At 44.5% G+C, this 71,646-nt stretch overlaps 3 protein-coding genes across 3 annotated transcripts; all 3 read right to left on the reverse strand.

Annotated features, from left to right (window-relative positions):
• Positions 1–5,062: 5,062 nt before the first annotated feature.
• MTX2 (metaxin 2) lies at positions 5,063–34,674 on the reverse strand. Its single transcript, XM_058028265.1, is given in 12 exon segments — positions 5,063–5,559; positions 7,539–7,615; positions 8,219–8,344; positions 8,742–8,780; positions 9,189–9,281; positions 10,020–10,096; positions 11,405–11,477; positions 20,585–20,631; positions 21,620–21,667; positions 34,552–34,606; positions 34,608–34,644; positions 34,646–34,674. Coding segments are annotated over 12 exon segments (909 nt in total). The 3' UTR covers positions 5,063–5,351.
• A 13,212-nt stretch (positions 34,675–47,886) lies between these two features.
• Positions 47,887–48,683, reverse strand: LOC131085920 (homeobox protein Hox-D1-like). The gene is made up of 3 exons (XM_058028497.1): positions 48,382–48,683; positions 48,269–48,339; positions 47,887–48,149 (listed from the first exon to the last, which is right to left on the reverse strand). Exons 1-3 carry the CDS (start codon positions 48,681–48,683, stop codon positions 47,887–47,889), a joined length of 636 nt encoding a protein of 211 aa, XP_057884480.1.
• An 8,434-nt stretch (positions 48,684–57,117) lies between these two features.
• On the reverse strand, positions 57,118–58,749 carry HOXD3 (homeobox D3). The gene is made up of 2 exons (XM_058028175.1): positions 58,254–58,749; positions 57,118–57,869 (listed from the first exon to the last, which is right to left on the reverse strand). The coding sequence occupies exons 1-2, from the start codon at positions 58,747–58,749 to the stop codon at positions 57,118–57,120; spliced, it is 1,248 nt and encodes a 415-aa protein (XP_057884158.1).
• Between the last annotated feature and the right edge of the window lie 12,897 nt (positions 58,750–71,646).

Raw genomic sequence — 71,646 nt, forward strand, 5'->3', positions numbered from 1 at the left:
TCTGTGGGCACACAGCAGCTCCTCAGCTGCCCACAATGGCCTGTCAGGGAGGGGATGTGGTGTCACGGTCATTTGGTGGCTTGGGGTTGTAGCACCACACACAGACCTCATGCCAATGCAACCACTTGTGTGTAGGTGAGGTGCATGTGACACACACCTGACCAGGCAGCTGTCACTTGTGGGCCCCTTCAATCCCAAGGGTGCCTAACGGCCCCAGTGCGGATCCAGGGTGTGAACTCCACTCCATTGGTGTCGCCAATCTTGTTTCCTGCACGCCTCTCATTGCCTTCACACAATGGTATTTTGCCAGGCTGGTAGCTGCTCCTGTGGCAAACCCTTCCAGCCTAGACAAGCCCTAGAAGCTTTAAGTCTTTCATTTCTTTCGAGGCAGTTACACAACAGGCTTCAAGCTCCCTGCCAAACGCTGGTTTTCTACAAAGTTGGCACGGGGGATGTAAGCCAAGTATCACAAACCTGTGAAGCATGTGTTAGTCAGTGAATGACAGAGTAGATCAGCCAGGAAGTTTCAAACTGCATCAGGCTAGAGCCTGACTTTGCTAATGCTTTCTACTTCCTACTCCTACTTTTATCCTAAGATCAGATAACGAGTAGCAGTTTTTCTTTGTAACAATTCATTAATCAGAGAAATGATCCTTGCTGGTGTTTAGATGTTTTACTTAATTTGGTACTTCTGGCCTGCTGCCCCAGTAGTGCCAAAATTATTATTTCTCACCCAGCAGGTGATAAATAACAACTTCAGTCATGATTAATACCATGAATTTCTCAACCTGACTAATGCAAAAACTTCAAACCTGCAAAACAAGTGGGTGCTAATTGTTGTGAGAGCCATTGGAGCTGCACTCTGCTTATAAAGAAAGAAAGCCACAGGAAATGAAGTGTTTTTTAGCAGCACAGCTGATCCTAAGAGGCATCATTAAGTGCAGCTCAGCAGCATTCTCCATGTGTAAGGCTATGCTAGCCTCTTTTTTTCCACAACACTGAGCTTTAAGTACATTCGAGAGGCAGGAGATTGCCAGGTTGTTTTCCTTTCCCTGGGGAGGAAAAGGAGAAATAAAACAAAAGGCAGAGAAAACAGCAGTTTAATGTCTCATTAACACCACTCAGTACTAAAATTTTTATAACTGATATGTGAAAAGTGATAGGTCCTAGCAAAAACTGCTCCCACCAAAACCCTCTCACATGTCTCCCTTGATATCTCATCACATAATAAAAGGCAGCATCAAGAGGCTGCCCAGTCAAGGAGAACTTGCTTCAGAGAGGAACAGGAAAACCAGAATATCAGGGAGGACTGTCAGCTGGAAACAATGCTCCAATACTATAAATCAGCCTGTGGCTGTCTGGCCACTTTCAAATCACCAGCTGGTTTGCTACAGCCCATGGTGGAGCAGGGTGGTTGCTCCTTTTCCTGAGCTGTACCTAGAGTGGCACAGGGCACGCAGGATCCACAGTCTAGCTGTGTGTACAGCACTGTGCTGGTCAGGCCAACGAGACCTTCACACCTGGAACTGCCACCCTGCATATTTCTGATAGGAGCAGACACCAAAATCCAACAAGAACATGAGCAGGTAACTGTGCTGAGGAGCGTATGTGCTGAGCAAGGTAAGCCCATCCGCAGTCCCAAAGAAGCATCTAGAGAATGGAGAAGCAGTCCTGTTTTCACCAGGACTTCCCCAATTGTTTTAGCTCCATCAAAGAAAGTATCTGCTACTTTCCAACTTGAGCCTTGCCTCTGAAGCCAATTACTTGTAGAAGGAAAAGACTAGGAGAAGCAAACCACAATGGTCAGGTGATTTGTACTCAGACTCAATTATGTCTGTTCATTCGTAGCTCTGAGAGCTTTTGTAACTTTGTGTGCTGTTTTGGTTGGGTAACTCATGCACTTCCTGGTGAGGCATTTTTAGAAGGTGAATGATAATCCATGGTACAGTTGCTTCTGACATTTTTTTCTGTTGGAAACCTAAATTTTGTCTTAATTTGGGGAAACCTTAGAAGTTCCAGTTCTCTCTCTTCACTCAAAATAGCCTGTAAGAATTTTGTATTTTTGAGCCTGAAAAGCTAGGAAAGCAAACCACTATCCCCAGTGTCCTGCTATGTGGGACAAGCCATAGGCCTTCCTGGCCTGATTCCTGTCTGGTGCAGCAGCTGTGCTTTAGGCATGGGAGATCTCCCAGAAACACCCACAACTCCAGAGTAAAATTATCACAGACTGCACATGCACAGCCCTGTCTACCAGAGGGCCACTCAGAGCAGCAGAAAGCCCTTGCTGCTACGCCTGGGAGAAGGCAGCTCAGTGCCCTTGCTCAATCCCCTTGTGAGAAAGGCTATGGGCTTTGGGTTGGTTTCCTGCCAAACTGTGTGCCCACAGAAGTGCTAATTCCTGAGTTCATGAAGGCTATTTGGCTTGGGTTGGTTTGGGGTTTTTTCTGCCTTTGTTTTATTGCTGGTGCTGTTACAACTTTTCATTCCCTTCCTTGAGCTGTGCCCAGCATTTCAGGAGCAATCCGCTTAAGGGTCCTTTGTAGGACTGCAGCTTCACTGAGCTAAAGCACAGCTCGCCAAGCAAGCCTTGGTCCTTGGAGCTCAGCCCAGTCTGCTCCACAGCACCAGTCATGCTACCAATGTCACTTTAAAAAGCATAATGGTTTCTTGTATTTATGAGGTACAAAGTCTGTCATTTGGCTAGGATTTTAATAGCTATTTTCAACACGGGTAGCAAAGCCAAGATTTTCCTTCTAAGTTCAGATATCACCTAGAATGAGATGCAGCCTGAACTACAAACCAGCTCTGTAGCAAATATGCCGTACAGAAAAAACCCTCTTCAGTCAAGGAAGTAAGGAATGCTCTTTTCCATTTAAATGAAATTATCAAAGTCACGCACAAGGAATGAGGGGTGGTTAAACTTTCAGAAACTTCAGTGTAACTTGAGAGCTCAGTCTCTGCTTGTCCTCTCTCGTCAATATTGAAAACTCGATGTGATTTGCCTGTCTCTGTATCCTTAAGTGGAGTCTGAGTAGCTCAGGTGGATTTACACAAACTTTGTTTGCAAGAGATCAGTATCTTTTGCCCAACCACTTCCACAGCATTTATTTTCTAGATGAGACATTCAAAGCAGGTTAATGCATATTGCTCTGTGGGGGTTTTTTACTACTCTGAAGTTATAAAGCTCGCTGTATGCTGCTGCACAAAATCTGCAATAACTTGCTGTTCAGCATTCAAGGTGTTGTATTACCAGAGCTTGTTCTGCCTCACCTTGCCAGAATACAAAAAGTTTCATTCAATGCTGTTTCAAAGCAATTGCTGAAATTCAGCTACAAGGTGGCTAATGGCCACTGAAGCCTTGAAAGAGGAGGAACACGTCCACCTGCACTTTTTAAGACCAATAAAAATTAATAGGCAGGTTTAAAAATCCATTAAGTAAATTAGTTCTGTAGTTCAGTCTACTGGTAGCAGAATTGTGAAAACAACAGAAGCTAGCTTAAAATCTTTCCTCATGAATGGTGCTCTGCAAATAGCGAGAGGGTAAAAGACCAGTTTAATTAGTCTGGATTAAGATACTTGAGTTTTCACACAGGGTTTCCTCATCACCACAGCATGCTAACTTTAGTCTGCTCAAAGTAGCATGTATCACAATATTCTCTCCAAACTTTTAAAAAAAAGCAAGTTTGAAAGAAATATCTGGATTCTCAGATACCAACTGGTTTGATAGTGGAAATGGTCACTAAGCAATCAACAGCTGAGGGGGTTCAGTTTCACAAGGTATTCAACACAGAGACGTGTGAAATTCTAAGACTGAAATGCAGGACAAGGGCAATCTGCCTCTCCTGGCAAGAGTGGTTGGATGAAAGACCAAGACACTGATACTTTGTGGGTTTGGCTGCAGTGGGACTTTGGCCTGTTCTATCAAAAAGCAGGCAGTAAGAATTCAGCTCTGTTTTCCAATCCAGCTGGCAAGAGTGATCCCCACAAAAGCAGTGAGTAAGCAGGAGTGGTTCAGGAGCCTGACATGGGAAATGCAGCCAGTCCAAGGCATGCAGCTGCTTTCTGCTCAGTTTAAGAGAGAAGGAAATGGCAGCCAAAACCTCATGACCATTGTATAACCATTTATAACCAGTTCAAGCCATTAAGTGTTCTTACACTGAAGCATAAAGTCAAATGAACATATTTCAAAGTAAGGACACAATGGTTCCAACAAGCCAAACAGCCTGAGCTGGCTCCCAGTTGTGGCCATGACTTCCTGAATGCACAAGGTTTGTTTCAGCCACCAGCATGTTCCTGGTGGTGCTTTTGGAAAAGCATCAAGTACAACTGACACAGCAGAACAGAGCAGCACCATTTAATGCACTCGAAATAATACCAGTCAGATCAGTCTTTGCCTGCACACAAGAACTCTCCCTCGAAAAGTTCCAGGTTGCCAGGGTTTTTGGAGCACCACAGTGATATTTCTTTGTTTACTCCTGTATCATTGTGGCTACATGTACCATGAATAATGTGGAGGCAGAAGGACCAAGACATGCCAGCCGCAGGCTCACAGTGACTCCTTTTTCTATGAGAACTACATCTGGTAGATAGATCAAAGTTCAGAAGCAATGTCAGCATACTGGAAGTGGAAACAGTGAAGCAGACACTTACCTAGCAAATTAGTTTCTTAAATACATTGCAGGACAAGCTGAGGATTAAAACTGGGAAACTACAGGATAAAAAAAAATTATAATCAAAAAACCAAAGGTGAATTAAAGATAAAAGCAGAGGCAAGACACATACAAGATGAAGGACTGACAGCCAGAAGGTACTTTGACACAAAAATAGTAACTGAATAAGATCACGTTAATTGTGTGCTACAGAGCTCCAAGACATTTTTTTCAGCCAGTTTCTGAATACGTTTTAGCTGAGGCAGACAAACATTAAGATCTCTAATGCATACTTTCATTCCCAGCCTAGTAATTGTAACTAGTTCACAACTTTCTTCCAAGTGTCCTGTCAAAAGGATCCCACTCATGAACTACACAGAAATTAAATTTAGTAAAAGAGGCATTTAGAAAGATGAGAGATCAACTTTCAGTGTTTTATTTTTTGAAACAGATACAATATTTTTCCAAGGTGACTTTACAGTAAGTGGCACACAGGCTTTTAAAATGGAAACACCCATACAGACACTTCAGCTTAAATGTGCACAGTGTATTCTACAACACAAAAACTGTATTGAACATTTTTCCTTGCTCCAGAATGACTTGGCAGCTTCAAAAAGCTAACACACATTTCCATTCTCAAAATCCATTTATAGAGCAATGATAAACCCAAAACTGCAACATGATCCACCTCAAGCACCATGTTTATCTGAGCAGGGACCTCTTGGAAGATCGGGCTGCAACTGCAGCGCTGTCTCTGTCCTGACCCTCAAAGTACTGCTGCTCTATTCGCCGACAAAACGCTGTGAGGTTACTGTAGTTCTTCACTTTTTCAGAGAGTTCATCAGTGATTAGCTGAGTAGTAAGGATTGTGAACAGATGTCCAAACACCAGAGCATCTAACTCAGTTGGTCTGGAAAAAACAAAAAAAAAAAAAAAGAAAAGAAGAAGAAGAAAAAAAGAACAGGTAAACAGGTATTTTGGAAGACAAGTCCGGGTGAAGAAAAACCGTGCTGTTCTGAGTAACGTGTAGCTAGCCATACAGCCTAGAATTGGGATGAAATCAAGCAAGGCTAAACCAAATGTATGAAATCTGTCTAAAGGGTATATTAAGAACTCTGCTTGTTCTCAGGATAGCATTTTCCTTGCTTTAGGGAGCTTGGAAATGTGGAAATAACATCTCTTAGATCAGAGAGACTTACTGATCTAGTTTCAAACCATGCTCCACCTTTTAGTCCTGTAACAAGGGCAAATGCTTATCAAGTGGTTTGTGGCTCTTCTTTTTCTTCTGCAGATGTGTGTTAAAAAAATCCAACTATTATCTCACAAGAGGAAAAAAAAGGAGACGATTGGAAGCTTATGACTCCCATTCATTTTTTTGCGCTCTGCAACAGTTTGGAACTACTGAACCAACAAAAAAGGGAGTTCCATGGTGGCAGCTGCTGGAAACATCCCTTTTCTGAAAGGGGATTACACAGAAGAAAACAGGTTTTTGGGAATGTTTTAGGTATGATGACCCTTCTGAATTGTCACCTTGGACCTTTAAATAGTCCATGTATGTAAGTAGTCCATGTAAAAATAATATTTTTTTTTCAAATCTATTAATGACTTCAGAGTCCCCCTCTACTAATGTTAAATGTCTGTATCACAAAGCTTTCCTAACTGGTAAAATTTTTGCTTTTTTATTTTTGGATCACTAAGCACTCTCCAGTGGAGATGTGGGCCCTTGCATAACAAACTTTAATCTGTCAGAAACAGGCTGCTTTTCTTATTTACCTCCTAAAGACTCGCAGAAGTCACACACTGAAAACTACTAAACCAAGAACATGTATTTTCTTAGTAATATTTCAGACAGCTAAAAAATTTAAAGGTTGAAACTACCAAAAAAGTATGATTAACAACCAACCAACACAAATTCCCCAAGTTACAATTCTTTAGAAATACAGAAAGAAAAGTTAAGAGATACTGTGTTTAATAATCAAAGGAGAAGATGCACCTTAAAGTCATCTTCTGTAAGGAATACTTCTGTATCCTCTGAATTAAGACTACCCAGCTAGTCTCAACTTGAAATAGATTAAGGGGCAAAGCCACAATGCAGAGAAATAACCAAATGCTGCCATTTGAAGACATCTCCCAGTTCAAATGCAGTAAACTGAAATCCAGACCTGAGCATTTCTAGGCTGATCTATGCACAGGGGACAAGAGGGAGCTAATGTGATATTATTTAAGTCTGTAACATTTCCAAAATTGTGAATTATTGGAGAGGAAAAAAAATTAAAAGACATATTGCAATTGAAAGAAACTGGTGAGAACAGAGGACATTCCAAGGAGGTCAGATAATTTCTTTTTTCTCTCCTGGCAATGTGAATATTTTTTTTTCACTTTACATTTAGTTCTTTGTGGATTAGCTAGCTTCTCCCTCAGTTCTTAGATCTCAGACACCCTCATGTTAATTCAGTTCATTCAGAACTGCTTCTCGTGTTAAGACAAGCTGCCCTGATCAGGTTGGCACAACATACATTCACTCCTCTAGCAGAGAATGTTACCCAAGAAATACAAGTAATGCTTTAAATGTATCATTTTTATTAAGAAACTAACTATATAAAAATGTACATTTGTAGCCTACATAAGTTGTGGTAGAATCTGTAAGACAAGCAGGAGTAAAATGAAATCATAAATACAACAAACTTACAGAGGCTTTCCCTTTAAAACCTTTAAATACTTATTCCTGAAATTTCATGTTTAGATTCCAGTCACACATTTGTATTTTTGCAATGACTCACATGGCATTAAAATAAAATAGGAGTTTCATATAAATACATGTGTATGTATGTGGGTATATACCTATATCTCATATTGCTGGGTGCAGTATTTCAATGAAGACTAACTTACTGCTTATTGAAGAAATATGGTTGTGTTCCTAATCTCTGGGAGAGGGCATGACAGCACTGATCTACATCTTCAAGCACCTATCAAAATACACAAGAAAGAAAGAAAAATCCATATTGTCAGGAAGTAACACCATTGCAAGAAATAACCACCTTATTCTATTTGCACTGACAGTGGGAACAAGGAATGTAACATATTGGAATATCAAAAGCTGTTAAAGTCAGTCAAACCTACACAGCAGCCAGGTAGCAAAGTGTTACTTAATCTAACATTTGAGGTAAGGCAACTCAGATTAAGTGCTTCCCATAACATTTACAACTAAGCTTAATGAAAGGTACTGACTTAAACCCCACAGCTTGCCACAATCCCACAAAGAGTGCCTATCAGCATCATACAGGAAGCAGGGCACAGAACTCACAACCTATTTTCAGGACTATGGCCTAAACTAACCCTGACAGAGCTGTGTACAGTTGTGGCAAAACATCCTTCCTTGGACCCCATCAGGTTGCACACAACTTAAAATTTATTGCTGCTGGAGGCAAATACCTGACTCCTGATAATGTTTAAAGTACAGAATATGCATTTCACTACATCTGTTTCAGGAACATACTACTCTCCAATGCCTATTAAAAAAAAAAAAAAAGAAAGAAATTAAAGAAATAAGGTTGATTTTTCATACTCACCTGTTCAAGTGTCTTTCCAGCCCATCCAATGGCCTTCATCTTCCTCCTAACCTCCCACTGCTTCTGATAGGACAAAATGCGGTTCAGAGGCCAGGGGTAAGGAGAGCCATACCTTGGGTGAGTAATCTGTGTTGAAAAACAGAAAGGTACTGTGTTATAATGCAAGAAATACAGATTGAACAAAACAGCTGATATTTAAACATTTCTCTCAGAAAAGGAGCTGCAGAAGAGAAAAGCAGCTGTGTGTATGCTGTAACTATTTGCACAGATCCACTGTTTGCAGCATAACTATTTAAAATTATTATTTCAGAAAGATGAACAAAACCTGTATCTATTCTGCAGTCAGCTCCCTCCAGTAACACAGCTTCTCTAAAATGTGTATGCAAGTGAAATTAAAGTGAAAAGACTTTATCATTAATGGTATAAACCCCCATGTTTCATTTATGAGTAGGGACTTGCAGTTGTGAGCAAAAGTGTTTTCTCATTAAATTTTAATTAAGATGAATGCTGCGGAACCACTCACCTCCTCTACTGTAACATCATCACACCACTGGAGATAGAGCTAGGAAAAGAAAGAACACTTACTAAAACTTCCTAATAAAGGAGAATACAGAGACAATCATTTTTCACTAGCAGAATTTTCTTTTCTAAATTAGATTAAAATTTCCATTTCATTTCTTCTCATAGACCTTTGATGTACAACAGAAATTAAAACTGGAAGGCAAAAGCCCAGCTGCTAGTCCTTACTTTACCAGCATCAAAACTTGGCTGAGACCAAAAGCCTGTTCCTGTTGCCCACACCACACCCAGCCCCAGGCCAGCAAGCAATCCACAGCGTAGGAGAATTTATTCCTGTCATTTCACCTCAAAAGCTGATGGCCTAATCTAGGAACAGCACCATTTCCACTACAGGGAAAAATCCTAAAGCTTTCTTGCCTACAGTGTGTGGAGTTACTAGGGTTTGCTGTACCTCTGCTGTCAAGAGCATATTATTGACCAATTCCATGTAGGCTTTCATCTCAGCTTTCTGGACTTCATCCAACCCATCACTGAGAGAATGGCCCTAATGGGGAAAAGAAAAAAGACACACATAAGAATGGGTATTGGAATATTCAGCAACATATGACCCAAGGACCTTAAACATCAATGAGCTTTGGCTCAGATCCTATTCTCTTGCATAGTTCAATAAAAAATTACATGTGAAATTTTTAAATACAGTATCCTTTACAATTAGAACCAAATCATCATTATGTAACTAATCTAATCCATAAGGAATCTAAGCTAATCTGCAGGAAATTTAGACTATTATCAGTTATAGATGAGCACACTTTGAGCACACAACCTCCTGGTTAGTGTATCCCTATAGCACAAAGTAAACAAATTTACATCCATGATACAGATTCAACTTCTCAGTAAAAACATGGCATTTTTTAAAATACAGGGGAGGGCTGGGAGAGTAAAGGCAAAGTTGAACAGTATTTGACATTTCAGGATTTAAAACAGTCAATTCTAGGCTTAAGACCTCTGAGACCCAGAGACAAAGCATGTAGGAAAACCGTCTCAGAAACTGGCACTGGAATGCAGCTATTCTGCATAGAATTTACTTGGAGAATTTGAGGAAATTATAAAGAAAAACATTTTCACCTCACGAACTCCTGTTCCATAATATCTGTCTTTTAAAACAGTACTAGATTCCTATATTGTTTTAACAAATTTAGTAAGATTCCAGAAAAGCACACTAAATCAGTGCAATGCTCAGCAGGATTAACATTCATAATTAATGAAAACAATGAACGATTACCTTGGCTTTTACAAACTGGACTATGGGTCCAAGTTCAGATACTACTTGATTTCCCACATGAATAAAGGGTACTTTGCCTGTAAAAGGAGAAATGTATTGGAGCAATGAGACAGAGGGTGGTGGGGCGAGAGAAGGGAAAAAATGTAAACCTTCTCTGAATTATCATTAAACCAATATAAAGAAAGGAAACAAGGTAAGTGAGTAAAAGTGAGCAAAAACAGTAAAGGACTCCAGGAGTAAAGAAAGGGCAAAAAGAATAAATGTAATTCTGCCTACATTTAAAATTGAAGCAGTACCATTTTCCCTCTTGTGCTCCTTGTTTTTAGGAGAAGGAAGTGTTCAGACCTAAATTACAACATTAGGTGCCAGTAAGTGTGGACATGAGATGTGAGTGGCAGAGAAGCCATAGCATGTAAGTGTCACCAGTCCTACTCCTGCACATGCAAGATGCCTCTGTGTGCCTGGATTCAGCATTTCAAATCTCTATTTGCTAACAAATAATTCATATACCTGCATATTTTGCTTTTGCAGGGGTTCCACTCCTCCCAAGCAACTGTTGGTTTTGGGTATTTTTTAAATCACCTCATTTCACTGCTTTAACCAAAAATATCAGTACCAGCAGTAGAACCCATATAGCTGGCAGACATATAGTGACAGGCACTTCCATATGGCAGTCATCAGCCAGAGCCAGGTAATCAGTAAATATGGAGCTCCTCACACAACAAAAATCTGGGACAGAGCGCGAGGATCTTGGCACCTTGTGTTCTGTAATTCTTTCTGATTTTTAGGCAATTTTCTGAAGCTGGTCTCTGGGCATTTTTAGGCAGTCACTTCCAACAAAAATAGGCTGTGTACCCTTCTAATACTTCACTTCTTGGTGGTGGGTTTGAATTTTTTTCCAGACAGTCTCATGGATCTGAGGAAGATTTAAAATCACCTGTCACCATTTATAGTGAAAATGCACCCTTTGGTCTCCTGCATCCTGGCAGTCAACTCCCACACAGAGAAACAAAAGAGAACCTTTCTCCAGCATTGTTTCATTCCAGCAACAGGAAAATATAACAGCATTTCCTGGAATATTCCCTGGATGCAGAATAAAGCCATTTTTGGACACATTTGTCTTTCTGCTTTATGGCATTTGAGAGGAGGTTTCCACCAGGCACTGAGCTGTGTGAACACTTTACACAGGTACTGTTACACATGGTGCCAATGTTACTTTGCATTTCACTGTTTTGACTGCTTGCAGAGGAGAAACTGCTCTGGAGAGGAGGGGGAAAGGCAACCCACACACAGCAGCACTGCCTGTTATCAGCAAGACAAGGCCTAGTTGCCATGGTATCAAAATGGAGGTGTAACACAGTAATCTAAATGAAGGCCACACTTACCAGATGGGGACATGTACTCGGCGTTTGCCCTGCAAATCACCCGGATTGGCAGATTGCACATTTGCAAGAAGGCCTGGAAACAAAGAGTCGCATTTGAAAAGCATTCATACACCAGTGGCAAACAAATGTGGTGCTCTCCGTGCATTTGCCTGTGTTAGCTGGCACCCAGCACACTCTCAGGAAGTATAGTTCCCTGCATACTGTTCTTAGGAAGAAAGAAGGGTAAGTAAAAGAAAAACAAAGGGATTTTGACTTCTTTAGATAACTGTTTATCATTCACACACCGACTGGAATTCTTCCACTGCAGATTCATCTATTTTTATTGTTTTTTTTAAGATGGGCAAAGAAGCAGTATCTGACAGACACAATTAGTGCTGTGGCTCTACAAAACTGAGTGACATTTTGCCCCTTTTAAAAACCACAATACTCATTTCTCCTGGCTAAAGCTGACTCATCAAGGTAATGTTATGCAACATGGCAAACACATAGGGCAGCTTTCTTCTTTATAACAATTTTGCTCTGTGATACTGTCAAAGCACAAGTCTGGTTGGGGAGAAAGTATTATTTTTAATTTATGGGATTCATGGAGAGCATAAGTGATCGATTTACCATTTCCTTCTATCTGTGTTCTTGGATTCAAAGCTTTCTCAGGAGGGTAACAATTTCTGTCAGCACCTGCCACTACCACAAAATCCACAGGCTGTTTCTGCTGAAATACCAAAATGTCAAGACAAATATTTGCAGTTTGGACAGAACACGGCAAATAAGGAATCTCTTACTTGCTAGAGACTCTCACAGCTCAGCTCAGTCCTATCATTCATTTTGTCTCTGCAATTAGACAGGTCACAAGTCCAGATTCCAAAATTATTCTATTAACTATTTATACAACGTGACTTGAGGTAAAAAAGGCCTAGAGCAACCAGGCTCCCACCATGAAGAAAAAGAGTGCTGTAACACAGCATTTTCTGCACAAGCCTCCTCCCTGCTCTTCAGAGGGCAGGATCTGACAGTAAACCACATTCTCACAGCTTCAGCTGCTCAGACTCTAATCACACACATGAAAGCAACCTAAACCCTAACCTTAAGATTTGCTACTTTTCATAATAGAGCACAGATTCTAGTAATATCAGAAATCATTTCGTCTACCCTCAGTTAAAAAAATCAAAATTAAAAAGAAATGTAAGAAGACCCTAAAGTAAACACCACATCAAAAATCTGAGAAAACTTTCTTGGAATAGTCATCTTTAGCTCTGATGAATGCTTCGTTAGTACTGACACTGAAAAGAATGATTCATGCTTAAAACTGGATAAACCCATCCAGTGCTGAATTTACCAGATCAGACTTCCGGCGAGGTTCTGAAACACTGACCACGGGAGCTGCCCCTTCAGCAGCTTTCAGCAGCTTTACAAGGCTTCTTCCAGCATCCCCTTCAGCATCCCCATGCCAAGACCTGTTCCACTTCAGTCTTTGTCTATATTTAGGATTGGCTTTAAGATGAGTGATGAAATAAACCTAAATATGTAATATACTCTGTAATATTAACAGTGTAATCTAAATATAAAATACAATCAACTCAAGAAAATTTTTTTGAAACCCTGCTATTACATCTTTTAAAAGATAGAAGCCCAGAGAATAAAAAGACCAGTATATTTGTTTATTATGAGCTGTGACTTGTATCCAAAGCATGACCTGCTCAACTTTAAGTGCTCCTTACAAAATGTTCTGCAGCAAAATAAAGGAAAGGTCCACAGTATAAGACAATTTTAATCCTTATTGAATCTACACTGCTTACCTAAACATTAACTACAGAAGTAGGCCAGTATCTACTTTTTGCTTCAGCTTAAACTAATGGTCCACTGGACACCCTTCATGTCAACTAAAATATTCATGTGAATCAGTAAAAGACAGCAGTATTATCCCAAATTAGCAGGGCTCAGTCTAAGAAACAAGCCTTGCAATTTGCATTACTATAAGTACTTACATTCTTTCACTGATGTAACTGACAAGCTTTGGAAATTATTAGCATTAACAAGTCAGTTTTGACTTTTCAAGCACAGTGAATGCATTCCATATTTATGGAAATTATCGTTTCTTTTAGAAAAAAAAAGGACAAGGATCATGACCAATGCATTCCTATAAATAATCACTGCCAGAATTTTTTTTCTGATGCATTCAACTAGGTATGCTAGATATTAGACAAAAACTGATATTAGACAGTAAGTGGCATGAACTATTACCAAAACAGTTGAAACTGGAACAGATCAAAGAAATCTTAGAGAGAGAATACAGAACAAAGCAGCAATTTCTCTGAGTCTTTATCTCATTACATGCTTTAGCCCAGTGATCAAGGGAGGATTTGTTCCCTTTTTGACCACTCACACAGAATGTCAAGAACCAGCACATTTGGTGTGCAGATGGTATGAGACCACCATGGCTTCCAACTCTGATAAAAGATGCCATGGAACACTGATTACTTCAGCTCAGAACATCTTGTTTCCCTTTGGGTACCTCACATACACAGTCTGAGCAGGCAAGTTACCCTTGCTTTTGTTGTGAGAGAAATCTTTTTCTGTGAGCAAATGGGAGTGTGCTCAGCTCCTCTGAGTGCTTTTGGGCAAGAGACTGAAGGCTGAAACCACTTCAGTGCAGTTTTGCTGAGATTTATGAAGATTTATGAAGATATCAACACCCCTTCAAAGACAAGGCATCAAAAGTTGAGCAATCTGAAAGACTAAGGGCCCAGGCTCATTCTAGTACATCAGAGATTATTGTTAACATCCTAAATTTGGCTGATCAACTTAAAAAAGGACTGAAAAGGGCCAACTAAATTCCAAGTAACACACAATCTAGTTAATGACACCCTTGTGAAAATTCACCAGAAAATGGCAAGCAAGACAGTAACAGCAAAACTAGAAACAAGATATTTAACTGAGGACAGCCTGTCCCACCTCACAAAGATGCCTGTAGCTCCAACAGCGTTACACTTCCAGCTCTCTTCTCCTCTGGAAAAAAAAGTGTACTACCAAAGAACAGAGAGGGTGACCCTACAGGCCTCAAGCTGGATCTCCTCCAGCACCAGAGGAACTGAGTGTATCCTTTCTTTGGATGAGGTTAATGTAAGAAACAGATAAAGGCATTAAAAAATAAAGATTTGGCTTAATAGGGTCTGTCAGTTTCTCTCCCACACATGCTCTCTGCCTCTTTCCTGCAGACTGACAATCTCCTCTCTCACACTCTTCCAGCCTCTCTAGCTGTAGCATTACCTAACACCTAGAAAGTGAAGGAAGAAATATGAAAAAAACATTTTTAGCAATGATACCTCTCTTTTTCCAGGCTGAAACCATTGAGTCTACAGTGCTGCTACTGCCCCTGTGCACCTTGTTTTTAATGGGAGACTTTGCTGTAGACAAACATGGAAGGTTTCTGCTCCTCCATGAGGAGAAAGGGATGAGAGCAAGGCAAACAGAAGCAACCAGATGAATAATGTCTGTCCTCCCCTACCCTCCCAATATTTACTCTTACAGAGTAGGGAAGAAAGAGTTGTGGACAATGAATTGAAGAAAAGTCTGGGGAAGCCTCTCAGTGCCTTTCCTGCCCCACTGCACACTGATCCACACTGACTGTGGTTTGTATTGAACTGCCTTACGCTCACAGAGAGGAGCATGAGCCACTCTGTATTCAAAATCAGGTGGAACAACCAAGTTCATATTTTTGCCGTGAGAGAATGAGGTATTGGTAACTATGTGAAGAGGGCTGATAGGAAGCTTTGAGGTGACACTTGTTACAAAATTAATCAAATATCTTACGCCTATCATTCATTTCAATCATGGCAGGTGACACCTCATGCCAGAATTATGGAGTATATTTACAACAGCACTGCTTAAAAGGACACAATCCATGTAAGGCTTGCTTCTTCTTACAGCCCACCCAATTTAAAATTCAAAACATAAGTAGGATGTTTGATTTCAATTATTTAAAAAAACAATCAGAGCAATCACTTTTGCACTGATTTGGCATAATTCAAAAGCCCAGAGCCCAGAAACCACAGCCAGACACAGGACAACTCAGCCCACCCTCCCCTTCCTCCTGCCTCCCCACCCTCCTCTTCTCACAGGACTGACATTCTCATCTCTGCTGCTGCCAACCCCAGAACAATGCAAGAAAGGGGCGCCACTGCGTCCTCCTCTGATGACAAGACAAGAAGAGACTGTACATGAAATACAATGGGAAGGCACAAGAGAAGGGAAAGAGGAGGCTTTTTTATATATTACCAGAGTTAATTGGTTTAGGAGCGATTTTCACTCTTGCTCTCCCTTCCTCTCTGCCCTGCCAGCTAAGGACACCGTCAGCCGGACACACGACGGGCCCTGGGCAGCCAATCCCCCTGCCACAGCTCCGCCACAATGCCCTCCTCTTCCCCTACAGTTTCCTCCCAGAAAAACACAGATGAGCAAACACATACACTCATTAAAAATGAGTTACAACTTGAAGTAAATCATATCCAGATTGCACTTTCTGAGATCAGAGGCAAGAATGAAATTACTTATGCCAAGACTCAAATAGTTCACAATTTACGTCGCCACATGAGGAACACTATTTTCAGATGGCACAGTCCAGGCTCCATTTGAAGAAGATATATTCATGATTAGTTTTTAATAAAGAACGAGCCATTCCAAGCCATCTCTTACTCAGCAGCCCTTCTAAAAGCACTCACACAACATACTGTTAGGAAGAAGGAGTGAAATGCATTTTCTGTTTTCATTTTATGTTATTTCATGACCATACAATGGACAGTATGTGATGACAACTAAAGAGTTATTCTCTACTTTACTGCAGGAACACATTTTAAAATTAAAACCTATGAAAAAATCTCCAGAATAATTCAGTTTTCATATCAAACAGCTGCAGTCCCTGTAACTGAAATAGTGTGTCTAAGGTTATAAATGAAAACTGTTCAGTATCATTGCTTGAGTGACAGATTAAATTCCTAATCCAGTTATGGTAATGGCCACATGTGTAGTTTAACATAAATTAAGATCTTAATTATATTTGTGACTATTTTAAACAAAATAACAAATTCCTCTGTACCTGTGAATGTAATTTATAGCAAAGCCACGTTCATTCTCCAAAACAATCTATTTTATACTGCATCATGGCACTGCCTCTAATGGTATAATGTAATTCTTGTTGTAGAATGTAGAAAGAGTGGATTCACTGGTAGCACAGGGGTTTTGAAGATAAATGAAGATTCTATTCATTCAGAGGTAATTTCATCTTAGAACTATATGAAAGATGTTTCACTCACAAACAGTACCTGTATAGCTTGGGATTTAAGAATGTTTTCAGCAACAACACAGTGCTGCTAGATTGATTATGTTGATACTGCATTCCTCATCACGAAGAATTCCAGCTTTTATTCTCTTTTACAAAAAGGGACTGGCAGATTTTCATTTCAGTACCAAGCTTTTGTTTAAGACTCAGCAACAAGTTCAAATTTCTGCTAATGTTTTGTCTAGAGAAAAACTAAACCACAATTCATACACACACAGAGAGAGAGAAAAAAAAATCACAAGTCTGTCAAGGGCAATTAATCATGTATGATTTACACATTTATTTGATTACTTGTTGAAGTAAATAAGCAATTGGCCTGTGTAACACAATTTTAAATTGCCCAAACTTCCTTCTGTCATTCAGGCCTAAGAACAGACGATTTTAAAAGCCCTTCTCTGGAATATGTTAAGACCACTTACAAGGACATTGACTGCACAAGCAATTAATACATATCTTAACAAAATAAGCTGCAGGCTCTCTAACCTCAGGACAGCTGTCAGAATTTCCAGAATTCTGAACATTTTAGACAGCCTTTTGAGCAAGACTATGAGACTAACTGCATAAAGATTCCAGAAGAACTTGTAATAAAAGAGGCAGTCTCATCATCCACATTCCTCTTCCTGACAAGTTGGAACAGTGTAGAAGATGCTTTGAGCTGCCTTTTGAGGCAAGAGGCCTGGCAGAGTGCAGCTGTATTAACCCCCTCCCTCCTACTTGGCCAGGCTCTAAATAAAATGGCTTTACCTGCACCAGGCATCAATAAGGAGGCAGAGCCTGGACAGACCCTCTGCTTCAGACTGAAGTACACTCTCCTATGGTGATTCAGTTTTAATCTACTTCAAACTCCATTTTTCCCTCCTTAAAGTTGTAGCATTGTTTTGTTATTGAGATATATTTGTGTATTGATTTTGGTGGCTTTTTTTCATTGTGATAAGCCAGATAAGCAGGAATGCAATGGTAGTTGCACATGGAGAATGATTTCAACCATGTGTCATGTTACCCAGGAGGTGTGTTTTCATTAACACTGATGGGAAGAGGGCTGAGTGTCCACAAGAGCAGAGTCTTCATTCTGTTACAATCTCCTTTCAATAGCTGAATAATCATTACTGATTAGTATTTTCCCTTGATTTTAATTAATTTGCAGTGAAAATAAAATTTCATTCAATACCAAGGCATTGCAGCCCAAGATCAAGTGAACCTGACTGTATAATACACTACTTCAAGTTAACAAGCAAGAAGTGCAAACACCAAGACGTACCAGAGATAATGCACTTGCTACTTGAAGTTATGGTGTATTTTCAGAAAATACCAAGAATCTGAACGCAGTAAAAGCCAAAGAAATCACTAAATTAGTCTGATTCCGAAATAAACAATGAGCAGAATAGGAATTAAAAAACAAACAAACAAAAATAAACAACCCTACCAGAGAAGTTCCACAAGATGAGAACAATTTTTGTGTTTGGTTGGTTTTTAACTACTATAAGCACCAGCACAGTTACTCAGCAATTCCCAGAAGACTGTCATCCTTTCGCTCATCTGACATGTGTTATTAAGAGTCCAGATTTGATTGCCCAATGAGAAGTTGTACGTCCAATCATTATTAAAACAGCAAGACTCAACCAACTTCCTATATTCAACCTGCAGCCCTCTCTACTCATTAATTACATCTGCAGTGAGAGCAGCTTGCTCTGCTCCCTCAACCAGCAGTACCTGCAAGGCCATCTGTGTTGCAGGGATGGCAACTGTGAAACAGTCAAGTTTTACTCCAGCTGTTACTTACTATGGCACTGGACGGCATGTGTTATTTTATGTGTAGATATCAGCATGTATGTCCCTCTGAGACCTGAGAGCGGCTTTACAAAGAGGTGCTACAAGAGATTTTATAAAATACCTGAAAGACTGGCTACAGCACATTCAGAGTCTTGCGGTTAAACCATGTTTCTTAAAGATTTGGTGATGGCTGACTCCACATGCTTTCGACTCAAATTTCTGATGTTTTCACCACATGGAAGTTCAACAACCTCAAACAAGCTATGTATCTCCTCTGGTGATATTGATGCATCCCTAATCAGTAACAGGGGGAAAAAGAATTACAGTAGTAGGAAAGAAGTCCCAGGTACCAGCTCCTATTTCTCCTCCTATTCCTCATTCCCAAATTTTCCTTTGAGAAAGACACACATCCCCCAACTCCCACCACCTCCTTAAAAAAAAAAAAACAAAACCAATAAACAGACAAACAATCTCTCAACAAAATAAAAAGCAAATTCCTTATGCAAAACACACTGATGTATTTAAACCTCTCTGATCACTACACATCCTAATATCATTTCAAAATGGATCAAAGACACCAAGAATAGTTATCCTCTCCCTGTCAAAACCATGTTACACAGATTCTTCAAAATTGATACAATTCCTCAATACAGAATTATTCTATAAAGTTTAAGATCAGATATCCACCAGAGCCATATTTATAGTCATGGCTACTATCAGCTGTCCAGCTAGAGAATATTGAAGAAAAACAAGGATTTTTAATATATTATAGTTAATTTATCATCTAAGTGACATGTGTAGGATAACAATGTACTAGAAACAGTAAAGAAAAATGATGCATTAGAAAAGGAAATTTTAGGGTTATTTTGTTGGTGAGATGGGGGGGTTGTGTTTTAAATACAAGCCACATATACATGTATTGCTAGATGGGAAGGAAATTCATGAGAACCACCAAAATACAGTTGTTGGGGTAAAAAGGAACACTGAGATCAATATAAAACATACTACTCAAACCAATAAATACTGCCCCATTTATTAGGTGTATCAGAGGTGATTCCTCTTTCCAGCAAAGGATAAAGCTATCTTCTTCCTGTGATCGAATTTACTCTTAGAGCTATCTCCTAGAGTGCCAGACTGGAAGGAAAAGTTAAGAGATCCTGGAAGTAGTTACCATGATCAAGTGATCCTAACCTTTTCCCCAGTAATATCAGTTACCATCTCCACGTGTCCCATTTTTGGTAATGAAATGTGACCTCTCTGGACAGCCCTCAAAGACTGCATGCTGAAGCTTCTCTGAGCTAGACCACACACAAAAAGCAAGGCACAGGAGAACAGTGCAACTCCCTGCTAATCAAAGCAGCCACAAAACTGCTCTGAAGGACAAGAACCTTACAGACATCCTGCTCCCCACCACTCTGACAGCCAGGCCTTTGCTCCTAACGGGGAAAACGTCCCCTTGAGATTTGGGGTTACTGAACCTAACAGGTTAATGGAGATTACACGGACTTCACAGCCACAGAGGTGCTATTAAGTCAATTACAGGTGCAAGTTTGTCAATTATATGGACTATTTCTAAAAACCACATTGGAGCTCCAGCCTGTACACATGATGAAATTGAAAAAAAACCTACCAGAGACACAGAAAGACGTGATGCTCACAGCATGAAGCAAATATGCCCTGCGTTTGGGCATATTTGGGCATAGTACTAGCTATGAGAATGAAATGACTGGCAAACATCATGCAAGGTGCTACAAGACAAACATGCACAGCAAGTGACAAAAGGTATGAACCATGCAGTTCCCAGAGTGAGTAGGCAAGCAGATACTGTACATAGACCAATATAAACAGGAATAAAAGGAGCAGAACTCTACATAGGACTTTCAAAATCCTCAAATCCTCTAGGCTCTGCCACTTCAATGACAACATAAAGCAAATCAGAGGCAGGAAGTAAGTCATTCATTTTGGCAGAAATAATTCTTAAATTAATCTTTTAACTAAGTATCGTTATGTTACCTAGATAATAATTTTAAAAATACAATTGTTTTAACATCTTTAGTTTAGAAAATATGATATTTTACCTGAACAGCAAGGGAAGATGCATTATCAGAAAGCAGAATTTGGTCCTCTGTTGAAAGAAAAAAAAAAGAAGAAAAAATAAACCACACAATTACAAAAACACAGCGCCCATTTAGCTACTGACCTGTAACTGTAAATGATGCTGGGTTGCATTTCTTATGCGTAAAACAAGGAGCACATATATAATTATTATGCAGCTGGACTAGAAAATCTATAATATAAATATTAAAAAACGGGAAAAAACCCCAGGAATTTTTCTCCCACAAATGCAATTGCACTTATCATATATTATCACCAATGTTCAATTAAAAAAATGAAAAACACTACAAGAGAAAAAGCAAATGCCTGACTTTTATGCCAATTACTCTCCTTCTAATCAAGGTTAAATAAAATCGCATCTTCATATCTCCTCTGGCTAAAAAGTAGAAGTATTCAGAAACCTATAAAAGCAGCTTGCAGCTAATATTGCACACTGTGTCTAGGTCTGTCACACAAAAGAAAGATGACAAGTTCACTGCAATAAAAATTCCATGCTTAGAAGACTAGAGCTGCTACCTATTAGTCTTCATTACTTTGCAGTCTTCTGACAACTGTAGCAGGCTGCTGAGCCCCAAATGGGGGCCATAATGTGATCTGATGATATATGAAGAGCTGCTAAAGGGAGAGTGAACCATCCTAGCCTATACATTTTAACAGTTCCTTTTTACTGAGAGCCTACTTTACCACAAGACTTCAAAAATCTGCTGCCTCAGCTATTGGTGCAGTAAATCTGCCAACTGTGCCTGCAACCACATCATTTTACACTGGCTACAGCAGCCAATATAATGAGTCAATAATAAACCAAGGACCTTGTAGGCCATGAATAGCTGGTTTATATTGGCAGATCCAAGCATAACTAAAACCTCTGACCAAACAAAAAAACACCAAGGACTACTTTAACAGTTTCTGTGCTTCCTTGCAGTTAATTATCTTAGTGCATATTTAATGTGTTTTCTAAAAATAAGGTAATTATTAATTGCCCAAACCAGTGTACCTACCCTTCAGTTGCTGATACAATGCAGCATTTTCAGGCCAAGGCTCTGCGGCTGTGGAAAGAGAAGATATTAATTGAGCAAGCTGAATACCAATGTGCTTATAAATGCTAACTGAACATGAGTGTTACCCAGAGCAAGAATTTAGAGTGCAAAGATGATGATGCAATATTTAGCCTGCCCTAAAAATGTCCCACTGACAAGCTCTCCTGCTGTACTTCTCTCCTGCTCACAGGGGTTCATCATGGAGAAGGAAGTCCCAGAATGGAATGTTTCAGGAAGAGTAAAATTCCAGCTACATTACAGAACGGCCTTGTAATTCTGAGGCTACTGATGCAGCTATTTTCCCTTCCTAATTCTGGCCACTTCCCATCCTAATCCTGGCCACTCCCAAGAGCAACTATTTATTAAGGTACTAAATGAAGAATTCTGGAGAGAACAGAACAAGACAGAGAGGAAAGAAGCACAAACTTCCAGTGTGTGAAGAATGCTTTAAGGAAATAGAAGAAAGCTTTCTGCCTTTTAAAGTTGCATCCTCATGATCCTATGTAATACCCACAGAACCTGGAGCCCAGGCATCTCAAAACTCTGCCCACCAGAGCAGGACGACCAGAGCTGCCTATAGCTTTAAGATATGTACTGCTCAACCCTAAAATGGGAATGTCAATATGCATTCAAGAAACTGAATCATCAGTTCAAAACAGTTGAGCAGTTGCTAAAAAAATGAGGCAAGGAAATAAGACAATCACATCCTCCAGTTGAGAACCATTGCATGTAATCAATCATGCACCATATGAATGTAAGGGAAGACAAAAATAATAATCAGTACCAATTTACTGTTAATGGTAGCATTAAGGTAACAGTTCATAACATTTTTTGTATCCATTACATTCCTTGTTAATGTCTAATTAAAAATACTGTTTTTAAATATCAGTTCAAACCTTGCATTCTACCCAAAACAGCCATTTGTAATCAAAATTTATGCTCTAATCATGTAAATTATTTTTTAAAGCAATAATGTGTATAAATAGCTATGTGTGGATCAAGCATAAATATGTCACCAGCTTAAGTAAGGCTTTGAATCTTTGCCTTTAGAACTCAAACTGAAAAAGTGCACAATTTTCTAACTATCATTCCTTTTGGATACTCATGAAGTATTAACTTTTATGGGAGTCACACAAAATGTAAAGCTTAAAACACTGTACACAGTTTTGTGAAGGTCACTGCCTCTAACATTAAGGCACAGAGCCTATCAGTGATACTAGTATGGGCATGAGAAAGCAACTAATCACATTTAAGTGTCATGGAAAAATGTTTTATGTTTTATTGTAGCAGTTATTGGTTTTACACCCCACCACTAAAGTTTTGCCCTGAAGTAAAAATTCTTGACGTGGAAGTACTCTACATCTTTAAATAAAAAGCAACTAAGATAGCATCTGCAGTACTACAACCCTAAGCATTTAAAATAATTTATCTAATATACATTTCTTCAAGTCCACTGAAGTCTTGCAGGAGCAAATGGAAGGAGGAAAATAAGAATGTTATTACTACATTTTAGCAAAATTATCAGTTCTGGACTCTGAGATACTTACAGAAGTAACTAACTGACAAAGGTACAATGATCTTGTAAATGCTCCAGCCAAACAGTGAAAACATCCTTTTTACATGCCCAAAAAGGTACAGAGACCTTCAGTTGCATGGGCCCATTCCTACTAAAACTTTTTGCCTGATCCTCTTCTGACTGAAATGTCAGATTTATAACTAATTCTTGGATTCCAGCCCAAACTGGAAGTCGCCTATTTTTTACACATGGCTGAAATATTTCTGGACTACAAAAAATCAAACAAAAGAGCTAGGCACATTCCAAGAAATTCAGATTCTAATTCCAGTCTGATTTTGGCACTCAGCTATATGCAGCCATGGAGACAGATATAATACACACACACACATATACAACAGCTTCTTGGCACACTGAATCCAAAACCACGCTGCTGCTAAGGCATGCCATAGCCATGCTATAAACTAAAATACAAGTACAAGATTGCTTGTATATCTTTTGCCCTTTTCAGCATAAATCTTACTTCCACAATCTACTGATCACATATTTATTTTCATGAACCATATCTGCTGACCCTAATTTTGTTAGTGATGATACAAAGTCTTTATCCCACAGCCCCAGTACACAAGAGCACCCAACCTGAGGGAAGGAAAGGACAAGGAAAGTTTAACGCCTTTGCATTCACTTACACATAGTTGTGTACTAATATGTTTCTGATGAGTAAATGAAACAAGGACAAACAGCCAAACGAAAATCTCAGCCTTCGTTATGAGTACACCTGGAACTCCAAATTTCAGCTGTTGTAAGAAAATTAATAATACACCCTGCACTTGGCACCTTACAGTCTCCAGAGTGAGGCCACAATTCTGACTGTGTTTGGATGAGGTAGACACATGCTCACAAGCATTGAACCAAAGTCCTCAGTTCTTTGCATGCAAAGCAGATCAAAGGTAACTGATTTCACTATTTCTATACAGACTGGATTTTAAAATTATCAGTTTCACATTAAGATTCACATGTAATTACCTACATCCTAGAAAATAAACAAATTCTGCAGTATGCATTCAGAATTGCATGCAGATCACGTTTCACAATACCAGAGGTACAAATACCTGTGCAATACTCTGGAAATCAAATAATTAAATACCCATTCGCTATCTGTCCCATACCTTCCAATTTCTCCTCATTCTCCCACTTCCAAGTTGTCTAGAATATGAAACATTTCTTTCTGATGAAGCAGGAAGTTTAAATACACACTGCTACGTGAGGGGTGCAGGCTCACCAAACACAAGCTAAACTCAAGCAGGAGCTCCCAGGCTGCCTCTGGTTAGTTCCAAGGTGCAGACACCAAGGGACACCAGAGCCCTGCTGGGGAAGAGAGGAGCAGGGATCACTGAAGGCTTGTCACATGTCTCCGCAAGAGGAGAAAGTGTGCAACATCTTTAATGTGCAGCAATGACTCTTGCCTTATGAATGTAGGTGAAGACATAATTTGTAGAATAATAGGCACTAATATTACACGCTGCTTCAGTTCTGTCATATTTCCAATCCATCAAGTTGATTAATGCTATAATAACTCCTCACAAACTTATCATTTGTGCACTAATGAAGTCAAATCCAGTTTATCCTTCGGCAACTATAATCTTCTGGTCTGTAGATGTTCATTTCCCTGCTAACCACGGCTACTGTGGCACTCGGTATATAAAGAGAAAATTAACAAATGCGATGTCAATTCAGCTTCAGAAGCTTTCAACACAGAATCACATTTATGTGTTAGATCCTACGCAACAGACATTTTTATCATTACTTGCTCACAGGATGAAATAACTGCCTGGAAGCATGCCTTACAGGAATAGCTTCTCTACATTTCTTAGAAATAAGGAACTATTTCATTCTTCCTTCTGCCTCTATAATCAGAGGAATTACTATTGTGTGGTTTTCAATGGGTCTGTCTCGCAGGCTTGCAGTCTTTAGTAAAAATTGTTTTCCCACCCTACTGAAACTTTTCCCATGATTAACAAATTCAAATATTTAGTCTTTCATGTGGATTGTCTGCTGTTCAGGACAATCAAATCTCATACTATTGTCTTTCCCTACTTCTCTACCACACTGCTTGTTGATTAAAACAATAATGCCACTTATAGGAAACAGCCTATGGGAAACAATCTGTGGGATTATTCCCCCCCTCTCCATTAACAATGTCTGAAAAGGGCTTGAGTTCAAAAGTAACAGGGAAATAAGAATTAAAAAGATGTGGACACAGAAAACATCACTACATAAGCCTTGTAATCCTGGGTGCTGAGAATTCAGCAGACACAGCACCCCTACAAATGGGGAAGTCAAACAGCAAGCAAACCTACAGCAAATCTTCTTCGGTTTTGTGGATGACTAGAAATGCATGAAAATTTCACTAAGCTAAATGTATTTGTTAGTCTAAGTGTTTTACTTATTAACAGTTTAGCATACAAAATGCTGAAGATTTCAAAGTGATAACAGGGTTCTTAGTTGTCAAATTAGAAGAAAATTCTGTGAACTGGTGCGTTGCACATTCCCAGTAGAGTTTTAAGTACTCAGGTTTGTAACTACTGAAACAGATTCCTAACTCCTCACCTGTCCTATCAGAGAATGACTTAGAAAAAACATAATTTTTGCTCTTAAAAAAAAAAACTTCCAAAGCACAGAATGATGACAGTCACATCAAATTCTTTGCCACTGAAGGTGCATTGCATTAGGTGCACTTTTCAGATTTTCATATTGTGTGAAATGCTTTACTTGAGCAACATTAAGATATTCAAATAACAACTTGATTTCAATGTTTCCAGACGTTTCAGACTGACATTTCAATAACAGGACTTCACCTACCCAAATACTTTTGGGACAGTAAGAGAAAAGAACACAAATATGCTGTAAGAAGACTCAAGAGCACTGAACCCCACTACCAGCAGGGGATCAATCAGCAGCTCATCTGAAGCCTACACAGTTCCAACCAAAGCTCTCAAACAGGACATACTACACTTGCCCGCTGGTGAACCTCAATTCAAAGAATGAGAGGCTGCACTAACACTCCCCCAGTGAAGTCTGCTCAAGAGGAAGCACCATATCACTAAGATGCTCTACAGTACCTCAGCTCCACCAACTCCTTGGTCAGAATCTATTTATGAGTGCACAAAACTTGATTTCAACTTCTACACTCTGAATTACTGGGAAACTCTTTATCCTGTGTCAGTGCTGCCAGGATGTATGGGGGAAACAAACATTTTTATCCACCTTCCCCCAGCAGCTTCATGATGATGAAAGAGATGTAATGAAATAAATGGTTTACAGTTATGCCTTTAATCCTCTTACTTAAAAAATAAGACTCTGAAAATGAGAAGACAAAATACTTTGCATGTTAAATTGTGGAATATGCTAAACAACAATTTAGCCACTTCAGTGGTCTAGTAAGAATAGCCAGTTTCAGCAGGAGGGCGGGCAGGCTGTGTGATTTGCCCTGTAGTCTGCCACTAGTTTAGCTTGCTGGCAAACTGTGGCATTCTTGAACACCAGCCACAGACAAAAGCCAGAGAGCTCTAGACCCAGGCATCAAGATGTTCCCTCCTGAATGATAAATGAAGTCATCAACAAGTTAAAAGTTTTTAGGAAAATACTCAACTTGAAATTAGTCTGTTCCCAGCTCTCAGCAATACCATAGAATTCTGTTGGAACAAGAATATTTTTGGAAGGCAATGCAGATTGGAATATTTTTCTGTTATAAAAGCAGCCTATGCCTAATAGGAATCAAGGCTAATAACCAGTAAATCAAGATAATTACTGCCCCAAATCTCCTCCAAATAAAGTTTACTATATTCTCAGTTTGCCATGATTCTCAGTTTATTCTAGGACACCTTCTGTTTCTGTCAATGCAGTATTCAGCTGACTAACAATCTCTTCCACACAGCTCACTGTGTGCTGCTGTGTAGGCAAGGCTGGGATCTGGCCTGGGAATATTTGACCTTCTTTAACACAGCAACTTATGAAATATTATGAAGTTGTTATGGATCATATAAAAATAAAGACTAGTCCTTCTCTAAAATCACCACATTTGCATGGATCACTTTCCTTTTTGTTACATTTTTCTTGAACACTTTGATGCTGAACTTACATTAAAAAAAATACACTAAAACATCTGTATTTACCAGTTTGGCTCACTTGGCATTAAAGGCCTGCTGTAAGAGCCAAGATATCTTCTATTAAAAACAAGCAAACAAAAATACTTGGCATTAATCTGAATCACTGTATTGCAGTATTACAGCTGGAGAGATTAACTTACACATTATTTTCACACAGCTTCCTTTAGCCTCTCCCTAGGTACAGATTTGATTAAAATATAATGAGGATTCTAAAAACTGCTTTTTCACAAGAGTAAACACTAAAAAGAAATTCAGTCTTACATCTGGGCAACATCTATATCCAACATTGTTATTTACAAGTCTCTAAATGTCATGAAGCAAACATCACAATAGGCAGGAAAAGTTACCCTTTTTGGTTTCCAAAGACTGGGGACATGGTGGGGACCTGCTGTTCAATACCAAAGAATCACAGAATATTCTGAGTTGGAAAGGACCACAACGTTCTAAATTTAGTAACCAAACGAAAAACACATGTAAAGCTATTCCCCAGACTGCAGAAACAAGGAAGATTTCTAAGACATTTGATGTTAAAATGCATCAAAGAAACAGTTCTTACTCTTTTAACATAAATCTGTATTTTCAAGCAACAATACATTGTTTAAAAAGAAAATTCCAGGAACTGATGTGTTTCTAGTATTCAGGAAATAAGTGGAGGAGTACATTTTGACCAATACAGTGAAGCTGTAGCCACTTTGGAACCAAAGCAGTTAAATGTCTACATCTCATACATTAAGAGTGATCAATAAAGGAAGTACAAGAAAGTTGTGAATAAGCTTCCTTAAGACCCACCACTTCAACCCACCCACACTGGGTACACATCAATTTCATGTAATTGCCTGATCCTATAAACTAACAAGAGCCAAGAAAAAACGAAAGCATCAGCAACTCGCCGGCTCTGCTGAAAAAGGACCAAAGCATGTTTCATAGTGCCTTGCCAAACGAAAACCAACTTTCACACTAGTTAAACACTTTGCATATGTATCAAATAATTACATCATTTGCTCAAATACGTCCCTGGCCTCCTCTGTAGAGATATTACAATTCAAATAAAACATGACTGTCCAGTAATTATTGATTGAGCAGATATTCAATGTAAAGTCTCAATCTCAGCAGCAATTCTCAAACTTGAGTTTCCTGTAGCTGTACCACTATGAGAGTCAGCATGAGACATTACTGCACCAGCCATTTAACATGACATAATCTGCTTCTTCACCCTCCAAGAAAGCTATTAATTGCATGTATTTAAGCATTAGTGCAATTCTGTTACTGTCTTTGAGCTGACTTTCAGGAGTGTACACATCTGTGGTTCAATCCTCCAGGGTGCTTTGCACTCTTGCTGCTCGGGCAAGCCACAGGAGGGAGATCCTGTCAGGAGACGAGGCCAAAAAGATCTCAACAAAACCAAGTCCATAAATAAAAGTTGTTCCTAAATCAACATCTGGATTTCTTCAGAAAAATCAGACAGCGTGCCAGCTAAATGATCGCAAAAGATTTATTTATAAAGTCCTGACAAGCTGGAGCTATTTTACTTATTTCTGATATTCAGCATAAGTGCTCCATCTCAAAGAAGCTCTGTAATTCTTAAAATTATCTTTTTATAGATCTCTAAATCAATCCCTTCCCTTTGTGCTACTTAACTCCCTTGCTCCTCTTTGGTCCTGACCCAAGAAGTCAAACTTCAAGCACAGGAGCTGTGAAGAGCAGGACAGTGGAGCTTTGATACTTATTAATGCCTTATTGGACTGGAACATTTCTTAGCCATGATATCTACATTTGCAGATATGTACATTTTTAAATCAGTCCTTTGAAAGCCCTCCTAGATTGTGACCCCTCTTTCTGTGGCAGTCTGAACTCTTCCTCCCCTGAAGATGTCTGGCAGGCAGTCTGACCGCCGCTTCTGTGGAGCGCCCCAAGGAGCTCCCAGCTCCCTCGCTCACAGCACCCCTCCTCTGGTCCACACACATCTGTCCCACCAGACGGGCCCTCAGCATCCCATAGCTGCTCCAAAAGCTGCTTCCCACACAATTCCAGCTCACCCAGCCCTGGCCCCTCCGGCCTTTCATTAAGGCTCCCCTCCACTGTCTCATTCCCATAGCCCTGAGCACAGCAGCACCAGTCCTGCAGAGGTGCCAGATGAGCTGAGCTCTGCAGGGTACAAGTGCAGACAGCCAGCACTCTGCAGCCAGCCAGGGGTTGCTGCCAGCAAGGGGAAGATGCCCTTAGGGCTCTGGGCCTTTAAACCAGCCAGAACAGACAGTGGCATTTGCCACAGCACCTCTCACACTCTCCCTCACCTCTGGGAAACACTGCACACTCCCTGCTTCAGAACCTGAAAACATTATCCTGCTCCCTTAATCATACCCTCACAGTCTCCCTCATTTCTTTTCCAAGGCCTTCAGTGAGAATACTCCAATGCATCCAGAGTCCCTCCAATACAGCACTCAAATGCCAAAAAAACCACACATGCAGTTGAGCTTTGGAAGCTCTTGCTAGGAATGCAAACACTACATTGGCTTCACTGTCATTATACCACAGCTAGAAGGCAGAACTGTTAAAAATTCCCACCTCTCAGCATTTTTACTTTCTAATTCAGAATGCACAAACCAAGTTTTTTTAGTTGAGCTCCCATCCTCCCCAATGAGACTTGTCCTGCATTCTCTGCAGCATCATTGGAATTTTTTCCTTTGATGTTTCCAATACTTCCTGAGCATTTCATGGGCTTTATTACTACATATAACTTCTAATGGTTTGTGTTAAAACATCCACGTTCATGTGATATCTATGTCATCTTCTTAATAACTAAAGACCAGAATGCCAAACTAATAATAATAAAAATTTGAGAGCATGGTGTGTACTTTTTTTATCCTCACCATGGCTTGCATGTAGCTGCAGTTTCTCACTCCCTCTCAAAAGAGACAGCTGAAAATGCCCAGCAGCGTACAACATGTGATGCCTGCTCAACTAAAGCAAAGAACAGCAACCAAGCTCTTTCATTTATTCTTGTTTTGAAAAGGTGACTCACCTGGTCCAAACCTACAGGAACAGACCAGGTTGATGCCTGAGATCAGTCAGAGAACAGAGCACCCAAGGACCAGAGACAAAAAATGAGTGAGAAAGAGAAGAAAAATCTGATTTCTCTCCAAAGTTGCTCCCATTATTTGCTTTTTTTTTTCCTGTGACCTCTTGAGCTGAGGCTCCAAAACATCACTCCCATCCAAACCACTTGCCATGGTTTCATCAGCCAAGGAAAGTTTACTTTCCAATTCAAACTGGACAGTATCAAAAGAGGTGCTACATTTGGTTCACTGATTTTGTTACCATTATTTCTAGAGCAATCTCATTTCTGGAATGAGAAAAGAAGACATTGCTTTAATAGAAAACATGTAACAATAAAATGCTGATTAGAGAAAGACTGCTTAGTCTTAATGGAGACAGAAACAATTAAAGAAGCATGCTCTATTATAAACTGTAATTATGCTGCCGCTTAAAAACAAGAAATAACAATATTTCAAAATGAAATATGTACTATGCTACAATAATTGTGAAAGTAATGTTTTCCCTGACCCAAAAAAATAGATTGGATAGATTTGGATCCACTCAAAGGATTGGTGAAAACCAAGTCATGAAACATGTCTGAGCATAAATTGGCAGGAGAGATAAGAAACTTGCTTATTGAAACTGAACAGGAGTTAAAAGGGATTCCTTTCAGCTTGATTACCAAATGAAAAGCACACATGTAAAAGACTCTGGAACATAAAATCATGTAGCCTGACAAATTGGGTATTTTCAAATAAACTTGAATTTTTCACTACAAGAACTTCTGCAGCAGGCTTAAACAATCTCTGCTGACAACAACCTATTTTAAGCAAGAATAACATTTTTTTTCACCTCAGACATGGAGGAAGTGCTAACACTTACCTACGTGCATTTTGATGCACAAAATGCATACTCAGTTTGAATATCATGTCTTCACGAATGGGAACCATTTAGGTGGTCAGGTTTTGCTCCCAATGAATTTTTCTCACTCAGATTGAAGCTTGTCTCAATGCACAAAACATGCATGTCAAAGATTTATTTGTACTCTGGCAGGCCACACTGGAGGCAGACTCACTATGAACATCAAATACCTTAAGGCAGAAGGGCACCTGCTTTTCACACTGCATTCATTTCCCTTACTATTAAAACCAGCCTGAGACCCTTGGACATAACAGCAATAAACAGAAGTCATTTTCCAGAGATCAAAGGACAAGCAACAATTATTATTTTCTCTCTTTTGATCGCTGACCTAAAACTAATGTATTTTGGGGGAAAAAATAAAGCTTATTGAGTAATTCAGTGATCAATTAAATGTATATTCAACAATCATTTAGAGATTATTTGAGCAGTCAGCTTCTCAAAACTACTAGAGTTAGATTAATGTTGTAGACCACTTGAAAGCTGGCACTCTAATTCTTCTTACAGCATAAACATTCATTTCCTATCCTGTTAATATGTGATTGATGCTGAGCTACTCTAAATAAATTCTCTACCATATTATTCAATTAATATTTTCTACAGTTTAGAAATGGATGATTTAAACTGTGATGCCTCTTTTTCATGAATGCTTACAACTCATGAGGCTATGGAAACACTTGTTTATTATTCCTTGAGACATAACATCAACCTCTTTGTATTTCTGAACGAGCAAATGGTTGAATGCCACTAATGCAAGCATGACACTCCACACAGGTGATTCAGTCATTGTCTTGTGTTTAACCATTAAAGCATTAGAGCAGGAGGCTGTGCCCAGCATGGTCAGGGGAATGCATGTTGCTCAGAGAGGATGCAGAATTACTGCAGCACTGCAAGCACTGAGAACTGATGGGCACAGAACCCCTGAGGCTGGAAGGCACTTCTGGGATGCCCATGGGAAGCCACAGCAGGCTGCCCACCTCCACTCTCCTCCAGGGATGGAGACTCCACAACTGCACCGGGCAATCTGCTCCAATGCTAAATCATCCTCACACTGAAAGAAGGTTTTCTTACATCCAGAAGAAGGTGTTTTCTGTGTTTCAGTTTGTGCTGAGATGGTGAAGTGAATCCACAAGGCACACACAAAGCGAAGATAGGTAATACTTTTAAAAAATCCAAATACATACACAAAAAGTTTCTGTGTAAAAGAAAATTCTGATCCTCTTCTCTACTAAAACCCTCTCCTAAGCTTTTAAAACACTTCTAGAAAACAAATTATGCTGAGCCGATTATCTAAAATACCTGTACATAAGGACCTATGCATTATAGCTGTTATATGTTAAGAGCAGCAGCAGCTCGTTTCAACTGCTGTGACAAAGGCACATCTTCATGAACAGGAACCCAATGAAAAGCCAATAAAATTTCATTTTCAGGAACATGGAAAAAATTCTCAATCATTCACCACAGATATGGGATAAGATGCCATTAAAACAATGTCATTGTTAAGCAGTATTCTTTCCTTGTAGACACACCATTTTTCTTCCCCACTAATATTCCTAGATCTGGGGGATATTTTCTTAGTACCAGAATTAAATACTCCCTATGTCTGTGTTAACATCTCAGGAAATCCAGCTGTGTGGTGGGCATTGGCCAAGATCCTGGTTAACCTTTAAATTTAAAAATTCTTTCATATTAACAAATTGAGCAATGAATTGCAAATATGAGCAATGTTGCCATTATTTACTTTCAATCTGGACCTGGTGCCTAATGCAGACAAGCTACAAAGGTCACAACCCACTGGCAAATGTATCTTTTATTTTTAAGGCACATAACTGCTTTTAAAACTGTGAAACAACAGCTTTTTGAATAACAGAGCAATAAGATGCCTACATACAGTATAGTCTTGAGTTTGTGTTTATAATTCCAGAAGAAGTAAGTATTAGCAAGCTGTCACTCTAGAATATTCATAAAGGTTACTAAGGAGACAGAAGAATCAAGATTCAGTCATGTACACCATTATCCTTGTATTTCACAATATAAATAAAATATGCTAAAAGCAAGTAAATACCCTATTCTCCACATTCTAAGGATGCAGAGCTCTGGCCCTCAACATAAGCATGGCTTGTGCTAACATCTGAGTATTAGCAAGTGCCAACTCAAGAGGCCAGCACAACTTTCAGGCTTGTCCATGGGTGCCTCTACAGACCCAGACTGAAGAGTCACCACCCTCACATGACCTGCAAGTCAGGGTACGCTCATAATAGAGATCCTTATGTGGAGGCCTCTATCAAGTGGCAGAAGACCCAGCTCCTGAGACAAAACTCCAGCATCCTCCTCAACAGGTCAGTATTAATCAACACACTGCTCCCTTGCAGTATTTATTGTCTGGCAGTTTGCACAGCACCAAAAATTCCAAAACAGGGAATTAGAAGAAAGGAGAAACTGACCAAGGCACTTATTTTAAGCATGCAACACACTACCTGGCTTTTGAGCTTCCTAGCCAGGCATTATCTACGGTTCATGTTTTGGTTTTTCCTTGAGAGCACATTATTTATAATTTCTTGCTAAACAGCTCCACAGTGACACACACTTTCGGTTTTAGCTCAAGGTCACGTCCGGCGCAGACGGCGCAGCTGCAGCGGCTCCCGGGAGCACCGACAGGTAGCAAAGGTCCCGCCACACGCCGGAGCCTCCCCGCACGGGGGACACCGGGGCACTGGGACACCGGGGACACTGGGACACCGGGACACAGAGCGCGCCGCGGGGCACGGCGCCGCACCGAGCCCTCCCACGCAGCGCGGCTCAGCGCCAGCTGCCGCAATTATAAACATGGTGTGCTGGACCACTGAAGTAAACGAATCAGTTTCAAAGAAGTGATTAAATGAAAGTAACGAAGCGCGCCGGCACAGCCGGATTAGGGAGCCCATACAGGAGGACCTGGTGGCCGCGCACGGCCGTGCTCGCAGAGGAGCCGTGCAGCGGGACCTGGCCCCGTGCTCCGGGCCGGGCTCCGTGCGGCACCGCTCGGTACGGCACCGCTCGGTACGGCACCGCTCGGTACGGCACCGCTCGGTACGGCACCGCTCGGTACGGCACCGCTCGGTACGGCCGCCCCCCGCCCGCCCGCCCGCCACAGCCCCCTCCCCGCGGCCCCATCCCAGGGGTCACCCCGGCACCGAGGCCGCGGGAGCCCAGCGCCGCCGCCCTCACCCCGCGGCTCGGAGCGCGGCCCCGGCGTCCCGCCCGCCCCCGCCCCTCACCGGCCAGCTGAGTCACGAAGGCCTCGGCCACCAGCGACATGTCGCGGAGGGAGGGCGCTGCGCGGGCGGGCCGAGGGCACGCACAGGAACTGGGCCGCGCCGCCGGCGGGGCAGCGACTGCATCCGGGGCCGGGGCGGGGCCCGCGGCTCCCCCGCCCGCGGGGCGCAGCGCCGGGCCGGCCGGCGGGGCGGGAGCGCCGGGGATGCTCCCGGGGGAATTCCCGAGCACCCGGCCTGGCAGCCACAGTCAGTGCCCTCCGTTTCCCGAGCACCCCGGGCTGGCAGCCACAGTCAGTGCCCTCCGTTATCCCTGCCCGAGGGCAAAGCCCGGCCGCTCCCGGTCGGGCACTGCCTGCTCAGCCTCTGCCCCCTCAGCTTGGACATGGGGCACAAGGGAACGGAACCCCAAATGCTTCCCGAGGCGTCTCGGGGACAGTGGGTTACATATAAAGGGTACAGCTCCCTTTTCTTCGTCTTAAGGCTGGGAGTCTTAATTCCAGAAGGCAAACCCTGCTTTTTGGAAAGTATACCTTGCCTTGAAGCAACCATAAATTTCTTGGTTTTAAATCTGTAATTTAAAGACTACCTAAGTGTTGGAAAATGCTATAAAATTACATACTCAGTATGTTGATTGCTGAGAAGATAAAGGATATGTGAATTACTTGTTTCATTATCTTGCAGTCCCTCTTGATCCTCATTCCTTTAGCCACACTTTATTAAGAATTAGAATATCTCATTTTATCAAGTATGACTTACTTTACTGTGAAGGACAGATAGCACAACATTTCAGTCTTGTAAAATTTTAAATATTTTATGTACAAAGGACATGGGACATAAACATGTATTAATGTTTGTAAAGTGTGTGAAACTCCCCCAGTGACACTTACTCTTGAATCATTCTAAACATGAATGTATTGAATATATTCTTCACATGATAGTGGAAGCATGCTATTAGAGCAGTAGCAAAAGCAGAAGAGCCAGTAGATACATTCGAACAATGGACTGAGGACTTAGAACAGTGAAGTTTAAGAGAACTGATTATTTTAAATGCTGATGAAAGCTACATTTCTAATTACAGCTGTAAGCTGAATAGCATTGAAATTACAGAAACTCCGAGCAGTCTTGAGAAGCTGAGTGGCTTTACATTAAGAGATTGCAAGAGTCTAAATTAAGCTGGTTTGTGCTGTTTGAGTCTTTTCATTATCAGAACTACTTAGAAGGCTAAAAACACAAGCCATGGGGCAAAAAGCCGAGCTTGAACTAAGGATAGGCTAGGCCAAATCCATATCTTAGCAGCCACTAAAAAAATAATGTTTCTTTGAAGAGCTCCGTTTGATACAAAGATGCCATCTGCAGAAATGGAGGCAGATGATGCAAAATAAATCAGGGTACAAAAATCAGGACGTAATCTAGCAAGTATGAACAAATAAATATCAGCAGCAATCTGCTGCCAAATCCAACAATTAGAAACAGGAGGAAAACTGAGTGGTGCTGAGGCCATGCCTCCAACAAGTGGCAGAAGAACACAGACGGTCAAGCTTCTGTCTCTGGGACAGGAGACTGGGGCAGTAGTTTTGTTTCTGCATTCCCAGTGCTCCTCCCTGCTCAAATGAAAGGACTGTTTCAGCAGAGCCCCTTGTATGAAATCCTCCAGGGATATCTCCAGGGACAATAGATGGGAGCAATGGAACTGACTGCATCCCTACCTTCTACTTTATTCAGCATGCCTCTCTCCTCCAGCTTTTCAGGGAAATGCATCAGTCTCATGATGAAGCCTGGCTTCCTGCAGGATCTGCGTGTGAGTTGTTTCTTCAGATGCCCTCACCATTAACAAACTTCATTGTGGTAATTCTTGCTCCATGCCATGGAAAGCTCCCTAGTTTCCACGGATTTCAAAGGCTTCACAGCAGATCTCAAGGTGCTGGTCCCTGTGATTTCAGTGCAGAGAAGGATGAGCTTCCAGCTGGGTTTTCAAGGGAACCTAAAAGCAGAACCACACTGTTCCCTGTGCTTCACATTTCAGAAAGTCCCTCAATGAGAAATGCTTACACAGGCACACCAAAAATGGAGCTCCATTTTCTCATAGCCCATCTCTCCACTGGGCTGCCTGTAAGGTATTAGTTGCTAGGGTTAAACTGCAGGTGAAACAGGTCTAGGACATATATACATACATACATTGCATTTTAAATAGTGTGGAACTTGAATAGGATTAATATTCTGTCTAGGGAAAAGCAACTGTTCTTATTAGTTCCCTTAATATTATTTTGGTAGTTTTTAACATATCTTTTTCTCTGTTAATATTTTACAAAATGTGTGGCTAACAATAACAATACCTTTATCTGCAGAATGAGTCCTTTGCAGATACAATTGTTAGGAATATTTTACAAAAGGAATTGTGACATAGATGACAACAAAAGACTTTTGGTCTTGTGTATTTTCTCAAGCTGCTTGCTTTATAACACTATTTTTGGCCATTCAAATTACAGTCTAGCTAGCCATATGGATGAATGGATGACAGTAGATAAGATTAAACAAATCACCAGAAAATGAAGGCATTTAAATTAGTTTCTCCCAAACTGAGAATGCTGCTAGGTGTCCCATGCTGTTCTCAAGTTCATGAAGCACATTATGGGCTAAGTCCAGTTTAAGGTGGATACAAGATGTATCAGCCCAACACTGATTGCAAATATTCCTCTTCAGAGAACTGTTGAGGTGGTAGAGGACACTGCAGAGCTGATCTGTGTTGCAGTATAACCTTTCTTCTTCCAAAGACAGCAAGTTTGGGGCACGTGCTGCTCAGCAGGCCTCATCAGAGCACTTTCTCAGTGCACAGCTGGGGATTTCTGCCCAAAACACTGCTCTGCATTTCCACAGAGCAGGTCTCTAACGAGCCAGGCCTTTCCAAGACACAGGAGGAATGCTGACAGTCACAGATTCAATTAGCAATGAATCTGTCAAAGAGAACTGTGCAGAAATTTTGTGCATGGGTGAAGTGTCTGAAGACTACTTGTGTGGTACAGCTGGAGTTTTGAGAAAAGGCCAAGAAGTAGAGAGACATGAGGGGAAAAAACAGCACTGAAATGCCTTCTCCTTGCCTGGCCCACAATCAGGCAGCCCCTCTGGTGTAGCTTAGGGCATCCTGGGGGCTCCTCAGCATTATGGTGCCTGTCAGTGTCTTTAAAGAGCTATTATGGCTGCTGGGAATCTCTACAATGAAGGAAGACTTGAGTGAGTCCTTCCCTGCCAACACATCCAGTGCCAGGCAGCAGCAGGAGGGTGTTTGTAGCATGACTCCATGCCAGAGGTTCTCTGTACACTAAACAGTCTGGCAAGGTACACAGACCAACAGAAACAGATGAAGCTGGACTGGCATGATCAAATGGATCTAACAGGACATTTGGTGTACCATTAAGGCAAGTGTTTGCCTATCAGCCATTTAATGCAGTCCACTGTTCAGTATAAGGAATGGTGCCAAAACTACTCAAGCATGAGCCAAGTTGCAAATTTTTCAGTTACACACACAGTCCTGTGAGTTTACTAAGGAGATAACATTATAGGGAACCTGAATTCAAAATTGAGGCCAAACTCAATTCTGTAGCTCCAATGCATTTCCTTGGGAAGTTGGTGTAAATGTTTTGTGGTAGTGTCCCTGATGGGGTAAGAAATAAAGTTGGGCTTGTGAAAGTTCAGGTGTACCTTACAATTGATTTTCATACTAATAAAATTAATTGCATGCTGATGACAGTGTTCTCTTATTTTCATAATCAGATAGGCTCAGAAGGGTTTAATTGTTGCATAAACAAGATAAGATATGACTTCTAGGAACATGTGTCTATAAAAATGCAATAGTCAGAGTACTAACATTAATCACTTCACACTTAAGGAAGATACTCCATTCTTAATTGACAAACAAAATAACACTGATGCCTTTTCCAGCAACCTACATGAAGATAGAAAGGGTTTATTAGAGTTTTAAGGGATGCAAGAATAGCATTTCTGAAAGCAAACAGGGGGGAATCACAAACTGTATGAACGCCATTTGATTAATCATTTTCTTCACCTTTTCTCGCCTCCTTTTCTGCATTCTTTTATTCAGCAGAGTGAGATTTTCAGGGGTGCCAGGCCTACTTTAGCACATCTGTCATCCCTGCAGCTGCACTGAGCGGACATCAAAGCAGCTGTGCAGAAACCCAAACTTCACTATGTTATCCACTGAAGGTGTTACCAGCCCCCAGGCTCTTGCATATCCCTGTCATTCCCAGCAGCTGCTGAGGAATCTGTGCTCTGAAATAGTTAAGATCTTGAAGTCAGACCTTGATGTTCCCGGCTTTACCTGAGCTTCCCAGAGGAGCTCTGCAGGTGGGCAGGGCACAGCCTCTACAGCCCATCCCAGTGCTCTCAGCCAGGGCATCAGGCACTTCCACAGGGACAGGGGCACCAGCTCACAGGTCAGAGTCTAAACAAGGAGGAGCCATGGCTAGGCAAAGAGAGCCATGGCCTGGACTGAGCTTTGAACAGATCCACTGGGTCACTGGAGGGGAGGCTGGGGCCCAGGACCATGGCAGGGTCTCACTCCCCATGGAGCTTATTTCCACATGCCAGTGGTGCATTTAGAGCAACAGGTTTCACACAGTTTATGCTTTATGGGATCAGGATTTGACTTTTAAACAAAATCTCAGATCACAGGGACCTGAAAGCAGGAGCTTCCAGAAGGGAGACAACAGGTTTGTCCTGGTTTCCCTGCCTGTGCTACTGCACAGTCCACCCTGCCTTCCTCTACTCTTCCTGACAATCTCTGCCTTTGGTTTCCTTGGATCCAACCTGTGTTAACAGGCTGCTTCCATACTTGGCTATCTTTTCTTTAATCCCTAGTTGACCAGACACCCACAAGTCTTTTTTTTAAAGCATGGATCTGGACTGCATTGTCAAAATGGTACAAATGACAAAGCAGCAATCAGGACTCCAGCTTGCAGTGGCAATGTCTGTAAAGGTTCATCCTGATATTTGTGTAGCTCATACTGTAGCAAAATCCAGATCCATCTTGTTAATGAAAATAAGAATAATGATTCACAGTTTGACTGTAGGCACTGGTTAGGCAAGTCTTCTCAAACTCTACAGATGTTATCTGGAAAATTAAGGAGCTGCAATTGAATTCAGTTTCTGGACAAGCATGGTAAATACTGAGGAGGTTTATTAATTCATCAAAGCTCCTTGTGAGAGGGTCTAAATCCTCTTCTAGAGGCCAGCATAGAAAGAAAGTGCTTTCTTCTTCTTCCTGTAGAAATGATCAAAACTGCCTACCCTGCATGGAGGGAAGAGACAGCTGTAGTGAAATATTTATCTGCAACACACTGTAAGAGGGATGTGCTGTGAATTATTGTAGAACTGGGCAGGAAATGGTTGCCTTGTCCCAAAAGATTTTTCAGATTAAGCATGTGTTGCTATTCCACACCAGAATAAAACCAAAACCCTTTGAATGATCTAAGAAAGGGAGAGGGAGCAAGACCCACCTACAAAACCCTTCATCAGTCCTATGTGTGGAGCTCTTAGAACACCTGAGAAGAAAGTTTGGTAGAGAATTCATCAGATCCAAGCCATCCCATTGAACCTCCACAGCCCTGGGGAGTGCCTTAGGGAGACCAACATGCAGGAGCAGGGACATGAGCCTTGCTGACCTTGCACGAATGCTGTCTCTGCTGAGCCAGGATGTGGCTTAGGACTTGGCTTTTCATGCTGTTCATTTCACTTCAGCAAGAGTTGTGACTGCTTCTGCCTGATTACTTAGTCCTCGTAGAAGCAACCCATTGTTTATAGGGGCTTTTCCATTTTCACAGCTAAATGCTGCAGAGCTCAATGATCTTGTATAAAACTTTCACCTCTAGATGGGAAATCTCCTCTTTTGAAAAGCTTACATGGAAGTGACTTTATTTTCTGAATCATTTCCCCCATGTATCTCATAAATAAGTTTTCTCTAGTGGGGTTTGTTGGGGTTTTTTTCCAACACTTCCAGTTTAGACACATAGCCTCATCATCAGAGTGCCATTCTATATTTTTAAGGGAGACTGAGAACTGATTCAGTAGATACTACATGACAGAAACTTCAGAAGTTGAGTCTATTCCATCTAAAATCATTGTCTTGTTCCATAAAAGGAACAAGAAAAGCTTTGCCATATCTTCATTACAGCTGTAGAAGTTCATACTTGACATAGTTTCTCCCCAGGGTACAACTGTGGTAAGGAAAAAAAATATGCTGACTGAAATAACTTGGATGTATATACATTAAAAACACATGGTCTTTCTGGTTGTAGGTATGAGTTGGTGTGGCTGGGCACCTCCTGAGATTTGTGAGGAGATGTGGCAGATCAGATTGATCCTTTTCCTGGCACCAGGAGAAAGATGTGAGAGAAGCACCAGGTGTTTTCTTTGGTCTTTGTAGAGACAGGGCAAGTGGAAATAAAAAGTTGTGCAGCAATGATTTCAGAACATTTTGCAAATAAGATGCACTTTTTATCTTTTTGAGCACTGGGACATGGAAAAGGAATGCCTGGTTGAGAAATATTTTGAGCCACATGAGCCATATTCAGTTTACATAAGTGTGCAGGGAGCACAGGCTAGCTAAATTTCAACCTAATCCAGCTAAATTCCAGCCTAGTCCAGCTAACAGCCATGTGTATGCATGATGTTCCAAATCCCTTACTTCCTCCCAGCTCCCTGGAGGCTGGCAAAAGTTACGAGAGTAATGTTGCCAGGATCTGAAACCCTCTTAGTCAGATGTTTAGAACTAAATGTGTTTAGTTAAATTAGTGCTGGTGTAGAAGACTTGCAGTGATGTGTCAGATGGCTGGTCTGCCTGAACTTTCAGCAGAGCTGGATGCAAAGAAGACCGATGCAGAACAAGCCCTGAAAGTGACAAATCCAGCAAATGTGAGCAATTGGTGACACTGCTGGTACATCATGTGGCCACTGGTGAGGCTCAGGCTGCAGCTGATGAAGACTTCAGGACACAAACTGCAGGCTGGCAGTGACCACAGATCTGGGTGTCTCTGTCTGGATGTGACTGATGCCAACAACATCTAGATATGCCATCACACCATCATCTTTTTATTGAATACAATGAAATTCAAATTTAGGACATTCTTCTTCAGAAAAACAGGCCTAAGCCATGTTCTTAAAATTCTTGGTTCTTCCAATGCATGGCCCTCTGCCTCTGGGGTGGGTGAGCTCTGTTGCAGGCCTTAGATCACTGGTGATGGACACAACAGCATCACAGATGAATGGCACTGACAACCTGCAGACAGGATGTAAAGGTTTTATTCTTGTTTGGGTGCATCTTTCTTTTTTTCTTTCAAATTTATCCTTACACCAAATTTGTGAGAGCCATTTTCTTGTATAAGTCTTGCTGTAACAATTGGCACATGTAAAGTCCCAAATCAGATTAACAAATCTATTTGATTTAGTGCTACATTTGAAAAGCAACCAGAAGCACCAGGTGGCCCATTTCTTAAGTGAGACGTGACATTAAGAGTGTTCAGCCAGTCCTGTCCTATTTTTTTTGAACTTTCTTCCTGGTCACATTGAAATTAAAGTCACATTTCTCACAGTGCTGGTTACAATTACAAAATTTTACAAATTCTTGGACCTGTTAGAAGAGGCCACCCTGTTAAATGCACTGTTGGGGGCTGGTCTCTCCAGCCTGAGAAAATGGGGTTGATAGCTCATTGATGTCATATGCCTACTACATATTTACTCAGATGGTTTTCCAAAGGGAAAGATAGATTATTTTATTGATAGGCTTTTAACACTGTTTGATAATTATCATTGGATCTGATACGCTGGATGTTGAAGAAAATGTCACTCCACATAAATTGGGTAATTTATAAATCTATAAATGTCTGTGTATTAAAAATAATTATTCCAATATCTATGCTTAAGATGTGGATCAAATACTAGAGGTTGCTAGGATTAGAAACTGTTTCCATTATCTGAACACTAACTGGGCAAAATCGGATCTGAGTAGTCATTAAAAAATTTAGCGATATTTTTATCTGTTTTCAAATACCACTCTAAACTTTATAGTGTTTCATCTAGCTTACTTGTTAAAGGAACATAAAAAGAGGCATTAGGAATGTAGATTTAGTGTAGCACAGCTGTTAAGATGAAGAGTAATGGCAGGAAAGCCTTAGCTCTCAGATCCTTCTGCTATGCTAATGTCACCAAAATCATATTACTGGGTTACAGGTGTTTTCCATTGGCTGTATGGGCAGAAGGAATGGTTCTTTTTGCCCCACAGAAGCAGGTCTCCTGATCCTCTGAATTCACACATGGGTGGCATTTTATGCTCACCCACAGCAGCACGGATTGATGCATTGCTGAGGTCTTTGTTCCCTGGGTAAGGGCTCAAGCACCCAGGTTAGTGTGTCCCCCGTGCTGGCAGTGTAGGGTTCTCGCTCTAAGGTCAGGGCCATAGGACAGACTGATTGAGTTAGACCTGTTAAACACTGCCATAAGGCATGTACACCATCCTGGTTAAAAATGCCACATTTTTCAGAACAAAATGAATTCTTTTAGCTATTATTTGCAATACTATTCTTTCTGGTGAAACGTAGTAAAAAAGATCTGTTTTCCAGGTGGTGGGAAGTCTACTAGGCTAGTAGAAAAGAAACAGACTGGATTTGTTCCTGTGTTTGTTTGTTTGCTTAAACTAGTGGTTTTCAATCTGCTAATCAGCAGTAGCTGTTGTCTTTTAAAGAAACAAAACACAAGAGTACCAAAATTGTTTATGAAAAGCTCTTTTGTGGACCAGTGGTCTAATTTTTTCCAGTATAAAGGAAGCCTTGTCCACTTTACAAAAAGTTCTCAGGACTGTATCTCCAGCAGAGATTTTAACACTCTATGTAAGAGTAAATTGGCATAAACAACCAAGGAAGATTCACAGCTGAGGGTTACTTTGTTCACTTGGCTGATGATCAAGAACAGCAAAAGACTTCCAGATCAAGCTAAACTACAGTAAGGCATTGGCTCTGTGAAGCATCTTTTCCCTATATATTTCCCAGAATTATATGGGGGCATTTTAGAGATGTGGTTAAGTAGACATGTGAATAACAGATATTGTTATGATAGGGAGAAGAATGATTTGTCATTTGGTGCATCTTTCTTTATCAGGGTGACTTTCCTTTGCCAAAGACTCCTTAGTTCACTGACATTAGGAAAAGTTATAAAAAACCATGATTGAGATTGAGTGAATCACATAAACACATAGCTGTATGTAGCCATATACTGCAAATAGAACAGAATGTGTGTCCCCTAAACTTCAGTCACCTCTTAATGACAAACTGGTAACAGCCATGTTCATCTGGGGTTTCTCTCCATACCTATTTCTCTTCACTTGTCAAGTGAAGATTTGCAAGTGTTCTTGGGGGCTCCCTGGCACTTAGGCTAGCAGAGTGGTGCAGGACAGATCACAAGTATGATTTCTTAGTGGCTAGACACAAGTTCTTGCAACTCCAAGGAGGTGTTTGCAATTTGTAATTTTGTCTGCAAAGATTTTTCTTATAAGAAATTGTAGTCTGTTCTCCTCTGCTAGCAATCTGTACCATTATTTGCATAAACCACAGTTCCAGGTTGTACCAATAAATAATGGAGAGGGACACTTTCAAAAGGAGATTAAAATGTGGGGGTTGGGTTGCATATTTTTGTTTTCTAGCTTACTGCTGGCTACTTGCACGGTCAAATTAAACCTGGATATGCAGCTCATAGCATAAAACAGAGTCATTGGTTTGACCCTCAGCAAGCTGCTCCCTGTGCTGTAACTCCAAGCAGTAACATAGTAAATCCGGTCCTCTTGGGGAGACAGATACCCAGGCAAGCCTGGGTTCTTGCCTAAACTTGGTTTTCAAAGAGGTGCGTTCTTATCATTTACCTATCCAAAAGGTATTAAATCTCTACATTCACATATACCACTTAGGAACAGTAATTTTACAACTTTTTTTCCTCTTGGAAGCCTTCCAAATCAATATTTTTGTTCTGTTTGAGGCAAAATGGGAACACATAAAAAATTACTTTGTTCATATCCCTTTGTAGCCTGGGGCCCTTTGAGCAACAGTCAGTAGGCAAAAATTAATATATGACTGAAAGAGAATGGTCTTTCTGTGGTTTCTGATGATGGCTGAGGAAAACTAAGGCCAGGAAATAGTAGTTTCATAATCTGTGAAAAATTATATGGTGGTGGGTATCTATTGAGTCCAGTCTGGAATATTTTGTTCCGATTGCAGTGAAAACTGCAGCTTGTGCTCTTACAACTAGCTGCCAAATCTGAAACTTGTTTCCAACTGCTAGGCATCGAATTGAGCATGTGTGAGACACAACTCTTGGGATTAAGTTTAAATGAGTAAATCTTAGACCTTATCTATCATTTATTAGTCTCACGGATATCACAGGCATTTTTATTTAAGAATTGGCACGTGACTTGCATTAGCTCCTTCCTTTGGGTAGCTTGCTGACAGAACAGTGCAAAGGAGCAATATCTAATCCTCATACAGCTAGAACTGTTTCTGAAGAGAAAGATCCTATTAAACTGGCCCTGTCACGTGAGCAGAAATCACAATTAATACAAAGTACTGGTTCTTAAGACAGAATATAGTTGTGTTCATACCACCAAATTCTGACTGCCATAAGAGAGTCATAAGGTTTCATCTTAATTTCAGAGTAAATCTCTGTGAATTTGGTCTGTGTCATTTTGATGGATACAGAACTGTGCACTGCTACAAGGCCAGGACACATATTTATTTATTCAGGAAAATATATGTCACAAAAACATTCATTGTAAAAGACTTAGTGTGCTCTAATGGTCTGATCCAGCACCACTGAAATCAATGAGAATCTTTCTTTCCATGTTGGTAGTGCAGGAGTGTGCCAGCAATACAGAAAGCACTGCTCTGGCCTGAAGTGCCTGGCACAAATGTCAAAATCATTAGGAAAATAAAAGGCTGACAAACAAGCAACCCCATAGACATGCAACAAATTTGGAGGCAACTGAAAATACAGCTGTTTTCTAAAGTTTGTATGTGAAACATGCTCTGAGAAAAAATTAGTTATTCCAGCTGTATGTCTATGCTCACTTGCAGTATTAAAAAAAAATAAATGAAAGAGTAGTAACAGAGTAGTTCATAAAAATGGACCTTTAAAAGAGCTGCAGAAAAGAGCTGGTTAGTAGTGTACTTGCCTTTAAAATTCAACTTGCAAAACAAATTTGATTTATTCAAATTTTCATTAATTTTACCAGATTTTGCTTTATTCTGCTTTAAGTAGCACCTTCCAAAAAAAAAAAAAAAAAGGTGGCAGAAATATTATTTCCTGGTTTTTAATGAATGATCAGCCTGCAGTATAAACACTTGTTTGGTGTCATTACTTTAATGAAGAACTGCAAACCACACATTTTGGTTGCAGCTACTTTCACACAAGTACTTCAGTCCTGGGAATTTTTAGGGCTATGCCATGAAGTGAAGCAGCCCAAGGGACATGAACCATAACTCTATGTACAGAATAAAAATGTGCCTGTGTGCATGCACAGCCGTGAGCCTCTAGCAGTGTTGTCCTTTGCTGGTACAGTCAGGATGTGATGTGTGACAACCCTTCTGTCTTGGGAAGCCCCTTCCTTTGGATGTTCACTATGGGGAACATCCATCTCCTTGCCAAGGAGGCTCCTGGCCCCATTTAGCCGTGGACTTGTTGCCACAACATCATCATAACTTGCCTGCCCAGCTTTGGGGAGTAGTTTCCCAAGGTTCCCACCACTCTGCTGGAGCTTCCATCAGCAGTGGCTTCCCAGTCCCTCAGCAGAATCTTCAGAAGAAAGTCTTAAGCAGAAGGGCACCTGAGGGGATGGAAAGTATTACAGAAAGTAAGAATCTTCTTCGTTGCAGGCTTTTTGACCTGAGACATCCATCTTCATCTTCCCTCTGTGCTCATTTTACCCAGTAAGCATCCAACAAAGACAAATAGTTGTTGGTGTCTGGGACTGGCTTCCAGACGGGGACCCAGTGCATTCCACGTCTCCTTGAAGTCTGTCTCCCCTAGTCCCACAATTGGGTTTTCACCCCAAAGTCCAACACTCAGCAGAAATCCAGGGCAGAAAGAGGCTTGTCCAAAATAAAAGTCCTGTCCACAAATAAATAAAATCACCTTCACATAAATCCAGATGTCATTCCTCTCCACATTGCTGTTTTGCTTTCCCACGCAGAAATGGGAAAAAAGTCTAAGCTCGGTTCCTTTGTCCACTTTGACATTGTTATTTTATCTGTGGGAACATTGCCAGTCTCTTTTGTGCAGCTATCCAAGCAAAAGACCCAGGAATCCTCTTCCCTTTTGCCAGCATTAGTCTTTGGTCAAACTCAAGCATCTTTCTGAGCTTCAACAGGTCTTGAGGTTTGCATGTGGTGAGATTTGTTGCAAACAGATTTATAATGATGCAATTTTTTAACTATGGGATACAATGAAGACTGAGAGGGCTAAATGAACTGATTCTGGCCCTAGGTGCTGTAAGAGGCTTTATTTTGTCGGCGGACATGTGAGGGGAGCTGGGAGTTAGCAGAGTGGCCACTGGCCAGTCCTGGGCTGCCCAGAGCCTCGGCAAGGGAAATCCCAGCCCCTCTGCAGTTCAAATGGGAAGAAGTGCTCCTCTTAAGGCTTTATTTCTTTCTACATTTTACCTCGCAGTTTTTTCTGTCAAAAACAGATTTTTTTACTATATCAGTCACATCAGGAAAATAAATGGGAATGAATGAATGAATGAATGAATGAATGAATGAATGAATGAATACAAGCAAAACCAGCTTCTATTTTGCAGCAATTTAGCAAAGGGCAGGGCAGCAAACAAGGACACTTCTTTCAAAAGAGGATCTTGGATTCATGCCATGACCATCCCTGACCCTTATCTGTAAGAGGAAGTTTCCCTGTTCTCCCCTTCTCTGCCTTCTCGGGGTTTCTCCCCTTCTGTACCAACTTTGCCTGAGCGCACGGATCTGTCTTTTTTAAATGCAAAACGGAGAACGGCTCGGGAGCATGGGGCACGCACCCACCTCCGCCCGAACCGGGGGAGCTGGCAGAGCCGCTCGCTGCGCTGCCTCGGGGAGCGGCGCTCTCCGCTAACTCCCGAGTACACCCTCCCGCTGCCTCGGCCCGCTCCGACACCGGGCAGCGGCGCCCCGGGCCGCCGGTTTTCCCTGAATCCTCATAAATAAAACTGTACATAAAGTTCCAACAGAAAAAGCAGCGGAACAGCACAACCGGTGTCCCCGGCCGCCGCTTCCAGCCCAGCCCCGACGTCCCCGTGGGGCCTCAGGCGGGGCCGCCCGGGACAGCGGCGGCGGGGGCGGCCAGCGCCTCCCGCTCCCGCTTCTTCTGCTTCATGCGGCGGTTCTGGAACCAGACCTTCACCTGGGCGTCGCGGAGGCGCAGCGAGCGGGCCACCTCGAGGCGGCGGGCCCGCGACAGGTACCGGCTGAAGTGGAACTCCTTCTCCAGCTCCGTGAGCTGCCGGGTGCTGAAGCTGGTGCGTGCGGAGCAGGCGGGAGCTTCCCCCCCGCACGGCGCCGCGCCGCCTGCAACGCCGAAAAACACCGCGCTTCAGCGGGGGCAGAGGCAGGGGGTGGAGGCAGGAGAAGGGCAGAGGGGAGCCGGGATGGGAGCAGCCCCCGCCCGCACCCGCCGCCCCACTCACTTCTGCCGGGCGGGCTCCGCTTCGCTCGCATCCACTCGAAGGTGCGGAGCGCCGCCGGGGCCGCCGCGGGAGCCGGGCGGGCGGGCGCGGCCCCGGGGCCGGGCGGGAGGTGCCGGAGCTCCCCGCCGCCCGCGCCCAGGCAAGGGCAGGGGCGCTCGGGGTCCCGGGAGCGGCCTCTCCCGGCGAGGATGGACGAGGCGTAGGCCGGCGGTCCGGCTCCCCGCGACGGGCGGCAGCCGGGGCCCAGCGCCGCGGGGGCAGCGGCCGCGTAGCCCGGCGCCCGCGGGGGGGACGCGGCGCTGGCCGTGGTGCCCAGCGCCAGGAAGGCGCCGTCCCCTCGCTGGGGGTACGGGGCCTGCGGGGCACCGCGGCACAGCCCCGGCGGAAAGGCGAGAGCGAAGTACCCCAGCTCCATGGCCCACGGGGCAGCACCGAGCCCCGCCGGTGCAATATTGCCCTAATATAGGCCCTGGAGCGGGGCACGTCCCGCCCCGCGGCCAATGGGAGCCCGGAGGGGCGAGCCCGAGCCGGGGGTCCCGGGCGCCCCCAGCTCCCCTGCCCCGGCCGGCTGATCGGGCTGGAGCGGGGCTGCAGGTGGGCAATCCTGCCGTGCCGCACCGGGATTACCCCGGGACAGATCGCTCCCCTTGGCTCGACGGAGTCTCCGCACACTTGGGACGTTTGCCGGGAGTTTGGAAGGCGAGCGAGCTGGCGCTTTCCCGCTCTCCGGGCGCCCGTCTGCGCTCTCCCGTGCCCTGCAGCCGGCCAGAATCTGGGGGCTCCCACGGGAGCCCAGCGGCACACCCCGGCCGCCGCACCCGCGGAGGTGCTGCTGCACCTCATGGCACTTAATGGTCTCGTTCCATCAGATAAGTGCTCTGCAGCCTCTCAAAAATGAATCTCCTCACCGTTAACAGGCTCACACCGTTAATGGACTTCTATTTTTCCCTTGGCGATTCAGCATTGTTTACTGAGTGTTCACCAAGTTGCTCTACCCAGCCAAATCGTCCAACTCTCTCTTGGTTTTCAATCCCCCAGAATGGCAGGAAACAACAGCAAGGTGAAGGAGGTGAAATCTGGACTCCCGACATGATCATCTTTCCCTAAACGTCTCCAAGTGACATTTGACCATCCAGTGTGAGCCACGCTGATGTTTGACTTGGGTAATGATCGGTTTCATCTCAGCTCATAACCGTGTGTCAGTGCAGTTCAGAAGGGTGTGCTGGGCAGAGCACACCTGGGCTTTCGTGACTTGGGACTGGACATAAAAGGAACACAAAGAAGGGCTACATACATCATGCTGCTTTGAATTAGACTTGCAACCTTCTAATTCTTACTAGGTGGATGTGGAGTCAGCTGGCAAATGCAAGGGTTGTACTTTATTTAAAAATATATTTTATTTCTAAATAAAAGCATGAAATTTATATACCTTCATCCATCATCTAGTGCCTTCCACTCAACAGCTCAAGGAGTTCCACAAGCTCTTGGCAAAAGTGCCATTTGTTGTGGTCAGGAAGAGGCCACAAATTTTGCAAGGACCAAGCATGATGCCAACCTCATGAAGGCAACCAGAATCCCCAGAGAGGGAAACATTCCACTGGATCTCCTGTGGATTTCAGAGGGCCAGACTGGTGACAGGAAAGGGATATAATGGGGAGACATAATCAGACCATTTCACTGACTCAGTATCAACTCTTTCCCACGGAGATTTGTGCTCCGCAGCTCAGCTTCACCATTATGCCCAGCTGATGGATTCAGAGCAGATCTGTTGGGTTTTTCCTGCAGGGGCCCTGAGAGGACACATTGCTAGGACAGGCATGCACATCCTGCAGAGGTACAGGAGCATTTCCCTGCACAGGGACTCTGATCAGTGACATGACCTCCTATCAGCCCCACTTTCTCCCCAGCTAATGTTGTTCATCTACTACAAACCAACTATTGCAGAGCAAAGGCTGGCTGTGTACAGATTATGTCTTAAGGGTGCTTGAACTTCGAGTCTACAGACACAGCGGGCACTGAAATCTCAGAGTCCTGACACTCAGTGTTCTCCTGGCACAGACTTGTTCACTCTGATGGGCTGTGCTGCCCTTATACTCTAATAATGGGGTATCACCTAAATTTCCATTTTCAGGGGGTGCAAGAAGAATTAGAATAAAAAAATAGAAGAAAAGTTTAAATGAAATACACTCTGTCAGGAAACATACATTTGGAGGAAGGGGTTAAACTCTGGATGATGCAAACTTTCTCAGCACTCCCATGGCAATCAGAGCAGTTTGGAAAATGTTGTCTTCTGAAAAATCAGAAGCCTGGGAACACCAGGTTTTCTCTTTAACAGAGAATGGCTGTCCATGCAGCAGAGCATCTGTGCTCTTCAGTCTCCCCTGCTGTAAAAATTCCTGCCTGCAGGGAAGGAAAGAAAATTGGCTTCAGAACAGGGCTGCTGCTTTACTTGGGTCTTGTGTTTGCAGAATGCAACTGGTTTAATTACACCTAAGACTGGTCTAAATGCTAGAAAAGCTGTCGGTGTTCACACTAACATACGATCTTTCCATTTACCCAGCTGGATGCTGTTACCAGTTTCCTGTTCATTACCTGTTTGTTTTGGCAGGACTGTTCAAGGGTGACAAAAGCAGAAATCAGTGGCTAAATACAGGAAAAACATCTCTTGTTGATACTCTGGCTTTAGAGGGAGAGCTTTTTCTACATGCAGGAATTTCAGTGTTCAGACTTTAAAAGTTAACTTCCAGTGACAGATAACAGAGTGACTGAAGATGTTTTTTTACAAGGAGTCTAATGGAAAAGATGAAGGACTCATTGGAAGCCAAAAGAAGGAAGAAGAAAAGTGGGGGGGGGGGAAGAATGTGAAGAACATGATGCTATCAGAGACAACTGGAGAATTGCTGGGAGGTTCAGGGATGCCTGTGTGAGTAGTCAAGTGATGGTGAGACAGGGGAGCTGCTGGGGCAAAAACTTATGTAACAACAATGGACCAAATGAGTCCTTGTGTCACCATGTTTCTGGAAGTATGTGGGCCTCTACAAAGCCTGAGAAAGCCCTTGTGGAACCGAGGAGATGCAGGAGAAAGTCCAGCCAAAGAGCCCTGAGTCCTGTTGGTTGCAGACACCAGCCCCTCTGCTGCTGCAGCCCTGCCAGCTGGGCACAGCTGGTTCTCAGTGCTAAGGGGGATGTACATCCATGGTGTGGGGACAGCAAGGGTGTGGGTGGGAATCCTGAGGGCAGATAAGCAAACACTGGGCATTTAAGCAGTGGCCCTGTTAGCACAAACAAACCACCAAAGGCTCCTGTGAGAAAGGCTGTTACAGAAGGAGGGGAAGCTCTTGGGAGTTTATGTTGTAAAATGTGAACAAACCCAGGGATGAACAGACTCCAGGGCAGAGATGGGGAGTTGTTCTAGCACTCTAGGGGAGTCATCCTCAGCTCCTGCACTAGCACAGGCAGGTACATCAACCCTCAGGAAAGGGTGTTTCCCTCTGCCATCCATGTTTCCCTGCCACAAGTTCCTCTTTCCCAGGTGACCCCTGGGAGAGGAACCTGTGTTCTCCCAGTATGTGAGATTAACAACAAAGATCCTCTATAAGAACACAGAGAAGAGGATAGTCTATCCCTTCTTCTGTAAAGATTTGCTCTGAAGGGTGATTCCACGCTGGCCTTTTGCCATGTAAAGCCCTGTTTCCAGTCCCATGGCTGTGAATTTTTTGGGACAGAAATATTACACATATTGATAACCCAGAGGGGTCAAGGTAAGCCATGCAAAATGTGTGCAAAACGGGTGTCAATAAGTTTGCAGCCAAGATTTCTGTCTTCTCTTGCCTTTCTGGCTCCCTAAGATCCTAAAATGTTTCTTAGAGGAAAGATTGAGTCTGTGTACCTCACTCAGCATGGGATTGCCTACCTTCAGTTGTTGTAAGAAAAACTGCATGTAAAAATAAACGAAGTGTTCAAATCCTACATTTGTGAGTATTTTTACCGGGAAGATGTCCATCCTGTCTAGTACAAATTCCTTGCTGTTTTCACTCTGCTTTGTGCTTATTGTCATTGAAGCTGAGCCTTTCTGTAATTCATCCCAGAACATTCTGAAAGCTTCAGAACCCTGGACTCCAAAAAGAGAGACAAAGACTCACCTCTGCTCCTGAGCAGCATCTGCAGAGGCTTAGGGATGTGCAGGCACAGGTACCTCACTGAGTCCCATTTTGTATCTTAGCCGATGTGACCCAAGGGGTTCAGTCCTGCCCTGTTACTCGATGGCTCTCAAGCTCTGGGACTGCATTCTGTTGGATGGGGTTTCTGCTCTGGTCCCAGCTGGCTCAGGTCCAAGCAGAAGTAGGAGGAGCCATTGTCGAGTAAAAAGGGCTCTGGGTGTGATTGCTGACCCTTAACAGAGCCAGCCCTGTCACCCCCTGACAGCCCCACTCCAAGCAAGCACCACGGGGTACCCACTGCTGCCTCTCACGTGGGAGCAGACAGGCATTGCCCATTCAGGGATTAACTTGCCATTCAGTCCCTGGAAAGTGACTGCAGCCAACAGAGCTCTGGCCCAGCTTACCTTGCACCTTTTAAAAGCAGGGGTATGTTGTTCATCAGCGTACAACACCACATGACACCCAGCCACCAGCACGGCCCTCACTGCCCTGGCAGCACCAGCCCCTGTGTGCTGCCCACCCAGCTCCTGCCTGTGTTCCCTGGCAGGTTTGCAGTGCAGTGCTGGGCACCTGGGCTGCCCACCGTGCAGCACACTGTGACTTTGCCAGGCTGCCATGGTGCGTGGCACGCACAGCAGGCTGGCATGTAGGAGGATGGCATCACATCCTGCAGCTCCTTTCCTCTCTCCTCAGCAGACAGCTATCAGCAAGGCACCCTCCCACTGGTAGACCAGCAGCCCCATCCCCTTTACCCTGTTTTGTCCCCTGGCAGGTTGTCCTTTTAGTGCCTGGATGTCCCTGCAGGCTGTTCCAAAGGGCTTCCCATGGGGCTGGAGGGGTGCAGACACCCCAGTGGTGGATCCTGCCTTCAGGCTTTTTGCCATGGAGCCCAAAAGGCCCAGCTGGCCCTCAAGAAAGTCAGGGGACTTCTAGTTGATGCTGGTGGGCTCCCTCTTATTTAGCCAGCCTCCTCCCTGCATGCCCTTGCCTCCTGGGTGTGCAGCCAGCTGCATCCTCTTCATCTTTGGATAAGGTTGCCTGCAGCCCCAGGTGACCCTGGTGTGGTCTCATAGTGGAAGCCACGGGGGTGTCCCTGAGTCCTTCCCTGGCCTGCCCATGGAGCAGGGCTGGGAGCCTGCAGTGCCTGCTCAGGAAACTCTTGCTAATGGAGCAGGAGGCATTTGGCTTTGTTTTCCCAGCCAAACACAAGTGGCACCTACAAAACTGTGGCATCCCTGGAAGCCCCTGGCTGTGCCTGTGTAGGGTCCCCTGCCCTGGTGCTGCTAACCAGGCTATGCATAGTTGGACACTGATGGGGCCCCCCTCAAAAAGAAACAGGATGCAAAGGGGTGGCTCAGCCCTGCACTCACTGCACGGAGATAACACAAAGCCTCAGCTCCTTTTGCACTGGGGAAACTGCCATTGAATGGTGAGTTACTGTAAAGGCCAAACCAGAAAGTGGAGACCCAAACTCCACTGATCTGAACAGAATAACTTGCATGGCCTCACTGAAGCTCCGTGCACCCCTGACACCTCTCAACCAGTGCTGTCAGCAGCTGCCTATCCCAAATACTGCAACGTCACTGCTAGCATTTAGAGGGCTTGGCTCACTGACCCTTTTATGGGTCTGGAGCAGATGGAGGGAGCAGGGAAGGAGAGGAAGGGGTGCTGTGCCTCCTATTTGTAAAGAAAGGCAAAGGTAAGATCAGCCCCAGGCCTGGCCTTGGCTGACTAGCTGTGTTTTAAATAGGTGACTGGAGTTCATCACATCAGATGCTCTTGCAAAGGAGCTGAGCTCCTGATGAGTGTAAGAGGGGTTTGTTTATAATTTATGGGTTTTAAATGATGGGCCAAGAAAAAGTCTGGCTTGTGCCAAAGTGTATCTCTCCTCTAGATTGCTGATGCTTGTACAAACATTGTAAAAATGCCAGCAATCTTGCTAAAGTTACATTACTTCTAATAATTAGGTTATCATCATGGACTTCTATTGCATTACAAAGGAGACACCTCTGCCAGAGTCACGGAGAAGAAAGTGAGTTTATTTACAAGAAGATTCTCCCTCACACAAGCTCCTCCTCCTCCCCCCTGGAAACCATGGCTGCTGTCTTCCTGCAACATGAAAGCAATTCAGGGCAGTGGGCCTCAGTAACACCGTGTTTGTGGTCAGGGCTCCTCTGAGCTCCCTTCCTTCCCCAGATCTCTAAACAGCCTTTTCTTTTTCACCAGATTTAATGAAGGACTAATAGTCTAAGTCGAGGCAGACACTGACTCTCAGCCTACAGAGCACAAAGCAAAAGGAGAAGGGCACTGGGTGTCCTACAGAAATGGTGGTGCCTTGCTGTTTCACAGAGAGAAGCAGGTGATGCAAAATATATTGTGTTTCAAGAACACACAAAAACCTACATGGGGAATTTTGTTTGTGGGCACACTGATTGCAGAAAGTTTTGGAGAGACAAACCTATGTATATATTTATGGGAAATTACAGAAGTATAAACCACAAGTGGCGTCTAGCATTACTTTTTGTGTTGTATGTTTTATTTACTCCTGGGTGGTGCTTCTAAAAAACAATTTGTGTGAAAACTTCCATAGAATACAATTTTAGGGCTTAAAAGGGTTAAAATATGTCTCCAAACAAAGAAGTTTACTCTGTTCTGTTTTGTTTACAGATCTGTAACACATATATCCAAATTTGCTTGGTTAAAAGTGGAATTTAACAAAAGATACACTTTTCACTGTAGCACAGCATTGTTGAAATCTCAGAGGGGAAAACAAAACCCTAAGTAATATTTTGAATCATTAGTGCTCAGCTGAACAAAAATAACAAATGGCGAGGAAGAAAGCAGGGATGGGAAAGAAAAGAAGAATAAATAAAAGAAAACTTGTCTGTATTGACCAGGATGGGAGGTGGCAAAATATTTCTCACAATAGGAATGCCAGGTCTGTCATTAGAGGATGGAGTAGGAGCTGCAGTCTTTGTCAAACTGGAAAGCGATGCATCAGACGCTTTGGTGGGGAATATAGAAGTTTGGATTAATATTTAACCCAACACTTTTAGAAAGAGACAAGAATAGTCTTCTCAGAGCAATATGTACTGTCAGGAAGAGACTTTAATCACAGCGTTTACAAAAGAAATATCTCTGTAAATCCAGCGAGTTCAATACAGCCGTGTAACTAGAGAGGAGGCAACACGAGGCTTCAGAGCACCGTTCCCTTTCTTTTTCCCATTTTTGTATCTTCTCGTTCCTTTAATTTTTTCTTCCCCGCGTTAGCTGTCCCGTTGGTGTCAGGGAGGTGGCGGTGCCCCCTGCGGCGGTCAGGCCGGGTGGGACTGTCCTTGCCGGGCACCGGGGAGCGCGGCGGCACCGCCCGGGCCCTGCCCGCGCCCCGTCTCAGCGTCTCCCTTCGGCTGCGTGTATCTGATTGTCAATTTTCTTTCAAAGTTTATATTTATGGAAAAAAAAAACAAACAAACCAAGAGGAAAAGCTCGGCCTTCCAAAGATGTCTAAAAATTGATTTATGGTTAGTAAAAGACAACAGTATAAAAATAACAAAGGAGGTGGCAGCTGCTGCGCGGATTGCTATGGAGACCCTAATGAAATTAGCACTATCAGAGGGTTTCTAATTTTTTTGCCTTCTAAGCTTCTAATTCCTTTTCTATTTTGGATAGCCAGAGTGTAATTAAAAAAAAAAAAAAAAAAAAAAAAAAAAAAAAAAAGAAAACAGCCCACCGAAATAATATGCGCGATACATACCCAGCCAATAAATAAATGTTAACCTCACCGAGGTTTTTATATGCAGGATTTGATCTGAAACAAGATGGCCAAGAGCCCCTCTTTGTAGATCGCCTCCTCAAAGCGGCTGCGCCTCCATCTGAAGGTGGCTTCACGCGGCCGAGCCAGCTGCCGGCCAAGCCACCGAGGCGCTTGAGTGGGGCCAGCCGATTAGAAATAAATACTTTAAAAATATTTTCAATATTTTTTTAAAGTGTAACGGCTCTTTGTGTGATGCCACAGCTTGTTTTACTCTATTAATGATTTACGACTTGCTGTCTTAATTAATCCTTACATAAACTACAAACACCAGCCACTGTTACAACTGTTCAAGACTACTCTCTCAACTAGCTCAGACCGATTATACTAAATAGGTGAAATGTAAGTCACCACGGACCTGAATCCCTCTCCCGAAGTACTGGTGAAGAAACTCTACAAATACCCACATAAATACATTAAGACGAGGATAAATAATCAGTGATACAAAAAATGTCTCGCTTAAAATAATAAATACATATCATTTAGTCCAATGCGATCCTTACGTTACGGAAGAACTCATAAATTAACTTCTCTGAAATAAGCTTACGCGCGGGCAAGTTCCGACGGCTCACGACTGGTCTAAAACACCTCAGCATGACGCGCTGCTAACACTACAGCATCTCTAAGACTTACCTTCAAGTACATCATTACCAGCTTATCAGTCCCTCGGTTGGCAGTATATTGCACTGTCATGCTTAAAACAGCTCTAAGAGAAAGGCTCCTGCTCACGGACCTACTCGGGGCTGCGGAAGAAAGAAGGGAGCTGCTAAGGGAGACAAATCCACTAATACTGTTGGCCCTCGAGAGCACAGTAACACTGTCCCGTCAGAAAAGTGAGGTAATGGAGAGGGGAGCGGGGCCCGCTGGCCGCCGCCCCGCTACAGATGCGTGAGCTTGGGCGCCTCCTGCATCCGTCCCTGAGAGGTGTGGTGAGAGGAAAGGTCCGTGTAGGTGGGGTGGGGGTCGCAAGGTCCGTGGTGGTGGCCGCCGGGGATCTGGGCGGCGCAGCTGTAGTCCACGCTGGCGGAGGAGGGGTGCTGCAGGTGCCCCAGGTTGAACATGGGGCCCGAGGCCGGCATGGAGTCCACGAAGTTGCCCCCCACGTAGACGGGGCTGCCCTGCAGGCTGGGGTTGGCGAAGCCGCCGCCGCCGCTCTGCATGGGGTGGGGGTCGTACTCCGCGCCCGCGTAGCGCTTCTGCTGCGGCAGGCAGCTGCTGAGCGGCGCCGTGTAGGCGGCCAGCCCGTACATGCTCTGCTGCGACTTGGCGAACGAGGTGGGCGAGGGCGCGTCGTAGCTCAGGCTGTTGACGCCGGGGAGCTGGCTGGAGTAGCCGACGTGGTTTGGGCCGCTTAGAGGGGGGCTGCGGTCCGGGGACTGTCCGACGGGGGAGTGCATGATGCCTTTGGCTTTTTGGTCCTTTTTGTACTTCATCCGGCGGTTCTGGAACCAGATCTTGATCTGCCGCTCGGTCAGGTTCAGGAGGTTGGCCATCTCCACGCGGCGCGGCCGGCACAGGTAGCGATTGAAGTGGAATTCCTTCTCCAGCTCCACTAGCTGCGCGCTGGTGTAGGCTGTTCGCACCCTCTTGGAGGCCGGCCCGGGGGGGCTCTTGTCCTCGCAGCTCTCTCCTACGGGGAAGAGACACAAGGAGACATTGGTTTCCCCCCACGAAAGACAGCCCCCCTTCCTCCCAGGGTTCCTCGGAAACCTGCTATACCCTCTCGCTCTGTCGGCCCCGGGACAGCCTCTCCCTCCTCCCTGCCCGATACCCACCCTCCTGCGGCTGCCTCCCCCCAGAGACACCGACCAGGCGTCCCCAGCACCCCGCCCCCAGCCTGTCCCACCTGCAGCGCCCGGCAGGGCTGGCACCCTTCAGTGGGGTGCGGTGGGGGGATAAGAGGGCGATGGCAGCTACAGGAGCAGCAGACAAGGCCTTGAGCCGAAGCTCAGCCCGAGGGACTCAGCCCTACTCCCCGGGAGAACAGTGGATCGGGGCGGGGGTTTTGGGCTACCTGGGGGGGCGCAGGTGCTTTTCTGCTTGGAGTTCTGCCGGGACTCCTTCATCCAAGGAAATATCTGCTTGCTGAGGGTGGCGCTGGCCGAGCCCGAGGAGTTGGGGCCCCCCTTGGCTTTTTTCGGAGGGGGCACACTGGGAGGGGGGTTGGGCGGGGAGGAGGGCGGCAGGGCCGGGGGCTGATGCTCGCCGATCCCTGGGGGCTGGCTGCCCCCGGGGCCGCCCCCGCCCGGCCGCATGCAGCTCCCGCTCAGCTCGCTGCCCTTGTGGGCCGGAGCGCGGCCGGGCGCCGAGCCCTGCACGGAGCAGGCGGAGCCGGGGTACTCGCCGTCCAGGCCGGCCTGGCCGTAGGGCTGGTGGGCCGCGCCGTAGGGGTAGGCGTCGGCCTTGCTGTAGGTGTAGCCCCCGAAGAGCCCCGCGTTGTCGTAGTAGGCGGCTTTCTGCATCCTCTGCTCTGCGATCGCCGAGGCCCGCGGCCCCCGCTCAAATAACATTGACCGCCGCCCCGCGCCTCACGTCCTCGGCCCGGGCCACTCGCAGCCACCTGGGCAGGGAAACAGCAGGGACACAAAAGAGACTTTTAGAGGGAAGATCCGGCTGGTAGCGGCTGGCACGGGCCGGTCCCTGCGTCCCCCGCACCCCGGCACCCTCGGCCTCCCATGCAGGGGAGGGCTGGGAGGTATCAAGGAAGGAGCAGGGGACCCAAAGAAGGACCAAGAGATAAAAGGGTAGGATCAGGGTCACCAGGCAGGAGTCAGGGCAAACTGGGCCACACCACGCGAGGGCAGAGAACACCAGGGAAAGACCCGAGCCACTGCAGGGAAAGAGCCACCCGAGAGCCATGGTGCGGGAGGAACGGAGCACATTGGCGGGACATCCTACAGGCCAGCTTTTGAAGCATTTGGGGGGATGTTTTATTTGCTTTGTTTTGCCTTTGGCCTGTTCCCGCTCGCGTTTGGCAGGATCGGGTTGTAGGCACGGGCTCTCAGTGACAACTGTGCTGGGTGGTGTCCCCAAAGAGCCCGCGGCCCACTCCGGCCGAGAGCATGGCGCCCCCCGGCCGGCACGCGTGCGCACGGCCCTGCGCGGCTGACATGATGGATGGAGCCCGGGCTGCGGCCGGGCAGAGGCAGAAAAATCCCGTCCCCTTTGTAAACCCGCCCTGCTTCTTTCCCCGGATTCCTCCAGAGTTAAAGTATAACCGGCGCCATTCACTCCCTTTACTTTGCACTATAAAGGAAGTCGCAGGTCAGCTCCCCTATTTTAATTCTGTGATGAATTAAATTCCCTCACCCAACGTTTCTCGTCCCTTTTATTTGTACCCAGTAGAAAGAACCTGAGACATTTGAGATAATTTTTAGAGGGTTCTTTTCTTTTTTCGGCCAGCAAACTTACGGCTCTCCCCTCCCCGCCCCCCGGCTGCCACATGGGGCTGCTCCCCCCGAAAGCGCACGGTCCCCTTAGGGCAGATGTTTTGAGGCAGGGTGCTGATACCTTTCTCCTTGCTGCTCCCAAAACTTCTCTGCGCTTAGTACAAGATGGAAACTGTTCTGCAGTTTTGGTGCGGCTTTTTAATATTCCCTGCTCCTATTTTTCTTGTGGGATAGGGGTTTTCTCTGACACTTTTGGTCATTTTGTAAATTAGCACATACTTCACCTGACAATATAAGTCTGTAAATCAACATATCTTGAGACTTCCTTGTATTTCTGCAGGATTTAAGCCTACTAACATACCAGAGAAAAGTAGCTAGAAATCTTTGAAAGATGCCCGACAATTATAGTTCTTCTGCCTATACTTATGCAATATTAGGAGAGTACTCTTCCTTCTCTCGCAAGTATCATTGGTCTCGCCAAGTATCGTTGATCTGTTCTCTAAAATTCACCGGGAAACACATCTCTGTAAGTGAAAATAACCTCAGCGAGCTGCGATTCACGGCCGCTCTCGGCGGTTTATCCCGTGTCACAGACCGCCGGGGTCCTTTTCTTTCCTAAACAAAAGCTTGAGATGATCTGTGTAGCTGACAGAACGGGAACTGTTTTTCTCTCCTGGAAAATTTTTGTTTTAAAAGTCTGCAGAAATGGACGGTGGAGATAAAAATGAGTTTTAATAATGATGTGATAATCTTGACGAGTCTTGGACGTATTTTTGTCCAAATAACTCTGTCTCTCTTTTCCCACTTCTGTCATCTACATTTTCGGGACCGGTGTGGACTGAGGACTTTTGTTAGCACAACACTGCCTTAAGCGTAGGCTTTTATATGCCTTGTGAAATATAGTTCCCAAAAGAATACACAGAATCTTAAGAAAGAATATTGCTGTTAAGCTGTTAAAAGCCTTATTTCTTTTCTGAAATACCAACTGCTTGTGAACTCTGCTTGAACCTAAAAAGGAGGCTATGGGCCATAAATCATATGGACAATGCTCAACTGTTTGGTGGCTCATCTTTAGATCTTAAAAAGAGAGAGAGGGAGAGAAAGAGGGAGAGGGAGACCTATCCAGGGTTTGATTTTCCACGAGTGAAAGGCCCGGGGTGATGTTTTTATAGGTAACACCAAAGCAAGGGCTCAACACTTGGTGGTTTGGCCAGAAAGAGCCTACAGGGAAAAAAAAAAAAAAAAAAAAGAAAAAAGTGACATCCAAATGGTGAGGCCGAGCCGTGGGAGGTGGGCTTGGAGGCACCGAGGGTAGGAAACCGCAAAGTATCCATGTCTGTGTTTCAGATTTCCCTTCTTCCTCTCCAGAAAGGTTAACCTCATCTGAACTGTTACGTGTCGCACACGATAATGGGACTTTTTGTCCTGCCACTGGTTCCAGTGCCTTTGCGGGATGCCGAGCCTCTCAGAGCTGTACCCGGAGAGCAGCTGCGAGCCCCGGCGTCCCCGGCTGGCCCAGGCTGGCCCAGGCTGGCCCAGGCTGACACGGCCCGCCGCTGCCCGCCGCTCTCCTCCGACACTTTCATATTAAGCAGTTCTCTACTAAAACTTCCACTACACTTAATTCTGCTTCGGATCAATATCTAATATGATACCGAATAAATAAGAGGCGGTGAGAGCGGCCAGCGAAGCGGTTATTAAAGCAGCCGGAGCTCTCAGGGTGCATATCAATGCACCTGTCATTGCGGTTGTAGCAAAATTTATGACTGCTAGCGCCGTGGCAGTAAACGCTCCGGCCAGGAATGAAAAGGAAAACACTTCCCAAGCCCCGGCACTTTCAGAAGTGCAAAGCAGCCGGCGCGTAGGAGGGAGCCCGGCAAAAGAATCCCCCGCTCGGCACGTTTCCCGGCCGCCGGCCCGGGGCAGCCCTGTATATAAGGAAAGCGCCGGGGCCGCCGCCGGGCCCGGCCGCAAGCAGGGCAGCCGGGCACCCACCGCTGGGGCTGCGGGCACGTCCCGTCTCTGGGAGCTCTGGGGAGCGCGAACGGGCCCTGCGGGACGCGGAGCGGTGGCCGCCGTGGGGCCTCTCAAAGCGGCTATGGAGCCGCCCGCTCCCCGCGGCTGGTCCGGGCCTTGGCTGCTCCCCAGCCGGGCCCGGCTTCGCGGCACAGGGGCGGCTTCCAGCGGGCTCTCTGCGGGCCGCTCCTTATCTGACGTGCGGGACGCGCCCGGGCTGCCGCCGCCTCCCGGCTTCCACCGAGCAGCTCTGCCCGCTCGGCGGGCACGGGCCGGGCTGCGCTCCCTGCGACGGGCCTGTCGCCATAGGGAAAGAGAGAGATGGATGGAAAAGGAAATGTAGAGAACTCACCAAACTTACGTTTTTTCTTGATTTTTGACTTTAACTGTGTGAGTAGGATCTTCAGGTTCCTTTGGATAATCCGTGGGCACGGACCTGCAACAGAAGTGATAACTCTCAGCGGAAACTGCTTTGTTTTGGACTTTCTTCCTTAGGACTTTGTTAATAAATGCACATCTCGTCCGCAGCCCCTCACCGTGTCTTTCCGTCCGCGTCAGATCTTTTACCAGACAAAGGGTAGATGTTTCTCTTCATTTATTAATAGAGCTTTGAGAGAGGCGGGGAGCAAACAAACGTGCAAAATTCTCCGGTTGCGGGTGGGAGCCGGGCAGGGCGGCCTGCGGCAGCCGCTGCGACGGGCCCCGCGCACCCATGCCTGCCTTCCCCAGCACCCATGCCTGCCTTCCCGAGCACCCATGCCTGCCTTCCCCAGCACCCATGCCTGCCTTCCCGCGCACCCACGCCTGCCTTCCCGAGCACCCACGCCTGCCTTCCCCAGCACCCATGCCTGCCTTCCCCAGCACCCATGCCTGCCTTCCCGAGCAGCCAGCCCGGCAGCGCTCGGGGAAAGGGAGCGCCTTTGCGGGGCAGCTGCGGGCACCTTCGAGGGTCGCAAGCACCTCTCCCGCCGCCCGCAGCCACGGCCCGCGAGGAGTTCCGCGGAAACGGAGCTAGCGCGGGTCTCTTTCCATTTCTACCCCCAGATACCGAATAAAACCAAGAGAAAGATAAGCGAAGAAGTCCCAGCATTGAAAATGCGCTGCAAGCATTTGCGTCTCGGAATTAGTATTTTGCCTTTGTCTGTGCGATGTGTCGATTCAGGACTTTAAGAACTTAAGAGTGCTAGAAAATCCCCCACAAAGAAGCCCAGGTCATTATAAAGACGATATCTAGCCACCATAAGCCTTTGAAATGACCTTTGGCTCGTATAGCAATAACTCACCACTTAATGAACAACCAACGGAAGCGCCTCCGATAGCTCACAACACAACAGATCTTACAACTTTCCACCAAGTCTTCTCTCTCCCTAACCAAACTCAGTAGGATGCTACATTCCCCTTCCAAATCACCTTAATTTATGCTGGCAAACTGGAGTTAGGGAAGTGGAGCTTCATGATTACACACGATGCTCGCTCAGGTTCCTGGCCCAGGCCTGTCCCGGTAACGTCTTATATAATGTATTCACGTGGGCGTACGTCAACTTTAAGTGCTTTATTTTTTTTAAAGAGAATTCATTAGAAATAGCACTTTACACGGTGTATGAAGGCAACCTAAAGTGGGTTGCACCTTAGCCCCTGAGCGGAGAGATCATAATATTGCAAACCGAGTCATTGTTAGCCGCTGTTGATTAACACGGTAAGTTTTCATTTTGTGCCTAATTAATTATCGACTTCTCATCCCTTTCCGAAGCAGCTCCTCAGCCTCACAAGCGATAGCCTTCTAGCTCTAGATATGCTTTATTTAGCCAGAGCTTGGCCAAATACCAAGACTTCCACGGCCACAGGAATAACCCCCAAAGTTTGTACTGTGGAGAGAGGAGTCTGGGCACGCTAGGGTTGTGCTCGTCTCCCAGCGCTCGGAGAAGACGTTCCCAGAGCTGAACCCAGGGAAATCTTTGGAATTATTCAGGCGTGGGACCAATATAGGTATTATTGAAATTTTAGGTGAAGTTATAAGTGAGTGCTTCCATCGAGCCAAATGAAATGCTGCTTGCAGTAATTGGATTCAGCTGACTAACTTGGCAGGCCAGCAGCTTGGAGGCATACAGCTAAGAAAAATGTTCAGTGCTTTTAACTTCTGATCGAGCAGAGCAACACGCAACAGAAAATAATAAATAAATAAATAAATAAATAAATAAATAATAAACAAACACCCTAACTTTCTCCTTCTCCCCTGGCCTCCCACACTATTTCCTTCGGGGCACTCCGACCCCCGCCGGGGACTCGCCCGGGTGACTCGGGGAGGGCAGGGTCCGTTCCAACCTTACACACGCTCTTGCTCCACAGCACAACGCTGGGCTTTACAGCAGCCATAACCGAGAGTTCAGCCGGGCTCCAGGCAAGGCACAGTCTGTAGAAACAGGCGTTCCTGGGAGAGTGGGGCTGGTTGCAGCAGCCCAAGCGGGAGCTGAGCTGTAAGTGTCTGGGAGGAGGCTGTGTGGCCGCTTCCAGACCCCCAGTCCGCCCAGAGAGGCACCGGTCCCCCCCAGGCATCTTCCCACCGCCTTATTGATCAAACCACACAAATGCAGGGCAAGAAACTTCTCAGTAGATAAATATCAAGCCGTGCTTCAAATCGCATGTGTAACTCGAAGGCATGAGCACACTGGTAACAGCAGTGCTAAAACAACTGCGGAAGGAACACAACAGCCACTAAGGAACACGAATGCTCTGCCAAGGAAAAAGGTTCGGGAAGACACTTGGCACGAACATTTGAGAGATCCTATGTAGGGGCTACATTACCGATGAGCCTATTTTAAATCGCCCTTTACAAATCAACACGGCTACCCCCTGCCCGGCTAACCACGGCAACGCATTAACGTGATGCTCAATCTCACTTTGGCAATGGGAGCATCTAGCAAAGTTCTCTCCCTCGTTTGTTTGCTTATTTGTAATTCCCTTCCACCGAAAATTGGGGAAAGGATAGGGTTAAACGTATTCCCCTAGCCTTTGGGAATGAGATCGCTTTTTATTTAAAGAACATAATAAAAAGAAGATACAGCTTAAAACGTTCAAGTAGGTGGAGACCACTCCATACATTTGCAGCCACTATGGGCAGAGATTGCAAACAAATTCCAGACCGTCTCTGAGCAAAGGAGATAATACAGCCCCTGCGGTTAAACGTCCCATTTTGTCATGCAGTTGCTTACCTGTGTATCAATTTATCATAAACCTGGGTTCCTCACTTTTCAGGATCTGCGCTTGCAGCTCTTAGAATATATCCTTCACCCTTTGTCTGCAGACAAAACTCTCCTAAACCTGATCTTGCGGTTTTACAAATATTTCCATACACCAGAATTCCCGATAGAACGAAAACAGGCTCAGGCTCAACTACCAATAAAAGAGAGCGAGTGGAAATCGGAATTTGTTGGGCTTTAAAAAAAAAAATCAACACACAACCCTTTAGCCATCAGCCTCCTGGAACCAACGACAGCAATTGGCCGGCTCTTGTTTTGTTTTGGTTTTAAATCGTGCGGCCATTGATGAATTTTGGGGGCGAGCAGGAGAAATCCCTTTATAATCAGAAATATAGGCACTGCCTTAAAATACAGGCATATTGGCCCACGTGATCGCCGAGCAGCGCTCGGGGCCGGGGCTGGCGCTCCCCGCGCCCCCGCGCAGCGGGGCAGCCGCGCCGGGCCCCGTGGGGCGGCCCGCGGCCCCGAGCGCTGCCGCCCGCCCGCGCTGCCCGGCCCAGCCCGCTCCGCTCCGCTCCGCACCGCGGCCCCCGCACTTACGCGCCCCGCGGGGCCGGCGGAGCAGCGGGAAAAGGTGAATTCCGCGGGATGATCCCAGCGCGCAGCAATTCCCAGCGGAGACAGAGGAGGTATTTGGAGCCGGCTGCGGCCGGGAGCCTGTGCCGGGGGCAGCTCCGCAGCCACGCTGCTCTGGCGGACAGGCGCCGGGGCCCGCTGGCGTGCGCGACTTTTTGCTCTCTCCTTCTCCGGACCGGGAAGATGCGGGGCAGCGGGGACTACCCCTGTCTGGAGGCTAAACAAACGCTGGGGGAAAAAACCCTCCCGACATTTGTGCGTGTGTGTGTCTGCCCTGAGCCTGCCTCCCTGCTCTGTGTGTGTGAAGAGACATGGAGTAAACCCTGTGTATATCTGTCATGTGTGCCCACAAAGCTCCCCAACAACACCGGTTAGGCAAAAGAAAAAAAATATATATGTATTAGCTTCTCTGTTTGATTTTTTGTAACATATCTGTAGCTATAAATACACCACACCTAATCTAACATCTGCTATGATTTCATTACCATCCAAAGCATGGGGATGTGACAGTAACGTATTACCTTACAATACTAACCGTAAGTGCATTGTAACATTTATCTAAATTACATTGCTTTTCCTGACTTTGCAAACCAGTTATAAAAAGATTGGAGTCCAGTGATGGAAACATGAGTTCAATGTAAATTATTGTGTATGGCTTCGGATTTATAATCCTATATTTCTTCGAAACGATGCACTTAAATCTCGCCTCAAGTAAGAGGTAATGGTTCTTTATATCCTTTTCAGTCAGCCATATATTTTGGTGTCTGGATAGTTTTGCCGAGCCCCCCGCGCTCGCGTGTCTGTGTGTACATACAGAACCCCTACACGCACAGCGTGTTCTGCATACTTGTGTACATGCACACAAAGCCGAACATAATTCTGGCCGCTGTTTAGACATTTTGGATGACGGAGAGGTCTTTGGCTTCCTACACAAAAGTGAGAGGGGAAAAGCTGGACACGAGCAAAGAACACGAAGAGGATTCAGAAGAAAGCGCCTTTTTGGAGGGCAGTTCGGAACCCCCCGGAGAAAACCTCACAGCCTTTGGTGCCTTTTCAGAGTCTAGTGAAAAAGAAAAAGAAAAAGAAAAAGAAAAAGAAAAAGAAAAAGAAAAAGAAAAAGAAAAAGAAAAAGAAAAAGAAAAAGAAAAAGAAAAAGGGGGGAAATAGAAAGAAAAAGAAAACACAGGCACATTTAACGTGAAAATGGAGGACGGCTGAAAGAAAGGAGCACCTTTGCCACCAACGCCAGAATGAAGATATCGTAAAGGGGACTGAAAAAGTATTAAGGAACTGTTAATCCTTTGGCTGGTGGGACTCCAGCTTTGCGCGAATTTGTCTCCAGTAAAGGATCTAAGACTTCTTCAATCGGAGCATATGTTCATAGAGCAATAAAACAGAAAGATTTACAGTCTCCGCCCGCCCCCCAGCAGCCTCGCACCCTTTCAGGAATTACTTATGATGATTTATAACAACAACTCCGGCAATTGTCAAACTGATAAAATAGCCCGGGCTATATGCGAGAATAAACGCTCCTATGAAAGGGTTGCGATTTATGTTCAGGTCCATTTTACTGCGTGTCTTGGTGGAGTTTGGTTTCTTTCCCGGCCCAATAGGATAATATAAAACTTCATTGATAAAAATGTAGGAGTTCTCGTGAAGTAGCGAATCTGTTCCTTAGTCACTACCACAGCACATAAACATTTGTCATTTTTGAATAATTGAATTAATGTGTTATTGTTTGAATGTATAATTCATAACATAGGAAACTTTGTCTCTGTCCTGCCACCGAAACGGAAGCAATAAAAAGCTACAATCTAGGGTTTTTAGAAATTACTCCAGCAAGGGATAATAAAGAATATCCTGTTTGCAGGAGGCATTTCCAGCTGACTGGGGTTTCACAGAGAAATCTCACACTCGTCCGTATTCTATGGACTTTGTAGAGAGTGGCTTTGTATAAAAACAAAAATGCTATTTTTCCCCGGTCCGAGCTATTGATCGGGGACTTGCGAGTCGGCGTGCCCGCTCCGGGGGCCGAATGCGGCTCGGGCCGGGGCAGGAGCGGCGGGGCCGGGGCAGGAGCGGCGGGGCCGGGGCAGGAGCAGGAGCAGGAGCCGGCCTTTGTGCGGGCGGCGGGGGAAGGCGCGCCCGGCCCCGGCTCCGGCCCCGCTGTCACAGACCCACGGCAAAATTTACGACCCCGCTTGCGAGGGAGCCGAGGGCCTTTCCCCGCCGCTGGGAGCGGGCAGCGCTGCCCTGACAGCCGCATTGTTCCTCCGCGGCGCTCCGCGCCTCCCCGCGCAGGCAGGCGGCCGCGGCCGAGGCGCCGCTCCGGGAGGCGCTGTGCCCGTCGGGTCCCTGCTCCGCGGCGCTCCGCGCTCGCCTCTTCCCCCGCTCCCTGGGAAGCAAAGGTCATCGCTTGCGCCCGGTCCGGTTCCCGGCCGCTGCCGCGCTGGAAATCAGGAAGCAGCGTGCCCTATTTGTCAAGTGTTTGACAGCTGAGTTCATTAAGGCTTAAATAAGGAGGAATAAAAGTAAAAAATATTTACGTACCGGGCGTCTCTTTTTCAGCAGCTGCCCAAGAGCTAGGTGTGCAGGGAGAGGGACGGCACCCTTTGTATATTATATTCTTGGGATCTCTTCAGTTTTCAAGTCTGATAGAGTCCTTTGCTTGGCAGATTAATGACGACTCCGTGTTTCTTAAGGGACGTGCTGAATTAATTATTTCGCAAATCACGTGGTCAGGACTTGTAGAAATCTATTCTTATCATCTTCCTTGCACTTTGAAATTCTGCCTGTTATGACTGTTCCTAGCAAGATTATTTTGGTCTCTAGGCTTGGGGGGAAGGAGGGAGGAAAAAAAAAAAAAAAAAAAAAAAAGGAAAAAAGAATCAGGGGAAAGGGCTAACAAACATGGCCGGTGGAAGCGGTGTGGCTGTGCACCGAGAGGTCCCTATTTACTGTACTGTACAGTGAGTGGGGCTCGCTATTGACTCTGCCTTTCCTCTTCATTCTTACCTTAACGACTAGTGGTGATATAATATACAGAACTGTATTGATGTATCGGGAGTAACAGGAGGAGCCATTAAACAGCACAGAGAGAAAGTATAATCGCAAGATGTGCCTCGATATTTAAACTTAGCGAGTGTGTGCTTAGAAAGGCAGCCCCAGCCTGCCCTGGGCACTCTTGGGCAGTAAGGGCACATGGTTTCTGCTGGGCACCCTGCTCCCTGCCCGGCCCGAGCCACAGACTGGATTTTTGGACTCGTGCCTTGACCACGCTCCAGGAGAGGACAAGCCCTGGCTGACAAGCACTTATGACAAAAATAGTGCAATCGACTTCTCCTGGCTGTGTTATCGTCTGAGACACTTACGCTGGGAAGTAAAAAAAATATGCTTGCCATAGGTGCATGGCAAAGTTTAAAGTCTCCAAGTTGTGTTTTCTTGTGATCTTTCTTTTGTATCCGCTGTCAAAGTGAGAGTTACTGCTCAGGGAAAACTACTGTCTGCATTGCAATTTCGAATTTCCATTTCTTTATTTAATTGATTCTTTCTAGGACTCACCTAAAAGAGACACATCTGTGTGGGCATCGAGGTGACTTCAGGTGTGGCTCCTCGCCTCCTACCACACATGCAGTTATCCAGGAGTCATTCTAGGAGGGCTTGTTAAATGCAAAGCAGCAGCAAATGGATGACAGGCACTTTTAACTGCAGCCCAAAAGTAAATATAGACTCCAGCTTGGCCTAGAGTCACACCATTATGGCTGAGGCAAACAGCAAACCTGTTCAAAGGGACATTTGGAAGGATGCTATGCAGAGTCACTCATCTCTTAACACTGTAATGATGGGAGGGAGCAGCATTTTCACAGAAGGGAGACCCACCTTGTAAGGACTGATTGTTCAAGGTACAAACCAGAATCTATTTCGCTACACCTTTTATTATTTCAGAAGTATGTGGAGGGCTTACATCAAAACTACAGGCGACAGTTAGTATAAATAACGCTTTAATCAGTGGCAGCAGAACATCAGCAAAGTCTATAAAAAGCATCACACTTTGACAGAGATGAGAGTGGCGCTGGACAATGCGACCGTTTAACAAAGGCTCCAATGCACAACGTTCACCCGCGATAAACGAAAATAATCAGCTTCCCTTCATACAAAAAATAACTCTGGAGGGTTACAATCATTGAAAAAAAAAAAAAAAAAAAAAAAACAAAAAAAAAAAAAAAACAACAAAAACCAGCTCAGGTTCGTTTTGCATGAAGATAACGACCAGTGGGTGCTGCTGGTCACTATTACATACATCCTGACCATTCAGAGCAATGGCAGCTGGAAACTATTTCTGTTTGGTGCTCTCTGCCTCCGCTTCACGCACTGTCCTGTCTTAGGGTGCAATCACACCTATGCAAACCTACGGTGCTCCAGCCCCGCTCAAAGGGGACGTGCAAACAGGGCTGTAAGAGCTGTGCCTGCTGAAGCCAACACTCGTCCTGCAGTTATTACCATTTCAAAAGACAATGAGACAAATTCTGCTCGCAGCTACATGCCTGTTTGACTTCAGTGGGCGGGGGAAGGAAATCTGGGAGCAGAAGTTGGTCCTTTAACTTCGGGAGCCATCTCGGTTGATTAGAAGCACAAAGCAAGGATTTGCTTATCCAAGGCCGGTATTTTCCAGGACTGTACCTCAGAGGCCCAAGTTGGTAGCTCTCTCTCGAATAACACTTTTGCCCTGCTCGCAGCCAACTTATCGGACTTTAGGAAAACAGCGGGGGTCCGGGAGGAGGATTTTCAAGAGTAGCCAGAGGGATTTTACTTCCCCACACCCCTTTTTCTTCTTTATTTTAATAGCTCTGTATGAAGAGCAAAAGGATGGCTTTGAGCATCTCTGGAGAGGAAAGGCCACTGCTGCAGGAACCTGGTGTAACAAAACTTGAAAACTTGGCTCAGGAATTCCCTCCTCAAGCGCTGCTGCTAGCTGCTCTCCATGCTAGAGAAAGGGAAGGGTAGTTTGGGTCCAAAAGGTTAAGGGTTTAGAGGTCACTCTTCCCGGCTGAAATACAACTAATCGAATAGAAAATTTGTCCTCTGGGTGAACCTGTTCCTGCAATTTAGCCGAACTTCAGTAAAATACCTTTTCAGCTTCTCAACGTGAAGGCGTCAGAAAAAAGACGTCTTTACTATGTATGAACTCGGTGCTTTTTGTCATAGAAACAATGATGCGAATAATGCGGGAATATCCATCTTTAATATCACGACGTGGAGATATTCAAGTATTGCCATGTGCAAGTCTGAGAACTGGGCTAACCCTAAGGAAGAACAAAGAGTTTTCTCCAGGCTCTAAAACAAAAGACCAAGTCTTAAAGACACTTTGCGGACTTCAAGGGATGAGAAAAGGGCAGAAATTAACTGCTGGCCACAGTTAACGTTGCCGAATACACTCTTGTTGAAAAGCTCGCCTTTTATTTTCGAATTAATTCAAGCCCATTTTGGCCAGCGTTTTCCCGAGCGAGCCCGGAGAGCCGTGAGTTCTCAGTGGGAAGCATCCAGCCTGGAGCAGGGCACGTTAACTCACCCCCTGCTCTTTCCACCTCCCTTCAGTGTTTGCTGAGTTTCCTTCTTCGCCACTTTTCTCTTTAATAAAGGGATCACCTCGTTACAATTTTGGCTCTGTGGTCCCTTTCCTAGGCTGCCCTGAGGGTGCAGGAGATAAGGGCTGAGCTTTAAAGCCGCCTGAGCAGAGGTGCAAGTGGCTCAGGGAGCTGGTTTGGTTTGGTAGTTACAGAGCACTAAAACTTTGGCAACCAGCAGTCAGGGACAAATTCGTGGGTATTAGACCAGCTCTGCTCCCATCCAAGCCTTTCATCTTTCCTGAAAGCAACTTGCTGAGATTTCCAGTCATTGCAGTCATGTGTCATGGTTTGCTTAAAAGCAATCACTGTTCTAAAAAGAAAAAAAAAAAAAAGCAACAAAAATCCCCACCAAAACCAGAAAAACCCCACCAAAACAACAACAACAAAAAAACTACCCAATCTTAAAAAAACACCCAAACCTATAAACTAAACAAACCAAAGCCATAAAAACCCAATATAAACCCAAAACAAAACAAACCAGCGACCCACATAGACTATGTCTCTCTAGCAGAAAAGAAATTTAAAATCCAGTTGAAAGAATG

Source organism: Melospiza georgiana, chromosome 7, assembly GCF_028018845.1.
Source record: "Melospiza georgiana isolate bMelGeo1 chromosome 7, bMelGeo1.pri, whole genome shotgun sequence".
Taxonomy (NCBI): Eukaryota; Metazoa; Chordata; class Aves; order Passeriformes; family Passerellidae; genus Melospiza; species Melospiza georgiana.

What these genes read in the sequence shown, in the direction of transcription:
- HOXD3 (XM_058028175.1), bottom strand. Translation starts at nt 58,749, where the DNA reads ATGTTATTTGAGCGGGGGCCGCGGGCCTCGGCGATCGCAGAGCAGAGG. An exon ending in AAGCACCTGCGCCCCCCCAG is followed by an intron (nt 57,870 to 58,253) that starts GTAGCCCAAAAC and finishes TCTTCCCCGTAG; the next exon opens with GAGAGAGCTGCGAGGACAAG.
- LOC131085920 (XM_058028497.1), bottom strand. Translation starts at nt 48,683, where the DNA reads ATGGAGCTGGGGTACTTCGCTCTCGCCTTTCCGCCGGGGCTGTGCCGC. An exon ending in GCGGGCGGCGGGGAGCTCCG is followed by an intron (nt 48,340 to 48,381) that starts GCACCTCCCGCC and finishes CGCCCGCCCGGC; the next exon opens with TCCCGCGGCGGCCCCGGCGG. An exon ending in GCGGAGCCCGCCCGGCAGAA is followed by an intron (nt 48,150 to 48,268) that starts GTGAGTGGGGCG and finishes TCGGCGTTGCAG; the next exon opens with GCGGCGCGGCGCCGTGCGGG.